The 72089-nt window shown below is 39.0% G+C and overlaps 1 protein-coding gene across 2 annotated transcripts; it reads right to left on the bottom strand.

Annotated features, from left to right (window-relative positions):
- Positions 1-21610: 21610 nt before the first annotated feature.
- Gmppb (GDP-mannose pyrophosphorylase B) lies at positions 21611-71630 on the bottom strand. 2 transcript variants are annotated; one of them, XM_067137896.2, is made up of 3 exons: positions 71344-71630; positions 70523-71257; positions 21611-29522 (listed from the first exon to the last, which is right to left on the bottom strand). In XM_067137896.2, exons 2-3 carry the CDS (start codon positions 71229-71231, stop codon positions 29122-29124), a joined length of 1110 nt encoding a protein of 369 aa, XP_066993997.2. In that variant the 5' UTR covers positions 71232-71257; positions 71344-71630; the 3' UTR covers positions 21611-29121. The 2 variants fall into 2 exon arrangements, with proteins under 2 accessions (XP_066993997.2, XP_066993996.2); XM_067137895.2 differs by having other exon boundaries at positions 71383-71630.
- Between the last annotated feature and the right edge of the window lie 459 nt (positions 71631-72089).

Here is a 72089-nt window from a genome sequence, read left to right as displayed (position 1 = left end):
AATACAAGAAATTGGGTCTTGGTGGGATTAACAGCAATATGCCAGGCGTCGAACCAGGATTCGAGAACGGAGAGGTAGGTCTGTAAATAACGGGTAAGAGTAACAGTAGTAGGTGTAAGTGCAAGGATAGCCAGATCATCGGCATATTGATAGAGTCTTTTTTTTTGCTAGGGGCTTTACGTCGCACCGACACAGATAGGTCTTATGGCGACGATGGGATGGGAAAGGCCTAGGATTTGGAAGGAAGCGGCCGTGGCCTTAATTAAGGTACAGCCCCAGCATTTGCCTGGTGTGAAAATGGGAAACCACGGAAAAACATTTTCAGGGCTGCCGATAGTGGGATTCGAACCTACTATCTCCCGGATGCAAGCTCACAGCCGCGCGCCTCTATGCGCACGGCCAACTCGCCCGGTGATAGAGTCTTAAAGGGGGGTCGGGATGTGGGATATCATAAGTATATACAATATATAAAAGTAGGGAAAGGGGGAAACCTTGGGCTACGCCCGCAGTCATACGAAAGGAATAGGAACGGGTACCAAGGATGAGGATCTGTGCTGATCGATGTTGAAGATAGTTGAAAATAAATCGAATGATAGTGATAGGAATGGGAAGATGGCGTAACTTAAAAAAGCAACCCAGCATGCCAGACTGAATCAAAAGCCTTACTCACATCGAGGCAAACTAAAGCGGCAGTTTTACGGGGGCGAAGATAGGCATTGAGAGAAGAGGATATATGAAAGAGGTGATCGTGAGTGGAATGATGGGATCAAAAACCGGCTTGAGAGGATGGAATAAGACCTAGAGAGTCGAGATAGGAGGAAAGTCTCCTACTCAGAATCCCTTCTAGGATCTTGCTGAGGACAGAGAGTAAGGAGATTGGGCGATAAGACGGAATGTCAAATGGGAGTTTATGGGGCTTTAGGAATAAGAGAAGATTGGCGTTACCCCAATGATCGGGGTACGCGCCTGTATAAAGAATGTAGGTGTAAATAATGCTAAGATCAAAAATAATAGGAGGGGCTTCTTCAATATGACGATATGAGATGGTATCGGAGCCAGGGGAGGTGTTTTTCCAATGTTTCAGGAAAAGCCGGATATCAGTGGGTGTAATGGGAGCATTTAATGGATAAGTATAATCAACATGAGAAAAATGGAGGAATGAAGGTTGAAGTTCAGGGAGGTTAGGATCAGAGTAAGCAATGATGGTGGGTTCGTGAGGACGATGGAAATTAGGGGCGTGGGAGGGGGAAAACACAGTTTGATAATAGTCAGCGAAAAGATTAGCCTTGTCTTGGTCAGTTTGTGGATGATTGGGGGGATGTGTAATAGGGTAGCGAGGAAGAGGGTTGGTAGTTTTGGTTAGTTTTCGAAAAGTCGTCCAAAAACGTCGAGGGTTGTGATAATCAGCTAGCTCAGTACACTTGTCCATCCACATTTTACGTTTAATAGCTTTAATATATGAGCGCGCGTGGCGTAAAGTTTGGCGGTGTTGTTGAAGCGTAGTAGGGTCCTTGGTTCGAGTATATGCAGTAAAGTAGTCATGAGCTAGCTGCAATAAGCGGAGATCTTTGGGGGGTATAGGAGGTTTGGAGGGGTGGTAGGAGTGACGAGGAATATGTAGAGAATCTGCGGTAAGGATAGCTCGCTCTATTTTAGAAATTAGGGCGAATAGAGTGGGAATATTAGTAGGCGGTACAGCATCACTGAGTAAGTTAGTGAGAGTAGTGCGATAAGTATTCCAATTAGTGTGATTGAAACGACGAGTAGGGGGAGGGCGAGGAGGGGGTAAGGTCTGACGGGGAAGAACACCAGGAAAGGTGAGAAGGGCTGGGGCGTGATCGCTACCTATAGAAACGAGCTGCTGGATGGTGATAGATGTGGCAAGGGAGGGAGAAAGAAGGAAGGCATCAGGGGTGGAATTATTGGCTGGGAGGGTGTGAAAAGGAAAATGGAAGCGCATGCCCCGGAGAGTCGTACATAAATTAGTGAACTCGGAGATTTGAGTAGGGGTATATGAAGTAACATTAAGGTCTGCAACTATAATATATTCAGAAAATGTAGCGTCTATGTATTTAATAAAATCAGAGGGAATGAAAGGTTTAGACGGTATGTAAATAGTAGCTACCGTAATGGTTTTCTGAGGAGTAATTACTTCTAGTATTAGATATTCAGAGAAATTAGTAGAGAAGTGAAAGTAGTGCTGAATAACAGTAAAATCCCGTCTGACGCCGATAGCCACGCCACCACGGCCTTGAGTCGGACGATCAGCGCGATAGAAAGTAAACCGGGGAAATTGAGGCATTTGGGCCGGCGTCAGAGATGTCTCATTCAGAACAAAAATATCCGGGGCATACAATGAAAGGGAGGTGTCCAGCAGCGGCCGATTGGACTTAAGAGATCTTATGTTGGCATAGTAGAGCTTCAATACGGTAACGCATAAAGTGAACAGTACTTAGGGGAAAAAATGCAAAATGCATTTTATTCCCCGAGTACGCCACGTCGACATGAGTGTTCAAAACCAATCGAGCCGCTAGCTGGATCTCATTTAGGATGTGTGGGCGATGGAAGGGGAGGACGTTCTGTAACACCATCGTAATAAAACGAATGATGTTCTCAGAACTCGGGGAGGGGAGGGAGGAGGAAGAGGCAGGGGTAGGTAGGTCTTGAGATTTAACAGGGACAACGGTTTCAGGATGATCAGGTTCAGGAGCAGGTTTGGAACGACATTTAAAACTGAAAGCAGGATGATTTTGATTACAATTAACACACTTCGGATTCGACTTATTGGGACAAGCATAAGTAAGATGCTCCTCACGTGAACAGATGGCACATACCTCCGCGTGAACACATGGTGTCCCTGGGGCGTGGTCGAAACTCTGACACGTCCCGCAGCGGATCTTCTGAGGTGGTGATGTTCTGGAGGGTTCCACCCGATGGCGCCGGGCATAGATCATGGCGCCGTCACGGAGCAGGGCGTCGAGCGTCGAGACGTCGCGTGATAGAATGCGAACCAATGAAGTGGGTCCTTGAGCGTTCCGAATACGGATGACTCGGTAGATGTGGTGACCCTCGAGTTGGAGTTGAGCAGCCACCTCATCGTCGGTGTAGTCTCGGTCGACTCCATAAGCAACCGCAGATATAATTGTTGCTGGTCGGGTGGGCGGTGCAGGACGTTGTGCTGGACGCTGTGTGGTGACATTAGTGGCCCATGCATGTGTCCCCAGTTGATGAGCTCCGATGTTATTCGTGAAGTGATGGTAAAATGGTTGGCAGGTTTTAAGATTATAACCATCTCTCGTCCGTTGGATTTCAAGTTTATAATCCTGATGATTGGGCGTGATTTTTGCAATTAGTTAATAGATGCACCTGACGTTGGACTTGGTGGTGTCCAGATTTGTAAGCTTTATCAGATAGAAAGGCGGTTGAACAGTTGGCTGGAGCGTTGGAGTAACAATACTGCGCTGGCGAATATTAGGTGGTATTGCTGGGTTTTGCGCCTCCTGAGCATAACTACGTACATGTGCAGGCATGTACGTTGCAGGTTGGTCCAACAGGTTGGGCAGTTGGTGGGCGGTCGATGGTCCAGGGCCCAGCAAATGAATTCCAAGGTCCGTTCCAGAAGATTCCAGACGACCATGAGATCCCGGTGAGGTTTCGACAGAGCCTGGAGAACGTTGTATCAGGGATTGTGTCGGACAAATTATTTTCCTTTCTCCATCAGGACTTCCCGAACCAGATTCCGATAAACGACGAGGTTGTTTTGTTTGAGTAGTTTCCATATCCTTTGGTGGCGACCTGGGTGAACGTGATCGCGTTGGTGATGGCGGCGGTGAAGGAGTCATCGCGTAACTTCCAGAAACTTCCTGATATGTAGACGTAAGACTGTCGACGGGTAGAGACTCCGGTCCGATCATATATTGTAGACTGAGTTCTGGTATTATGATGCATGTGTGAGAGATCTCTGGCAACATGTTACCACACTTTCATTCATTTCCACCGAGTACTTGATATGTTATGCTGTTTTACCTATCTTGTCCTAAAGTTTTGCACAGCAGTGTATAAAAGACATGTGTACAAGGTGAAATTTAAATACGAAATAAATAACAATGTTGAACAAAAATTGGGTGCCACCTACAAAATAAAAGATCTACAGGAACAAACAACTCTCTTGAGCATGAACAAACACCATTCGCAAGGTCAAGGTCATAAAGCTGACGAGGTCCCTAATTTAACTTTCAAATGACCATGCACTGCACATTTATCAAAGAAAACGTGCACATACTAAAAATTCACAATATGAAGCTTTTGTAAAACCATGTTCAAATTTCTCTCCGATGAAGAAAAAAGAAATTCAGAGGATTTCAATTATCTTGCTCAGCATATCCTATAGAAGCTCCAGAATGTCCAGAACTCAACATACGGAAACAAATTCTTTCAGTTCCACTGAAGATCTATCTCGTTAGTCCATCTTCATCTTCCCACCATTATACAAATGCGTCAGTAATGCCGAGTTTCTGAGATACTTGCATCTCGGTAAACTCGAAGGCTCCAGACTCCCTTATTGATTTCTTCTAGGTTTATCTCCTCAGCTTCACTACTTAATTCCTCTCTCGCACTACTAATTCCTCAATCGCCTCATTATGCTTTATATCCTTCTTGTTGAATTCTCTTAGATACTATCCAATTTTTTAATTCTATCACTCATCCATTCATCCATGATTCCCTTACAAACCTCAATGATCTCACCAATATTATACTTCAGTTAGTATTATCCTGTATATCCTATTAATATGTCTCTCTTTATACAATATACATCTCCAATCAATCAATCAATCAATCAATCAATCAATCAATCAATCAATCAATCAATCAATCAATCAATCAATCAATCAATCAATCAATCAATCAATCAATCAATCAATCAATCAATCAATCAATCAATCAATCAATCAATCAATCAATCAATCAATCAATCAATCAATCAATCAATCAATAAATAAATAAATAAATCAATCAATCAATCAATCAATCAACAATGATCTGCATTTAGGGCAGTCGCCCAGGTGGCAGATTCCCTATTTCTTGTTTTCATAGAATTTTCTTAAATGATTGCAAATAATTTGGAAATTTATTGAAGATCACCCATGGTAAATTATTTGAATTCCTAACTCCTCTTCCTATAAACGAATATTTGACCCAATTTGTTCTCTTGAATTCCAACTTTATCTTCATATTGTGATCTTTTCTACTTTTAAAAACACCACTTAAACTTATTCATCTACAAATGTCATTCCACGCCATCTCTTCACTGACAGCTCAAGACATACGACTTAGTCGAGCAGCTCGCCTCCTTTCTCCCAAGCTCTCCCAGTCCAAACTTTGTAACATTTTTAACATTTTCGTAACGCTACTCTTTTGTCGGAAATCACCCAGAATGAATCAAGCTGCTTTTCTTTAGATTGTTTCCAATTCTTGAATCAATAAACCTAGTGAGCGTCCCATACAATGGAACTATACTCTAGTTGTGGTCTTGTCCTCTCCTTTACATCCTTACTACAAAACCTAAATACCCTCATAATCACGTGCAGAGATCAGTATACTTTATTTACAAACCCATTCATGTAATTACCCCAATGAAGATCCTTCCTTATATTAACACCTACGTACTTACAATGATTCCCATAAGGAACTCTCACCCCATGTAGTAATTGAAACTGATAGGACTTTTCTTATTAATGTAACTCACAACCTGACTTTTAACCCTGTTTATCATCATACCATTGCCTGCGGTCCATCTCACAACATTGTTGAGGTCTTTTTGCAGTTGCTCACAATCTTGTAACTTAATTATTATTCTATACATAATAACATCACCCGCAAAAGACCTTATCTCTAATTCCAGTTCTTTACTAATATCATTTAGATATATAAGAAAACATAAAGGTCCAATGATACTGCCTTGAGGAATTCCCTCTTAATGTTTACAGGATCAGATAAAGCTTCACCTACTCTAATTCTCTCAGTTCTATTTTCTAGAACTATAGCCACCCATTCAGTCACTCTTTCTCTAGTACCATAGCCTTCATTTTTGCCAGTAGTCTCCCATGATCTACACTATCAAATGTTTTAGATAGGTCAATCTTGGCCGTGTGGTTAGGGGCGTGCAGCTGTGAGCTTTCATCCGGGAGATAGCAGGTTCAAACTGCACTGTCGGCAGCCCTGGAGATGGTTTCCCGTGGTTTCCCATTTTCTCAACAGGCAAATGTTGGGGCTGTACCTTAATTAAGGCCACGGTCGCTTCCTTTCCATTCCTGGGCCTTTCTATCCCATTGTCGCCATAAGAACTATCTGTGTCGCTGCGACGTAAAAGAAATAGAAACAAACATAGGTCAATCGCGATACGGACCACTTAACCTCCTGAATCCAGGAGATCTGCTATATCTTGCTGGAATGCTACAAGTTGAGTTTCAGTGGATTACCCTTTCCTAAATCCGAAATGCCTTCTATCGAACCAATTATTAATTTTGGAAACATGTCTAATATAATCAGAAAGAATGATTTTCCAAAGCTTACATGCAATGCATGTCAAACTCACTGGCCTGTAATTTTCATATTTATGTCTATCACCCTTTCCTTCATACATAGGAGCTACTACAGGAATTCTCCATTCATCTGGTATAGCTCCTTCAGGCAGACAATAACCAAATAAATACTTCATATATGGTACTATATTAAGCCTCCGTGTCTCAGGCGGCAGCGCACCGGCCTCTCACCGCTGGATACCGTGGTTCAAATCCCGGTCACTCCATATGAGGTTTGTGCTGGACAAAGCAGAGGCAGGACAGGTTTTCCTCCTGGTACTCCGGTTTTCCCTGTCATCTTTCATTCCAGCAACATTCTTCACTATAATTTCATTTCATCTGTCAGCCATTAATCATTGGTCAGAGGAGTGCGACAGGCCTCGACAGCCGGCACAATTCCTATCCTCGCTGCAAGTTCGGGGCTTCATTCATCGCATCCCTGACCTGGTCATTGACTGGAAAACAGTTTGTAGGTTTCCATGGTACTATATCCCAACACACTGTCTTCAATACATCCCCAGAAATCTTATCAATTCCAGCTGCTTTTCTGGTTTTCAAATCTTATACCTTATTGTAAATGTACTTGTTATCATAGGTAAATTTCAATACGTTGTTAGTATCAGTCACTTCCTCTAACTGGACATTATCCTTGTAACCAACAATCTTTACATACTGCTACTGAATACTTTTGGTTTTTGAAGATCTTTGCATACGCAGTCCCCCGCTTCATTCACGATTCCTGGAATGTCCTTCTTGGTACCGGTTTCTGTCATTAAGTACTGCACCGACCTGGTTATTGGGTGTCCTCTATATCTTTTCCAAACCCCACTGTTGGGTGACAATCTTTCTAGAACCGAGTTATGGCTACCAATCTTTCTTGCGCCGTTCGTTTCGAGTCCCGCGGCGTCTTTATTCTTTTCATGTCCCACGTATGGGAGTCATTCTTTCTTCCAATTAACTACACGCCGGCGTTCAAGAAAATCTCCAGCTAGCTATGTTAAACAACTCACGGATTATCCTATAGCAAACTAAAATATTTTTACGTGAGTCCGACTGAGAAACGCGCCTCTAATATTCAGCATATCTGCATGACTATCAGGTCATTAAATCAAAATAGACCGATCTTAAATTCAATTATTCCCATTATGAAATTACCTTAAATTAATCTTATAACCTATTAAATAATAGTAATAAGTTAAATTCTTAAATACTAATTTTATTCAAAATTATATTTGTACGTAGGATAAGTTGACAAATAACGGTTCACATGTACATGTAGGTATCTCATTAAAAATAAGAAAATTTGATTGCCTTGAAGTTATCACGCTACTCATTAGTTTCGATTTCACATTATCAATCTTTTTATCAACATCCACGGTCTCATCTTCTCCCATAAACAATTACTTTCCTCAATTTTTCTGCGGATTTATATTATTTCTGGAAGGTCTCCTGACCTGACGTGGATTACCTTCTACATCTCCTCAGTCTGATATAAAATAAAATTAAAATGTTTAATCCTCTAAACTAACATAAATAATTCCATGATTCCTCCTGGCTAACTCAAAATTAAAGAACTGTTACATTAAGAATAAACTAAAATGAAATTATCTGGGAATAATACCGAAGAACTGTCAAATTCTCATTAAATATCAAATAGTAACTTCTTGCTAAGTTCTAAGATATTAAATGATTACATAATATTATGTTTTATATGAATACACGTTAATAATGTGTAAACATTGATAATATGTTCAAATATTAAGAATATTTATGTCTATTACGAAACTGTACAATCATTAAAGGTTTGTTTAATCATGAAGTATTATACAGTATTTAAAGAATGCTTCTTTTTATTTAATGTCTAACGTTTCATGCTGCTGATGACCATATCATTTATAACGTAGACGGAGTAAGCAATGTTTCACAAGAGTAGCTTTCCATTGCTACCTAATCTAATATACCAATAAACATGAAATATATATATTAGATCATACTTGGACATATTCAAAATATTCCTTAAGGAATATGTAATAATTCTTCAATAACATCTCAACAAATCTGTGAATAGGTTATATTAAGGTCGTAAGGCTTTATAAATCCAATCATACTATTGCTAATAATCAAGGGATACCATAGATGAAACGTCCACACTCGCAAATAGCAATAACATAACAGTATGAAGACACTACCGTCAATGATTTGCTGTTCCAACTTAAATCAGTTTTAATATTGAATAACATGTACAATTCTCTTAGAAAATGCCGTTATTATTCTTTACTATAGGTTAGGCTATCTGGAGTTATTTTTGATGATCGTACTTTATTATTAACCTGCAAGTTCACTAACCAAATGTCAATAACTCATATAATAAGACAAGCCATATTACATGTCGCTATAAGCGTCAAATATATCCTGATCCATAACTGCTTAAAATAAACTGACATCAATTAGCCTTACGTTGAATTCCTTCCTTATTTTCGTCGTATATGTCATAATTCCACACCTAATATATCAATGCAGGTATACTATTTATAACATTCACCATTCTTACCTCAATTTTTTCGTCGTATATGACCTCACCGCAAATATAAACATCATTAACTCTGTTCAAAGTATCGCTCAATTCAATAGATTCTGTATCTTATCACAATTTATGTTATATGGATCAACAACTATCATTCATATCGATGCACATTTCTCTTATCAAAGTACGAACATATTAAGCCTGTATCTACTTACATTTGGCAATAAGTTAACGTCGTATCCGATCTCGATAACCTACAATTCAACATGCTACATATTCTCATTTCAAATATCTCAGATCACATTATTCACGGCACAATGCTTTGAAAGAAAGCTGAACATTGCTAGCAAAGCACTTCATTAGCGAGTATTATCTTTACTACGCATGGGAGTGTTTATTAATTTTGGAAGATTACCCAAATCCATCAATTAAACGTCACTATTAGTTCATTCGCGCTGAAACTAGATATTGAGATCACCTCTCGAAGACATATCGACTTAGCTCTTATACAAACACCATTAACAACTTGTTATGAAATAAAATACATATAGGCCTAACTAAATTTAAAAAGGAAAAACTTTGTGAAACTTAACAATCCGTCTGCGTTTCTGGACTGGGATGGCTGCTTCTTGGTTCTCCTAACGTTCGTCCTAACGTTCATCTCCGGGTTATCGCTGAATCATGACCGGGCTGCTGTCTTGATCCTCGGGTCCCTAGGATTGCTTGGTGGGTTCCCGCCAGACGCCAATCCCATCTTCGGTTTAGTTGGTCATCATGTAGCTCTCGAAAACATGCATAAAACACGTATTAGAAAACATCATTAGTTTGATAATCATGTTACTTATAGATATTACTTGAACTATGCTTATGTTGAGCAAAGTAGATTATGACGTGACAAATGTCAATATGATATATGATGAATGATATAAGAAGTCTCTTAAATGTTGCCTTGTTTTTGATTAGATACATTAATTTATCGATTTTCAACGTCACCACTAATAAATCTTTAATACTCTCTAGTTCACTCCCAAATTGCGCTCAGTTGCTTGCTCGCCGTAAGGCACGAAGGTCGTGTAGTAGTGATGTCGTGTGCGGCGTGTCAGTTGCTGGTGTGCAATAGTGTGTATAGTGAGTGCAAAGTGAGCGATGGCCGCCTCCAGTGGGGGCACCTGCCCCTCACAGGTGATCAGTTAATTGTCGATAAATAAATTGAAGTGCATATGGATGATGAATCTATAGATAGTTCTTCTTTAGAATCTCTTAATCAAACCCAAACCCAATTATCTACGAATACTCAACAAGGGCAAACTCCACCGAACAAGGAACTTTCATCCGATCAACAAAATACTCACGTCTGTGCTGTAGGCCAGTCTACAAAAAAATGTACCGGAGTACTATAATAAGTTCCATTACGGTCCCTATATAGTGTTTGTGGAATCATCCACTGATAAAAATACAGGCCAATTACACCCTATGGCTTTAGGACGACATTTCTATGAAAACGATTTAAATGTAAAATCCCTGCAACGCAAGGGACGAAACCGTATTCAAGTAACCTTTTACACGGCAGCACAGGCAAATGCCTTCTTACGAAACCCGATGCATGAGACTCTTAAAGTCAAAGCCTATATCCCCTCTTCGAATGTCCTACGTGTAGGACTATACGAGGTGTCGATAAAAACCTATCAGCTGACGAAATACTCCACCAACTTGAATCATCAGTGCCTATTAAAGCTATGCAACGACTCAATCGAAAAGTCGTTCAAAACGACACAACCGAGTACTTACCCACAGGATCCATTAAAGTTATTTTTCGCGCACAGACTTTACCTCAACAAGTATCATTATACAAAGTTTATTTAGATGTCGAGCCATTTATTTTTACGCCTATCAGATGCCAAAAATGTCAGAGGTATGGGCATACCGAAAAACACTGTAAAGCACAAGCTCATAGATGCGGCAAATGTTCCCATCAGTACGCCACCAATCAATGTACTGAACAGTTCACAAAATGTGTATATTGTAAACGGGAGCATTTGACAGGATCCCCCCATTGTCCGGAACACAAATACCAGGTAAATTTGAAAAAAATCATGTGCACAGAACATATTTAATTTGCAGAAGCGAAAGACAAAGTAGCACTCCCTATATATTATCCGGAACAAAACCCTAACCATTTTCCTCCATTATCTCGAGATCATACTCCTCCTCCTCCTCCTGGAAACCCCAGAAAAAGGAAATTCACGCAGGTTATTATGCATTCTCCTCCCCATCCTTCTCCTGCCCCAGGATATGATAAAATGGGTTATATGTCCATAATCCGCAATGAAAATATTCCGGTGGAACGGCTCGCTTCTCAACCAACTACAACACAAGCTAACTCAACAGTTCAGCCTTCCACATCAACCACGCAAAATATGTATAATAGAGATATGTCGGTCCCACAGGCTCAACTGCTCCACAGTACAAAGGACCATATTCAAAAAGAAATTCAACGAATATTAGTCTTATTAATACAAACTCTGGGCAATGAGCCCCAACTTACTCAAGTCGTTTATAAATTACGTGATCACATAGCAAAAATTCTAGACGTGTATGATCAACATCCTACAATGTTAGGAGTGTAATTCCAAAAAAGAAACATGAATTACAACTACTTATTCAGGAAACCCTGGCCCATATTATTATGCTTCAAGAAACTTGGTTCACATCACACTCCCATTTCACTCTCCCGGGATATAATATTGTAAGGCAAAATGGTCACGGATCTGCTGGCGTGGCAATATGTATACACAGTTCCTTTACCTGTATGCCTTTTCCAATCCATAATCAGATTCCCCAAACTTATGTTGTAGGCATCATCTATAGTAATATTCATTTAGTTAATATATACTGCCCCCCAGATATTTATATTTCGACACTGTAATGGTCCCATTTTTTGTCACAATTCGATTCCTTTTCAAATGTCATTGTGTTTGGTGACTTAAATTGCCACCATACAGAATGGGGAAGTATATCTGATACACCAAAGTGTTCACATCTTCTTTGTGCCTCTCACCATTATAATTTTACGATACCGTACTTAATGATGGTTCTCCTACGCGAATCTCCCCTCCCAGCTCTCCTCCTAGCGCCATAGACTAAACTTTATGTCGTACAGCTTTGGTCCCATATATTACTTGGCACACTTCATCAGTTACTCACACGAGCGACCATTTCCCAATTATCATTACGTATGGTATTAGTAAACCTCAAATCTCGATGCGATTAATTGAACAAGCCAGTAACGTACGCTCCTTTAGAAATTTTAATAATGATGCATACATTGAGTACCTCAGTCATTCATTTACACGTGTGCATGGTTGTAATCCTACATTTTCAATTCTTCTCACAATTCTGAATAATTATTTAAATACTTATCACCCGTTCAAACCAATAATTTTATCTTCTTCCCAGCCCTTTCAGAATATACATTGGCGGGATAAGAAATGTCAGGACCTCATTAAACACCGCAAGATTTTATTTAAAACCTATCGTCAATCAATGACGCAAGCAAATTATTTAAAACTAAAGCGACATATCGCTAAAACTAAACTTATTTAATACTAAAAAGAGAAATGCCTGGAAAATATTCATATCATCATTAACTTCTCACATCCCAGCAACCCATTTGTGGAAAGTTATACGAATGATTACAAGAGCCTTTCACCATCAATCACAACATCCCTTCCCGCGAACCGTCCTCTGTTCCTTTCTCAATTCCCTCACACCAGATTATACGGTACCTCAATTCATTTCGCCCTCCTATACAACACACCCATATTTTTCTACTTTAACACAACCAATGCAATTAAATGAACTACGCGGTGTTCTGTTAACTGCAAATAGTTCTTCCCCTGGCCCTGATTCCATAACTTACACAATGCTCTGACTACTCCCATCTCAGGCACAACTTTTACTCCTCAATTATTGTAATGATATCCTACACACAGTGCGCATCCCCACTCAATGGAATGATTTTCATTTAAAACCTATTTTAAAGCCAAATAAACTTCCCGATACCCCAGATCATTTCCGCGGAGTAGTATTGAGTTCTTGCATACGCAAAACCTTCTGTAAAATCATACTACGGCGACTAATTTGGTTACTAGATTACTATAACCTTTCTCCAAAATTCCAATATGCCTTCATAAAAGGACGTAATCCCCACGATCCAATTAATATACTAATTCTTGATATTCTGTTAGCCCGTTGGAGACAACAGAGTACTATTGCCATATTTCTCGATATAAAAGGTGCCTATGATTCGGTACCGTTATACCTACTATGGGAAAACTAGCCATGAAGGGATTCCCTTTCCAATTTCTATTTATCCTATATCAATTATTTTCGTATCGTACATTAACGATTAAATCAGCACACTACCAAATTCAGAGTCGACAGACATCTCATGGTTTGCCTCAAGGTGCAATATTAAATGAAATATTATTTGCCTTATACATGAGTGACTTAGAACAAATCATAACACCATTAGCTAGATTGTTAGCCTTTGCGGACGACTTTGTTATTTATGTTACACATACAAACATTGAAGAATGCCGACAAGCGATATCTACTGCTATGAGCAAAGTATTACTTTGGTTTAGCGCTCATGATCTACAACTTTCCATTTCAAAGTGTGCTGCAATGGTATTCACACACAAACACTCATTTGATAATAGTCCAATTTCCTTTGATGGTTTCGGTATTCCTTTCACCAACCATCATACATATTTAGGTATACTTCTTGATCGTAACCTCACTTGGAAACAACATATTCAGACCTTACGAAGAAAAGCAGATGATTACCTCAAAATTCTAAAAAACAGTTACTAGGCGTAAGTGGGGAGCAGAACCCTCAATCGCGTTAATGCTCTATCGGGCAACTATACGCTCATATATGGATTACAGTGCTCACATTATTGATACAGCGTCAGAAACCACCTTATCTCAACTCAGTGTAATCCAACACCAAGCATTAAGATTGAATCGGTGCTCTCAAAACTACCCCCACAAATGCACTTCTGGTTGAAACAAGTGAATGTCCCCTTGTCATTAGACGCTTAATGCTTGCAAAAAAATATCTTAAAACATCTTGCACTATCACGTTCCATCCTCATACCGAAGCTGCAACTTCTTTATGAATATTATCGCCAACGCCCTCCAAAAAACGGAAGAACTCCTGCGCTATATCAGGCTTATGTTGCAATTTATTCGCTCCTCGTTACTACGAGCTCCTCAGTTACCCATGGATTCTTTTTCATACGATACTCTAAACTTTACACTACATATTATTATTCAATCCTCTTTCATTACTCCTCATCCCCTACAAAGTACCCTATTATTTACTTCAGCGACTAAGAAACTTAAAATCTCGTCAATCGGATGTTGCGTAAATATATACACAGATGGATCGAAGTCTCAACACGGCGTAGGATGGGCCTTTTTGATTCCAATACACTTACAAGCTTTCAGTATCATTTACCGAATGATATTTCTATCTTTACAGCTGAACTCTTTACAATTAGACAGGCATTATTATATGTTCAACAACATTCCTTTCATAAAGTAAACATTTTTACTGATTCCCAAAGTGTGCTACAAACTCTAAGTATCACCTCACAGTCTTATACTGGATATTTATATGATGTTAAACACATGCTACCTGTATATCAACTCGAGAATTCAAGAGTTTATCTCAATTTAATATGGATAAAAGGACACTCAGCACACCCAGGTAATGACAAAGCTGATCTCGCCGCGAAAGCAGCTAGTAACTCCCCTTCTGATCCTCTTCAGATAAAGACTCCTCTAACAGATTATTTTCCAATTCCAAAACGTGATACTCGACAAACTTGGCAGAACATATGGCAACATACTTCCAGTACTAAAGGAAAATTCTATTATCAGTTACAACCATATACTGTATTCCACTGAAACCTTGGTATCTAAAAGGCTCATATACCCGACGACATGTTATTAACATTATAAGATTGCGTTTTAATCACGCATTAACCCCTTTATATAAATATCGCTTTAACATCTCTAACCTCCCATACTGTATAATGTGGAAATCCTGACGGCGATAGTAACCATCTACTTTTTCAATGCCCTCAATATTCATCCTCTCACCGTATTTTATTCAAGCAATTAATAAAATTACACATACCTTTGCCAACAAGCGTTCATTGTTTAATATTCGAACCTTCTCCCAAAATAATTACCCTTTTAAACCAGTTTCTTGATCATAAGAAATTAACTTTGTAAACAACTGATCTTCTTTTGTTAGTTTCATCACAGGTATTACACTCCTACATTCTTTTGTTATCAACATTGCAACAACCGTTCTTCGACTTCGTACATAGTTTATAGACACCGACATGTGTATACATGAGTGCTAAAAGTACACAAGTGCGACGGATAATATTAAGTGTGTTTTGTGTGGAAAGTTTTTTAAACAACAAACGAGCTGATAATCCCCATAATTCTGTGACTGGGTAACATTCAAACCAACCCCCAATCCCACCTCCATCAGCAAGAGGAGGAAGAAGTCAATCTGCGCTCAGTTATTCACTTCGTCTATTTTTGATACTCCGCTTGGGATTTCCATTACGTTTACGAGAAATGTATCGTTATAACTTTATAATATAATTTGTTTTCACAATAATTTAGGAAATATCCCTTTTAGATCTGCTGTTTTTCTTGCATATGAATCCACTCGTAAATCTTTTTCTGGTAACTTCATGCGATGTTCCCTGTTCCTATTGTTGGTTCTTCCAATTAGAAGTCACTGCATTAATCTAAATCACGGCCACTTGGATTCCATTGGTCTGTACTTTCTTACTTCAGATTTACGACCTGTTTGATTCCACATGTCTGTATGTTAGAATTCGTATTTTCTGCCGCATGCTTTATGATACTTTATCGCTATTCGCGACAAAATGACAATTTTAACACCTCGTTTCGACATAATCAGGGCAATGAAATGGTACAGTACCTATAGATACCCTTCCATTTTTCACTAAAATTAGAAGACAAAATACTGTGTAGTTGATATACTTTGTCCTTGCGCCAGCCTCCTCATGGGGGAAGTTGTATTATATACTAAAAATTCACCTGATTTTATCATTGTACATATCAGAGTTTGTAGATCACGCCATTGAATATATTATTCTTTGTACAGTTCCTCTGTATGATCCTTTGTCTCATTGGAATTAATTATTGCAATAAATATATATCTAGGCCTATATACGAAATAATCATTAAAGTCTAAAGCCGGCTTTACATTTACGAGTAACTCTTATACGAGTAGGCTACTCGGACTGACTCGGATAAGAAATCGTAAATGTAAACGATGACTCGTACGTACTCGTAGCTCGTATACGAATAGCAATTAAAGTAGAGAGGCTTCCGACTTGCATCCGAGTTAGACTGTTTTAAAAATGGCGGAGACTAAATACTGCAGGATGCCTCATGAAAATCTGGAGGAGTTCATTAATTTATACTACAGAGCGTAGTGCCTGTGGAATGTTAAGTGTTCTCAATATCGGGACATCAATGCGAGAAATAAGGCCTATGGAGTTAAACATAACTACGGATCTAGTTAAAAAGAAAATCAACAACTTTTGCAATGAACAAGGAAATAGTTGAGGCTGATATATGCGTCAAGAATTCTAATGATTTGAAGCTATCTCCAGTAGCTTAAAATCTGAGTCACTGCCAGTTGCAGCTGAGAATTGATACAACTTCTCATTTGAGTGTTTTCTTTGGGGATATGAGGGGCAACCTAGAAAAAATTAATTACTAATAATATGCCAGTATTTAGCATATCGGTACCGGTGTTATAAAAGTCATTTCGTCCACTTACCAAAAGGTACAACATTTCAAATGTACTAAAATCCATCCTTAAGAAGTCTCTATAACCATCTCCTCCCTCGTTTAATAAATCAACTAGTAAATGTTCCTGTATTCCAAAAGCGGGTCTTTTCTTCAAGGATTCTTTAACCCAAAAGCTCCTGACTTTTTTCGCTTCATTCTGTTGTCTTGTTTTAAAACACAACAGCAAGATACCAGCCATAGCAAGACGTTTTCGTCTGCTTGGAGCCATATTGGAAACTGTACTCTTATACGAGTAAGCACCATAAGTTAAATGTAAACGCGTTTCCTACTCGTATACGAGTTACTCGTAAATGTAAAGCCGGCTTAAGTACGGTATACCACGCCGGAACACTTTACTTGGAGAAAGAAATCTAAGTTGTCTAGGGCCACGGATATACAACATGTATTACCTGGGGACGTGATCAATGGAAACCAGAATACCCTGAAGAAAAGGCTATTTACATGGCTGACTAACAATTATTACAAAGTAAATCAACTTATAAATTTCCATTATAATATTTAAATCAACTCTCTATTAAGAAACCAACCTTCTCCTTAACCCATGTCTCTCATTTCCAGCCTCCAGTTTATTACACCAAATGCAGAAAAACAGTTCATAATATTACTGTAGTACAATATCACCAAAATGATAATGGAGTAAATGATATTCATTAGATGCCATGATGTACATAATCTACAGTTCTTGTATTTTTGAAGCCCACACACAAGTTTACCTTATGTGGGATTCACACTGTATCATTTTCTACCTCTGTATGTATACGTAAGGTACCGGTATTGATCATGAATAAAATTGTTAAAATATAACTTATTTAAAAATAACAACAATCGGCAATGACTCTTCAGACCATCATGTCAGTTGTATGTAAACAAGTTGGCTGTGTGGTTAGGGTTATGCAGCTGTGACTTGTATTCGGAAGATAGTGAGTTTGAACCCCTATGTCGGCAGCTCTGAAGATGGTTTTCCCTTGTTTCCCATTTTCACACCAGACAAATGCCAGTTCTGTACCTTATGTAAGGCCAGGGATGCTTCCTTCCACTCCTAGCCCTTTCCTATCCCATCGTCACCATACGACCTATCTGTGTTGGTGTGAAGTAAACATGTTTTTAAAAAATGCCAGTTGTATAGGATGTGTGCCTATCTAAAGTGGGACTGGGATTGTAGGGCTCAGCTGAAATCCTCCAAACCTCTCAAAGAAAAGTGTGATTTTTCATTGATGATAAATGTCTAGCCAGTTTGTATCATTTCATGCTCATCTTTCCTGACACCACTGTAAATGTTAAGGTATTCATGGCATAAAAATTAAAAGTTACTTGTGACACAGATTTGCCTGTGCTGGACATCTGGAAATGCTTCTACTAGAGATAATGTAAACTAGTGAAACCACTACATGTGTCTGAATGGTGGAAAAGGTCGACATTGGATCTGACTGTGCCTGTCTGCCAAATAGTCCTTCCACATGGTGGTCTGCAAGTCATCCAGAACCTCTGTCACACAGGGTGAACTGTCACGAAATTATGAACATACCGAATGACGAATAATGCAGAACACTGTCCACTCTGTCTTTTGAAGGCCGATTATATAGCTCATCTCAAGCTTTATTAATTGTTTGTCCTAATGTTTTATCCATCTTCTAGGCATAACTATGGTCATGAATTTCACTTGCCATCAATTGTATGTCACATCACAAACGCTTTTTTTTTTTTTACAATTTGTTTTAAGTCGCACCAATACAGATAGGTCTTATAGCGATGGTGGGATACGAAAAGCCTAGGAGTAGGAAGGAAGCAACCATGGCCTTAATTAAGGTACAGCCCCAGCATTTGCCTGATGTGAAAATAGGAAACCACGGAAAACTATCTTCAGGGCTGGCGACAGTGAGGCTCGAACCCACTATCTCCTGGATGCAAGTTCACAGCTGCGCGCCCCTAACCACATGGCTAACTCGCCTGGTTACAAACACTTTTCTTAAGACTGTAAATATGAGCTACACAGAGACTGGAGCATCTTTGGAAGACACACTTGCATGTGCCATGGCATAAAACTTTCAATCGAGCAAGTTGACCGTGCAGGTAGGGTCACGTAGCTGTGAGCTTGCATTCAGGAGATAGTGGGTTCAAACCCCACTGTCGGCAACTCTGAAGATGGTTTTCTGTGGTTTCCCATTTTCACACCAGGCAAATGCTGGTGCTGTACCTTAATTAAGGCCACGACCGCTTCCTTCCCACACCTAGCGCTTTCCTATCTCATCGTCGCCATAAGACCTATCTGTGTCAGTGGACGTAAAGCAAATTCTACAGTCAGTATAAATTTCTTTCATTTACCCTGAGAGTTCTAGTTGAATTACAACAATTTCCTCTGTTTACATACTCTTCATTCCTACAGTTCCTTTTAGGGGAGAGGAAAGACATGGTTATGCAAAATAAACGCAGTATTTAGGAGTTCATAGAAAAAAGTTTTAATGCTCGATTCCAGTGAAATCAAAAAAATCTTTCAATTTTATACAAGCACTTAGTACTCAAGTGATGTATTAGTCAGAGTTAAGTGACATTACTAGCTTGCTCTGTGGATCAGTGGTAGAATGTAGACCTCTGGATCTAAAGACTGCTGGTTCAAACTCAACAGAGGTGTTGGATTTCTGAAGTGGAGAAAAAAGTCCATTCGACATTCCATGTCATACGATGTTTGCATGTAAAAGATCTTTGGTATCATCTTGCAAGATTATAACACTTTAGGTGTTTTTCCAACAAAATCACATAAAAACTCAGCCACAGATTGCCCAAGAGAGATCCACTTTACTCTGCCTCCTAGCAGAGTAAAATGAAACCTCAAGATGGTTTGAGATTATTACATGCAAACCATGAACATGTTTTATGAAAGTGATTAATACCTAAATGACTCACAGAAAATTTAGTCTTGTTTCTTACCTATTAGATAAACAGAGGAACAGATTCACAGAATGTGTTTCATATTTAACACTTCACTCCTCAACTATAGTAATTGGAAGGTGCTTATATGGTTATATTCTTTAAATTAAATTCAAATACAGAGGTATTTTCTAGTAAGATTTTATTAACAATAATTAATGACATTAAATGCATAAAACAATTTAATTCAAATGTTTATCTTACAACTTAAAAATATTGTGTTCAGAAGTAACAAGCATCCTTTTTCACAGAAGTGTGACATAATTAGACCTGACTGAAGTTTTTGACCAGGAGTGCAGTGGTGAAAGGGGCTTGCCTCCTGAGCTAAAGGTTGCAGAACTAAATCTTGGCACAGTCAATCAGCATTAAAAAGTGTTTAAATGTGAACAAACCTCAATCAATCAATACATCTGCATTTAGGGCAGTTACCCAGGTGGCAGATTCCCTATCTGTTGTTTTCCTAGCCTTTTCTTAAATGATTTCAATGACATTGGAAATTTATTGAACATCTCCCTTGGTAAGTTATTCCAATCCTGGCACTCTGGTGTCTCAAAGGAGCACCGGCAGTTAAAGGGATGATATAGATGATGATTCCCGTAGGGAATCTGAAATATTTGTCCCTCGCTCGACCTTGGCCGCCTGTGACGGTTCAGTTGCTGGCTACTGCGCGTGCGTATGTACAGCAGAATACGGTGCTCAAAATCATTATCATGCATTTTACTCGCCACGTTTACAGTTTATGCTCAAAAATCATTATCATGCATTTATCATGCATTTTACTCACCATTTTTACAGTTTATGCTGAAAATGTTCCCCATGCGCTGCCAAAATAATCGGCATTTCCTAATGAAGTTTTCGGTTACTCTACCAAGTTCTTCAGCACTGATGGATGGAATTGCACTCTTATATGGTCTTTAAGTTCATCTAGTGTGTGAGGGTTGTTCCCATAAACTACATTTTTTACCACTCCCCACAAATAAAAATCCCATGCCGTTAAATCTGGGCTACGAGAGGGCCACAGGTTTTTACTTACGATTCTCATACCAAACACGCTTCAGTAAGGAGATAATGACCTTTACGTCTATTTTTATTGTTTACTGAACCTGTAGGTTTGAATCTCTTGGCCAGTTGTTTTATTGTCTGACTGATAGGAATGGGTCTCCCTGGAAATTTCGCTCAAAACTTTTGTCTTGTCCTAGCGCATGATTTTCTGCACTTAGTGTAAGTATTTTGCAGATATACACGTTCACGTAACGAATATTTCACATACATTACAGCACTATACACAATCACAATAAAACACTGTACGATACGACATACAGTATGCAGTAGCTTCATTGACCATCCTACTATTTCGGAGCTCAGCTCTCAGCAACTGCAGAAGTGCCAGAAACCGCGCGTGCCAGTGGCCAGTAGCACCCTGTCATCGGCAGCCAAGTTCAAGCGATTAAGTCCCTGCCAAGCATAAATAAAGACCCTGTATTTTTGTAATTTAGTGATGATTTTGAAATATTATTCCGAATTCTTTAAGTGACTGCTATTGGTGGTTGCCATTAAGAGGGTACACAAGTCAGGGCTTCTAGTCAGTGGTTTAAAAGTGCATAAATTCTTAGCATTTAAAGTGGAAATTGTTTTCTTTGGGTCATATCAATTCCAACAGGGACTTTTAATGTTCTTATGATTATTAAATTCTACTTATTTTTTATTTAGTATACAGCTTTTAATGCCGGAGTGTCCGAGGACATGTTTGGCTTGCCTGGTTAGGTCGTTCTATTTGTTGTCAATGGGCGACCTGCATAACTGGATGTGTGATGATGTAGGGAGAGGTAGGCCTACTAATAATAATTGCCTACGCATTCAGCTTTATTGGTAATCTTTCAGTAGTTCTTGCAAATTTCAAACTATAATTGTGATTTCCATTTATTTCTGTTTGTGCTTAGTAATAACCTGTTATAATTAGGATACGTCTGAACATAGTTTAAAATTATTGTAGTGTATTGTAGTATCTTATTAGAAATTAGTATGCTTATTCTATTACTGTGAAATATTTGTGTAGTATAGTAGAAGTATCTGTAGTAACTCTTTTACTAGAATTCTGTTGTAGTAATTAAGGTAGACTTAACTGCAGTTTTCAATCTGTTAGGGTATTGTAGGATAACAATTTAGTACAACTAAGTAGTATTGTAGTGTAGTAATAGCTAATATTAATTACCTTATTGTCATGTGATCTTTGTGTACTAACCTAAACATTATTTCTTTCCTTTCATTTTTATTTAGCACAGAATAAGTTATTTTATTTTTCCTTTTCTTTTTATTATTCTGTAAAGAATGGCTAAGGAGTGCAAGTGTAGGAACTGTGGGTGTGGCCAAGCATTAAGGAGTATGAGGGAAGAGTTGGGAGATAATTAGAAATCTCTCTGAGGACAGGAAGGAAAGTAGGCAGGCCTCCCTCAAACAATGTACAGGATACAGTAGGTGTAAAAGAGGGATGGGAAGGGAAGGAAGGAAAGGGGAGAAATTGTACAAGACAGGTGGTCTAATGTTTTAAGGGCAAGGAGAATGCAGGCTAAAGACTCTATTCAGGGTCAGAATTCAGGACAGGTGTCTGTGAGAAATCAGTATGAGTCACTGCAGATAGAACAACTGAGGGAAAATGAGGAACAGGGAACTGTTGCTGAGAAGTGTGAAAGTAAGAGGAAAGGGAAATGTAGATAGGAAAAGACAGGTGGAACAAGCTCATGGGAGGGAGAAAAGGAAGGAGGAAGTAGTTTCAGCAGCAGTGAGGAAAGATAGGGCTGACCAGGAGGAGAGGGGATCAAATGAGGTGGGTAGGGTTGAGGCTCTGGTCATTAGGGATTCCATTGTTAGACATGTGGGGAAAGTTTGTGGAGGAAAGGCAACCAGGGTAGAGTGTTATCCAGGAATTAGGTGAAGGCAGATGTTGTGGAAAGTAGAAGAGAAGGAGGAGGGAAAGGAGGTGGTAGTGTTTAACATTGGTACCAACAACGTAAGGCAAGCAGGTATAAGTACCAACATAGCTGGGGATGTGTGAGATCTAGTAAATGCAGCTCGGGTGGAGTTTAAAGAAGCGGACGTTATTATCAGTGGAATACTGTGTAGGAGGGATACTGACTGAAATGTGATTGGGAATTTAAATGAGGCTATGGAGTGGGTATGTGGGAAACTGGGAGTGAGATTTCTAGATCCTAATGGGTTGGTAGGAGATAGGGATCTGCCCTCAGATGGCCTTCACTTAAACCACAGTGGTACATATAAGTTACAACATTTTTTTAGAAGGGTTATAGGGAGGTACATTCAGGGAAACGGGGTGGTCAAGGGAGCAGTGATAAGGATACAGGGATCTGGAAGTCGAGTAGGGATGACATAAAAATGTTGGTGCTGAACTGTAGAAGTATTGTAAAGAAAGGAATAGAATTAAATAATTTAATGGACATATACTTACAGATATTGTAATAGGAGTTGAATCATGGCTGAGAAATGATATAATGGATGCAGAAATATTATCACAGAAATGGAATATATATCGTAGAAATAGGATAGTAATGGTAGGACGGGGGAGGGGAATTTATTCTGGTAAAAGAAGAATTTGTAAGCTACAAAAAAATTAAAGATGACAAACATGAAATACTCATCTCTAAAGATAATAGGCAACTTGATGTCTTTGGAGTGTATAGACCAGAAAAGGGTAGCACTGACGCAGATTCAGAATTATTTGATAAGATAATCAGCTATGTGGGAAACGATATGGAAAGGAATGTGATTGTAGCGGGTGATCTTAATTTACCAAATATCAATAGGGAAGGTAATGCGAATGACAGCAAGCACGACCAACAAATGGCAAATAAGTTAATATGGGAAGGGCAGGTGATTCAGAAAGTGATGCAACCAACTAGAGGAAAAAATATTCTAGATGTGGTGCAAGTAAAACCAGATAAGCTCTATAGAAAAACCTAATAGATGGTATTAGTGATCTCGAAACTGTTTTTGTCATAGTTAAAAATAAATGTGATACAAAGGTATTAAAATTAGATCTGAGTAGATTACAAGCGACACAGATGCGCTTTCTGCAAGGGATCTTGGGTAAAACAAGGAGGCACAGGATAAGAAATGAAACCATACAAAACACGCTACAGATCAACCCTCTAAAAGAAACAATGGAGAGAAATAGGCTGAAATGGTTTGGCCACGTCAAAGGAATGGGACAAGACAGATTACCAAGAAAAGCTCTGGAATGGACAGAATCTGTAAGAAGACCAACTGGAAGATTACGAACAAGATGGAGGGATCAGGTGGAGAATGACGTAAATCAGAGAGGACTACAGTGGCACACAGTGATGAACGATAGAATGTGGGAAAAAAGAGAAGATTGGAAAAGGCTCTGTGAATGACCTGCATAAGCAGAAATGTATCAGGAAGAAGGAGGAGGATAATAAGAATAAGTAGAAGAAGGCAGTACCATATGGTTGATAAAACAGCACGAGGGAGTTTTTAAAAAGTAACTGATCGGTGGAAAACCATAAAAATGTAAATAGACTCTGAGATGGGTTCAAAGCAATAATTGTTGAGAAATGTGAAACAGGTTTGTACCTTTAGAGGTGGTAAAGAATGGTAAAGATCCTATATATTATAACAGAGAAGTAAAGAGGCTAAGAAGGAGGTGCAGGTTGGAAAGAATAGATTTACAAATGGATGTGGAAGTAAGGAGAAATTGAAGGAATTTACTAGGAATTTGAATCTAGCAAAGAAGTCAGCTAAGGATAACACGAAGGCAAGCATAATTGGCTGTCATACAAATTTTAGTGAAAAATGGAGGTACTTTAAGGCAGAAACAGGTTCCAAGAAGGACATTCCAGCAATAATTAATGAACAAGGGGAGTGGGTATGTGAGGATCTACAAAAGGCAGAAGTATTGAGTCAGCAGTATGTAAATATTGTTGGTTACAAGGATACTGTCCAGATAGAGGAGGTGACTAATACTAAAGAAGTATTAAATTTACCTATGATAACCATGACATTTACAGTAAGATACATAAGTTGAAAACTAGAAAAGCAGCTGGAATTGATAAGGTTTCATGGGCTATACTAAAGACAATGAGGTGGGATATAGTACCATATCTGAAGTACTTATTTGATTATTGTTTGCATGAAGGAGCTATACCAAATGACTGGAGAATTGCTATAGTAGCCCCTGTGTATAAAGGAAAGGGTGTTAGACATAAAACTGAAAATTACAGGCCAGTCAGTTTGACATGCATTGCATGTAAGCTTCGGGAAAGCATTCTTTCTGATTAGACATGTTTGCAAAATTAATAACTGGTTTGACAGAAGGCAGTTCAGGTTTAGGGAAGGTTATTCAACTGAAGCTCAACATGTAGGATTCCAGCAAGATATAGCAGACATCCTGGATTCATGAGGTCAAATGGACTGTATCGCGATTGACCTATCTAAGGCATTTGATAAGGTAGATCATTGGAGACTACTGGCAAAAATGAGTGCAACTGGACTAGACAAAAGAGTAACTGAATGGGTGGGTATATTTCTAGAAAGAACTCAAGAGAATTAGAGTAGGCGAATCTTTATCTGACCCTGTAATAATTAAGAGGGGAATTCCTCATGGCATTATTATTGGACCTTTATGTTTTCTTATATATATCAATATTAATAAAGAAGTGGAATCAGAAATAAGGAATTTTGCAGATGATGTTATTCTGTACAGAGTAATAAATAAGTTACAAACGTGTGAGCAACTGCAAAATGACCTCGATAATGTTGTGAGATGGGCAGCAGGCAATGGTATGTTGATGAACGGGGTTAAAAGTCAGGTTGTGAGTTTCACAAATAGGAAAAGTCCTCTCAATTTTAATTACTTTATTGATGGCGTGAAGGTTCCTTTTTGGGGATCATTATAGGTACCTGGGTGTTTATACAGGGTATAAGGAAAGATCTTCATTGGGGTATTCACATAAATATGATTGTAAATAAAGGGTACAGATCTCTGAACATGGTTATGAACGTGTTTAGGGGTTGTAGTAAGAATGTAAAGGAGAGGGCATATAAGTCTCTGGTAAGACCCCAACTAGAGTACGGTTCCAGTGTATGGGACCCTCACCAGGATTAGTTGATTCAAGAACTGGAAAAAATCCAAAGGGAAGCAGCTCAATTTGTTCTGGATGATTTCCGACATAAGAGTAGGTTTACAAAAATGCTGCAAAGTGTGGACTGGGAAGACTTGGGAGAAAAGAGACGAGTTGATCGACTATCCGAGCTGTCAGTGGAGAGATGGCGTGGAATGACATCAGTAGATGAATAAGTTTGAGTGGCGTCTTTAAAAGTAGGAAAGATCATAATATGAAGATAAAGCTGGAATTCAAGAGGACAAATTGGGGCAAATATTTGTTTATAGGAAGGGGAGTTAGGAATTGGAATAACTTACCAAAGGAGATGTTTTCTTTGCATGGAATTTGGTGACTGCCATAGCCTACTCCTGTTGAATAACATCAAGGGGTTTCCTCAAGGTTTAACATAATCCAAAGGATGAATCACTATCAACAGCATCATATGCTTTCACTTATATGAACACTGTAGAGAGGTTTGGAATTGAGCCCCGGCTTTTGGCATGCAATCTAGTGATTAAAAATTGTATACCAGCATCTTTCCTACCCTGCCAACCAACATTCTGTTGACATAATATTTTTCCACCAATAGGACTCGAGCTGGCTAACCATGGTGTCAGATAATAGAGAATTGATCCCTTAACGATCGTGGCCACCAGGCAGGCTGTTCAATTCTACTAAAACAGCATGACAAAGGACTGTGGTGGCTAATAGATAGCTGTATGGCAGTGGCATGTCCAATTTCGATAATACCTTTCAGGATTTCATTACAGTAATACCTAAGAATGCATCTCTTATCACTGAAGTCCAGTTGATATGTATCCAAACTAACAGATTTTAAAAAACTTTTTAACCAACAATACTCTTTTACCAGGTAAACAAATCAGTTGTAATCCACCTTGTTTCCTTAACAACTGAGAAATTTCTAGGAGTAACTAATCCTATCCCAAACTGATATATCCATACATAAGAAATGGTACTGAGTTAACACTGACAACCTTTTGCCAGAAGTCTTGAACCACTACATGCTTGTGTCCTGTCTGTTTCACTCACTTCCTTGAGCAAATACAAAAAAAAAAAAAAAAAAAATTGGTAATTTTAAGTTAATGACTGAGTTAATTTTATTTAAACTTGACCTCGTTTGCCAATACTGACAAAGTGAAAACGGACTGACTGACTTTCTTTTCTCTTGTATATGGGTGCTAACACAGTGATACGTAGGAGAAATATTCAATCATTTCAATTATGTAAGGCATGTTAAAAGGTAGATATGGGGACAAGCTTCTCACCGAGGAGGCCACAGTTTGAATCTTAGTCAATACATGAGTGACTTTGAAATGAAAAGTCAGGGTTGAATTCCATGTAAAACTGTAGATCCCATTGCTAGTGCTCACAAGATTGGAAGTAGTGTAAAAATATAAATTTGCTTTTCCTTTCTCAATTTCTTGAGCAATTAAGAAGTAAAAGGCAGCAATATACAATCCTTCAGCAGAATCCTGCTACTGCTCACACATAATTTTTACAGAAATGTTACATACCATGTGTAAAAAGTAATGATTAAAAGCACCAGACCTAACATCCTACAAGTGTTATCTAAAGAGGAGAGTGCAGGATAAAATACAGAAGAATTACATGACAATATCCAATGTGAAATCACCTCTATAACCCAAATAAAGATTCAAATGTACAAAAACATTTTTGAAAAGATCTCTGTTATAAATGGCAAACAAAGGCTAATATTTTCAGCATCTCCTTTAAATTAGAGTAAATTTTAGAATAGGTATGTTTTAGTTGTTCTGAATATTTTGATTCCCTTATTACTGTGTAGAAATGTCTCCATGATAGCTTTAGGCTGTAAGGTCACTGATGGCCTAGTAATAGTTGCAACCACAAGCTCAAATTTTTTGCAGATTGAAGTTTACTGCAGAACAACAACTGAAATCTTTCAGTCCAAATCTTTAAAAGAGAGTATTTCCACATGTGATATGAAGGACTGGAAAGTTTAAACTGGTCCTGGGCTGGGAAACTTTCTGGACCTAAGGATGAAACCTAGCAAATTTTATTGTCTGTAAAAGACATGTTTGAATGTTCTGATCTAATCCTTATGTCAGGTATTAGATCGCCTGAATGTGTCCCATAGCAGTGAAATATTTACATGTGGATAAAACCGGCTTCGAGAAAGTCACTTCATTATCCATTCAATGGAGTAAAAATATTAAAATTATTAAGAGTGCTTTGTAAATCATATACTAAATAAATAATAAACAACTGCTATAGAAATTCATTATGTTTACAGAAATGAGGTAATTTCCATGTGGTTGTCCAACTATTTTTTCTCACTTTGTTCTGTTGAGCTCCTAACAGTAGGTTACATTCCCTGGCTTTTATAAAATACTGTAACGTAAGTAAATTAAAATGTACAGAGCCCAAAGTGAAGATAATGACAATATTTTACAATTGTTTTTAACTCTACCGAAAAGTAATATTTATGCATTACATTACATGCTAAAAATTCAGTTTTACTTTACTGACTCTCCAAGTACAGCATTGTTAATATATATATATTTCAAATTTTCCATATATATACATAATCTTTTCCACTCTTCTTATTTACAAAATGATACATAATTTAACTATGTACTTGAATATGTATTTCAATATTCAGCATTGGATATCAGTAAAATATGAAAAATAACATAAAATTAGCTTTAGATAATATTTATTATGCCTTTACTGGTGGCACTCATCAATATGTATACTAAAAATATTTATACATAAACTGCTGTGCAAGAAACAATGATATAAAAATGCAACTTAAAACTGTAAATATCAACAAAATATAAAATGGCCACTTCCCAAACAAAATCAATATCTTCCATATTTTCTTGACAAGAATAAGAAGTAAAATCTTGAAGCCAACAATGTCATAAATAGGCAGATATTGCAACATGTAAGACTGTCTAAAAAGACAGTATGCAACTGTGAAAGATTACCCTTTTACAGTATTGCATAACACAAATTACATTATAATCTGTGGTTCAGGCACAGATGTTGCTATCGATTTATGTGGAAGTACCTGGCCTCCATTCACATAAAGTTCATCCTTTACAATAACATCTTCTCCCAGAACAGTTGTGTTTTCCATGCGTACCCATTGTCCCACGACACTACGCCACCCAACAATGCAGCCATCCAGCCAAGAGTGAGATTTCACTGTTGCTCCCCTAAGCAAAGTACTGCGTTTCACACATACTCCATTCTCAATCACCACTCCAGGTCCAACTGTTACATTTGGTCCAATCCGACACCCCTGTCCTATACGAGCTGTTGGATCCACTAGTACATTTCCAACAACTCCTGGTCCGTTATATAGCACTGCAGCATTTTTCTGCCTCAATGATGCCAAATACATGCACATTCCTGCAAAAATAAACAAGCAAAAAACCAAAAAGATAAATATAAACTATTATCAGGAGCTATGAAATTCAATTTTTATTATATGACCCTCAACAATGCAATACATAAACATAATAAACTTTGTTAACATCTAAACACATCATTATGATTCAAAGGAGAAAAATTCCAACCAGCAGGGAGCAGAGCAAAATTTGACTAGGCATGTCTCGAACATCCAGTTAAAAACACACTGCTGACGAGCCTGCAAAAACTACTTTACCATCTTGTCAGGGAAATGACTTTCTACTTGTTCAGTATATCATTTAGGGCAAAAATCTTTGATGTATAGCTGATTCAGTTCTTCTGCAATCCTTTCTGGATAACTAATCCAACTGGTATCAACCAACATCTACCTACGAACTTGTAGCCACTTCATTATAACCTTTTAAATTTAAGAATTTCATTTTTAAATCCGTACTGAACCGAGAATAATAGATAAGTAAAATTAAAAATCAACGTTTTCAATACTAATATTAAACTAAACTTGGAACTAGTTTCGATGCTGGTGAGCATCATCTTCAGCCAAATATGAGAACAGGCAATCGTAAATAAACATATCATTATATCAATGCACATATAAACATTGTTAACATGGGACTTATGATGCCCCTAAAAGTATCTGGAGAAAACTTCAAATAATCACAATTTCAAAATCTTGAAGTCACGATTAGAATGACACTTAACACAACATAATTCTTTTCACTCAAGTTAGAACTTTGAAAGTATTGAGTTTGACTTAGAACCTTAAGATACTCAAATAAATAAGAAGTCTTGTGATAAATGAAATGTTATACAAAGGTCGAACCACATATAGAGTTTCTCTGTAAATATGACAGTCCCAATTAGAACGACACTTTAACATAACATAATTATTTAACTCAAGATGGAATCTTGAAAGTCCTGAGTTCTAATTATTCACAATTTAAATAAAAGGTCTTGTCACAATTGATCAGAAGTACAAAGGATGAAACATGTATAAAGTTCCTTTATAAACATTAAAATTATTTTTGAAAAACAAACTGTGAAGAGTCGCCTGTTTTAAATGTTGTAAATTGTTTCTATAGAAACTGTACTACAGCTGTGGATAGTTTCCTTTAATTTGAATATTGAAATCTAATTAAAAAGGTGGAAGTTGTAACATTAATAAGAACTTCAAGGGAATTTTTCTCAGTTCAATGCAGGAGAGAGAGAGAGAGAGAAGGGAACTAAGGAAGGTATAGCGAAGGAAATGCATAACGTAAGAAAGTGTTATGCATAATACGAAATATAGAGCTGCAGTTAGGAGTTTTGTTTTGAGGTCCTAAACAAAGGTCCCTTGCTTGATGCTACAGAAAGTTGTTACATTCACTTGGACCAATATTTTAATGCGGGCTTAAATTTAAATGGCACCTCCGAAAAAATAGCAAATCTGCATTTAAGGTCTAAATTTTACTATTGGACCCTCTGGCAGAGTATTGTATCTTATTCCACACGGCTACAATCAGCTGTGTTAAATTCACTAATCTGCGTTGTTAGTAATTTCCACTATGTAGAAGTAGCAAATTTGCATTGTTGTTAGTTTGCCATAGTCACCATAGTTGAGGTTTGGAGCATTCACTGCGGTAAACTAACGAAAGTGCCAGATGTGCTGTGGAACAATACACTGCTTCCCACGTTTTATTTCTGGATGCTTGAGGATTGCTACCAAGTTTAGGTTAAATACAGTTTATTTAGAATTAAAAGTGTTTGTGTTTTACATAGTAGAATATTTGATTACTAGTACCAGACTTAACTTTGCCACTTTGTTCATTTTAATTTAGCAAGCCCTCACCAGAGGAGAGATTAGGGCAGTGCTCCTTTGTAGTAACACTGTCCACTTGGTAGGAGAGGAAAACCACCTGCTACTTCCTGCTGCCACCCCCTCGATGAGACAGACAGTCTGTAACATGGAGCGGTGACAGACAGTCGCGTGACGAATGATAGACATTGCACAAATGAATAGGTTCCCAAACACAAGGGAACAAACACTTCTACAACTTGCTTTATGTGAAAATCCACCAAATATCTTCTGCAGTAGTAACGCATCAAATGATTACGTACAGCCACCAGGAAGTAGCCGATGTCCAAGTTCATCAAACTTAATTCTGGTAAGTTTCTATAATTATATTTATTTAATTTCTTAGTTCCGTTACAAAGATCCAACTTTCAAACATTGTATTTCTATCCTACATCAGAAGGTGTCAGAAGCTTTAAATTAAAAATACATGTATATAAATATCTCAGGAACATGGAAGTTACAATATCGAGGATCTAGTGACGGATATGCCTCGTAGACCAAATAATGAGAATTATGAAAGTGACAAACTTTTACCTGTATTCAGAGATAACTCAGATAAGGATCCCTATGCTGGCCATGTGTCAGACTTTCATGAAAATGAGTCTGCAACCGCAATGTCCTCACTAGTCAGTCCTATGCCGGGTTTTTTTGTAGGAAAGTAGACATATTGTTTCTCTTAATGAAATAAATGGGTAACCTTCCTGTTTTAAGAAATCATTTTATAAATTGTGTTTTTCCTCTTGTAAACCCCAAAATTCACAATCTTATTTATGCTTTATTAATATACAGTTTGTCCAACCCTTGTCCCGTTTCCCTACGGGGTCGGGCGGGTTTTTATGACTGGATGCCCTTCCTGACGTCAACCTCATCAGAGGAGTTAATGAGATGAAATGAATGACGTGATATGTGATAGTAGGGAGAGGGTGAAAACTGGAGCCGGCACATAGCCTAATCCTGTCTAATAGCACCAAGGGGTCTGCTCAAGGCTTAACGTCTCCATCCGACCGATGAATCACCATCAACAGCGTCAGCACTGCGGAGAGGTTTGGAACTTAATCCAGGCTTTTGGCACTCAATCTAGTGATTAGAAATTGCATACCATCACTTCCCCTACCCTGCCGGCCAACATTCTGATGGTGAACATTTTTTCGACCAACGGGAGTCGAATCGGCTAACCTCGGTGTCAGACCGTTTAGACTTCAGTGCCTTAATGATCACGGCCACCAGGCGGGCTTATTTTATTAATATACAGTACATGTAGATAAAATAGTAAAGCCAATTTCTATTCAAAGTATTTTTCCTTTAAAAGATGGAAAATTGCCAGTTCTTTCTGGCAACTTGAGCCACTCTAGTGAAAATTACTGTTACAGGCACAACCAAATTCAACTGATTTTTTGGTTTGGCTTTTGTGTTTCTTAATGTTATATTTTCTATTTTTAGGTGATGACAAAGAATCTGTCGGTACTGAAAATATTTTCATTGCTCAAAGTAATAGGATTTCACCTCATCCAGTACCCACCCAGAGAAACAATGAATGTGGAGAGGAGACAATCCTACCCCTGGCACAGCTCTATCCAGAGAAAGTTCTCAACTGTCACCACCCAAGAAACGTAAGACATCCGATCCAGCCAAGTGGAAGAGAAATATTCAAAAGAAGTCATCTCAAGGGAAAAAGTTATGAAATCCTGAAAGGAAAACAAGTAGCGCCAAGGCCAACCAAAATTCCAAGGTGTATACACAAAGACAATCATACCTGTTCGAGTAAATTTTCAGAAGAAGAAGAAGAAGAAAGAGAAAAAAATCTACAAATATTTCTGGAAACTGCCAACACTTTTTGAACAACGCTAATTTATCATTCGTCATGTCACTGAACAGTCCAAAAAAAAAGGGAAACAACTGATGGACCTTCAAGACATAATTTTTCCAAAACTTACACTCTCACCAAGGAAGGAGCGAAAGTTATTGTGTGTTGCGAGTTTTTCCTGGATATTTTAATCATCTCTGAAGGTTTAGTTAGGGGAGTACTACACAAAGCCAATGAACAACGAATTTTACTTCCTGAGATGCGAGGGAAACATGAACCCAAGAACAAACTTAAGATTGAAGATGAATCATTCATCAGGGAACACATACGTCTTTCCAGAGTGTAGAATCGCACTACTGTGGGTAGAAAAGTGAGTATAGATTTCTGTGACCTGTACAAAGAGAGATGCACTGAGTCAGAAAGAAGATGTGCGAAATTTGAAAAGTACAGAAGAATTTTCCATGAATACAAAATTGCCTTCCATGTTCTCAAGAAGGATCACGGTAAAACTTGTTCAAAATATGAAAAAAAAAAAAAAAAAAAAAAAAGAAAACAGCCGAATTATAGTTGGGGACAAATCATGACGACCTCGCCTCACACCACTACTTTCCAAGCGACTTATAGGATTTACTACCTCTACTGCAGCCAGAGTTGCCAAATCAGCTATTACCCTCTACACGAAGAAAGGGTAAATACTAAAGACAGTGAGGAAGAAAGTGGTTTGGCAGCCTCTCCAAAACAAACAAGGATCACTTAGAACTCGTTAACTCAGCAGGGTGCAGAGTGTGGTTGACTACTGGCTTCCAGCTCGCTTCTAGGAACTGAGGCCATCATGTTTTGTCCCCAACTATAACCGAAGATGAGAAAGAATCATACAAGGAACATGTGGAGAGGAAAGAAGCCGCCCGATATTTGAAATATATTAGTAAAGAGAAAGCAAAGAGTGACACGACAATGTTTGCATTTCAATTTGATTTGCAAGCTGTGTTGAGTACCTCCAAAGGAGCTCAAGGCCCTTTTTTTTATGCATGGAAGCTGGCTGTTTATAATTTAACAGTTTACAATTTAGGCGACACCACAGTGAAATGTTTTATTTGGGTTGAGACTGAGGGAAACAGAGGAAGCGTGGAAATTTCAAGTAGCATTTACTTTTACCTCATGAAATATCCTAATGCAGAGACAGTAATTATGATGTCAGACAGCTGTGGAGGACAGCAAAAGAACACTAATTTTGTGTGTATGTGTATAGAAGCAGTACAAAAACACCCAAAACTTCAGCAGATTGATCATATTTATTGAATCGGGGCATAATTTGATGGAATGTGACTCCATCCACCAAAAAATATTCATGTCTGCAAAAAACTCCCAGTATACACTCCAGAAGGGTGGGTTCAACACATAAGAAATGCATGCAAAAATCCAGCACCCTACAATGTTTCTGCATTTGTGCACAACGACTTCATTGATTTCAACCCAAAGAAGGATAATTTTACAGCTGAGCTAGATAATACTTCTTTGCCTTTCCGACAAATAGTGTGGTATAATACTTATTCAAAACAATTTTTGAAGGTGTCCTCCTTTTCAATACAATTTATTTTTCTTTTCAAGTAGAATTTTTACATTAATATCGATTCAGTTGTTGGAACATGTTGTGCCCTCATTCAGGGCATCATCAGTCAGTTTCTCGACTTAAAATCTTTCATTACAACCAGAATTCTGATTATAATATTTTTTTAAAACATCTTAAACTATTTAGTTCATGTTATTTAACAATAAGTACCCATTTGACTAGAATAACTACTTTGTGAAGAATAATGCATTGAGACAATGTTAATCCTTAAATAAAAGTTCTGGGATACACAAAATGACTATGAATTTAACACTGTTGAATCACTTTAGCTAGTTATTTAAAATCAGGCTCATTGCCTATTAATATGATCGTTCTTCCTTGGACACGTATTGTTGATGATACACTTTAATGTTTATGTTCGAAAATTCTTTTATTAAGGTGTTCTAACTGCTCCACTTCTGTTAATTCCTATTGAGAGAAAATACGTAAAATGGATATCCCTATATGGACTGTCAGTTTGAATTTGTAAATATTTGACTAAACTGACTTATTTGATACCGCATTCTCTGTTTGAAAGAGCAATTTCGCAACAGTTTTTTAAAAACTTAAAAACATTATTTGGTATTAACTCATATGTTGTCGATCTCATGTCATGTCTGTAAATTCAGATTTATGTGAGTAAAATGAGTACAAAATTTTTTTAAAAATCACGTTGCTTATAGATGTTTTGCTGTTAAAGAAGTGAGCCGCTTGTTGTTGGAGAGAGTCAAACAGGGGACTTCTCAATGTATTCATATAAAAGATGAACTCAGGAACTTCAATATGAAGAACGGAGTTGAACTGAGTGTCTGTAACAATAAGAAAATGTATGTTTTTCTATTGGGAATGAATGTTGTTAAATTAAAAATGAATGGCGTTAGTATCTATTACTCACCCCCTCGTCTCTCTCGTGGCTAGCTTGTCTCGGTGACACTACTAGACCGACTGGGTGTAACTGAGCCTGCATGCCTCGTGTTGTATCTGTGTACTGTCTGCGGAGGAGGGCAGGTAGGTGAAGGGGGGAGGGTAGGCAAACGGTGTATTAGTTGGTCTTGGAAGAGTATTCAATTGTGGGTGGGACTTTTGTTGTGGGAAGACTTATTAATGTTTATAAAAGTAATCTCCTTTATTTTCATTATTTTTAGTAATTGTGGAATTAAATCATATACTGTAGAGGGGTTTTCATATCTACTGTGTCATTCAAATTAAGGTTTTTACTGAAGTTTATTGAAGTCTTTTAGTATTGTTAAATCTTGTTCTATTGTTGTGTAAGTGTGTCCTGTTTCTTTCTTGTGTACACTCATACCTGAATATTTATTACGTTTATTAGCATTGAAATATAAATATCTTGTTGAAAACTATGTCCAGTCTGTCCAATATATGAGGTGAAACAGTTAGAGCATGTTAGCTTATAAATTCCTGAACCTGAAAGTTGATCTTGATTCAAATTAACACTGTTATGGTTTAAAAACCACCTTTCATTGGTGTTCTGTGTTTTAAATGAGATTTTTATATCTTGTTTATTAAATTGATTTGATATGTATATATAATTATTAGTTAAGCAAGAAATCTTAAAATAACATAAACTAAATAGTTTAAAATGTTTTTAAAAATATTATAATCAGAATTCTGGTTGTAATTAAAGATTCTGAGTCAAGAAACTGGCTGATGATGCCCCAACAACTGAATCAATGTTAATGTAAAGACTCTACTTGTAAAGAAAAATAAATTGTATTTAAAAGGTGGACATCTTCAAAAATTGTTTTGAATAAATGTTATATGATAGCTCAATACGGACCAAGAAAATGAGATTTATAACATGTAAATGGTGTGGTTTTGTTACATGAAGGATGAACCATGTACGGTTCTGATAAAGACTGGGTATGAAGAAAGCAATTTCAAAAAGTTCACTTTCAAGCGTCAAAAGGGCCGCCCATCAAAGTCTGACCCAGTGAAACCTTACTCTTCAAAATTCCCCAGTTCTGATGCCAAATGGAAGGATCTTCTAAAACTTTGCTATGACCTGAAAATCCCAAAGGCATACCATGGGTTTAATGAAAACCTTCCCTCATCAGCAACAGCGAGAGATGCTCTACCTGAGCCAAACATTTCAGAGGAGTCCAACTTTGAATAGATTGGAAAATTGTGTTTTTAGTAGAACAGTAATTATCAGATACTTTAATTATCTTGTTATTACTTGAAAGTGCCTTCAATTCCTAATGTAAAAATGTTCTAATAAAAATATTAGTCACACAACATCTTGAGTAAAACAAAAAAAATGCAGTGCAGAATCACCGCCTTACTACACTGATCATCAGCGGGAGGTTTAATAAACTCACTCAGGCAAAGTAACGAAACTGCTTTATCTGCCCTAAAAATTAAGAAAAAACACAAAATGCAAAACTATCTTTAAGCATGATGGAAAATAAGTTTCTTTACACAAATAAAACAAAATTGTAAATACAAAAATGGATTTTACATGAGCAGGAGTTTCTTTTAGCTCTCTTGACAAATGAACAGTTGGCACATTCGATAGTCTGCCATAGTGAGGATATGTGAACACTGCTGTAGCTTACAAAGAAATGTAAGTTCATCAGAGTTATGCTATACGAAGTATCTTTAACACTACATCCTACAGTATTTCTAATAACACTGGCACTTTCAGCTGAGTGTCCAAATGAAATAAAGGGTAAATTCTGTCGATTCTACCCGCGGTTAGTTATTGAATGTTCACTTGTGTTGATGGGAAAGCTGTTAAAGTTTGTTTCCCTAACAATCACTGTATGACACGAAGTCAATATCTTAAATGTTCCCTTGTACTGTGAAAGATGAGTTTACCTTTGCCAAAGAAAATGTAAAAGTTTGTTGCGCTGTAGCGTAGATGAAGTCGAAGTCTGTTCCTTACGAAGAAATTTTCTAAGTTCATCACATGATTAAGTAGAAATACAAGTCTTATTTCAACAAGAAATATAAGTTCGTAATACTGTATCGCACAAAAAAGTTGAAGTATCACTTTAGCTGCTATAGTTTCTATGCCTGTAGCACTTTGCAAACTTTGTCCTAAGACATAACGTTGAACAGGTATAACATCCACCAGCTAACCAACTAGGTACTGCTCTGGATCATGACTGGATAATTTGAGCAAATTCTGGCCTCCTTATATACTGAAAAGTTGTAGCTAGCAAAATACAACACATCTGTTACATCAGTTTCTAGTCCCTTGAATAACTTTTATAGTAATGGTCGGATATAGACAAAATTTGGAGGTTTTGTATATTTAGTAGTGTTATACACAATACTTTTATTCAATTTATTGTAACTCAATTGTTTTAGGAGTTATAAAATACGGCAAAATATCAGGTGGTATGGATGACGTGCCTCAGCACTGGCCGGCAATGGCAAGGCCTACGTCATCAGCTCCACATCAGCCTGGGCAGAGCTGACGCATATCCACGCGCTGAAATACTTTGCAATTTCTATTACAATTTCTGTACCGGTGTTTCAGGTACAATATCTACTTGTTATTGCATTTACAGTAGGGAACATTATACTGAAGATGGATTATTTTTTACATAAAATTCCCCATTTCGTATTCAAGAAGTTTTAAATAGAAAAGAGCATGTTATCAGCGTTCATATACATGGAGTGGACTTTTTAACATACAAGAAAATGGGACAGTTCAGTGTTGGACTCAGCCAGATAGTGATATTAAGTGAAGAGTGCAGTCAGCGGGACAGTGCTGTGAGATGTGTACCACTGAATAGTGGATCAGCATGCTACACTGTCAATAGAGTGCCGTGTGTGGACAATGAGCGATACAGTGCGGAAGAGCGACAAGGGATAACAGAAGAAGACTGCTCTGTGTGTGTGTGTGCGTGCGCGCGCGCGCGCGCGCGTGTGTGTGTGTGTGTAGGATCTCTGTACGACTTACAGACTTGTGTGACCGTGTTGCGGGCACACTTAAAATTGTGAATAGTGCAGCCACTTAAAATTATTCTGTGAGCTGCATCGTGAACTGCCCTAGAGCTCAAGTTACAGTTTTAGGGGTGTGCGCAGTATAGTTGTTTAGGCTGTAAGTGTCTGTGTTGATTATCGCAACCCGAATGACATTACAAAGAAGGACTGTTTTTTAGTGATTTTGAAGGAAAGAAATTTGCCGCTTTCGTGTTCCTTCAATACTTTATTGAATATGACATGTATGTGTCTTGCTTATACAATAAATCACATTAACTTGACAAAGAACTTGACCGTTAAACGCGTAACAATTATCAACAATAAATAATCATTCGACCAATCAGGAATTGGCTTGGAAATAGCCTCAAAGTAATGAAATAGATTTACAAAAAAATTAAAGTCTCTTCATAATATTTTGCCTCCCTCAAAAGGAGTTCTTTTAACTATTATAATCTTATACCTAATGTAAAAATACTTAAATACCGGGCGAGTTAGCCATGCCGTTAGGGGCGTGCAGCTGTGAGCTTGCATCCGGGAGATAGTGGGTTCGAGCCCCACTGTCGGCAGCCCTGAAGATGGTTTTCCGTGGTTTCCCATTTTCATACCAGGCTGTAGCTTAATTAAGGCCATGATCGCTTCCTTCCCATTCCTGGCCCTTTCCTATCCCATCATCGCCGTAAGACTTATCTGTGTCAGTGCAACGTAAAAAGAAAGAAAAAAAGCTCTCATCATGTGTACTAATACAAAGCTCTACATACTGTTCACAGATTGTTTAACGACTGAAAGAAAGAAATCGTGAAATTATATCTTCGATGACAAATATCACAAAATTAAATAAATCACAGGAAATATTTAGTTCGATTCACCTCTTCTTGATGCTTCAGATGCAAGTTCCACTAGCCGTCCGAACGATGACAACCCTCACCTCACCATCTCGTCCAGGGTGAACTTGAACTATCCCACCCCTAGGCCACTCTAGAGATGGGATGTTATCCTCAATTCACAGCACCAAAGAATCAACATCAATATGTCGATTGGTATTGTGCCACTTGCCACGTTTTTGCAATTCCTGCAAGTATTCTCGCTCCCATCTCTGCCACACCCGCTGCCAAATTTTCTGCAAATGCTGTCAACGTGACAAGTGGTTATCGGGTTTTCTCGACACTTCCCTTTGCACAAGTTGCAGGATTGAGTCATTAGAAGAAACGGTCTAGGTGTTAGGACTTCTAAATCATTTGGGTAATTTGGCACGGGAGTAAGGGGCCATGAATTTAGTACCGCCGCAATATCACACAGAATAGTGTAGGTTTCCTCGAAGGGTTAGTATGAGTCCTTGTGTTTCAGTTAGCAAATGTCTTTTCATCATCTTTACAGCTGCTTTCCACAATCCCCCAAAGTGGGGTGACTGGGGAGGAATGAAACTCCACTCTATCTGCTCTGAGCAAGTGAGGAGGTAATGCTTGTTGACCCCTTTTCCAAAAAGGACTGGATATCTTGTAGTGCACTGGTTGCTCCAATGAAATTCTTCCCAATATCAAAGAAACTCTGCTTGTACAAACCTCTTCTTGCCATAAAGCATTGCAGTCCAGCTAAAAAGCTTTGGTCGTTAGCTCCGATACTAATTTTAAATGCTCTGCCTTGGTACTGAAACATATAAATATAGCTATGTAACTCTTGTAAGTATGAATGTGGCCTCTTCTGTGGCTTTCTCTTACAGATATTGGAGCTGCATAGTGCACTCCTGTAGTAACAAAGGGCCGAACAATTAACTTGACCCTTTCTTTCGATAAATTTGCCAAGCGTACCTTTGGAACTGTAGGATGGTAATAAAGCACTTCAGACACCTCTTGACAATCATTTTTGTTTCTCTTCTGCCGCTGATAGGCCAATATCGTTGTTGAATTGCATGTAGCAGTTACCCTGAGGAACAATGCTTCAGACAACGAAGTTCACTTTCCATGATAATTCTGGTGATATGATGATTTGCTAGTAGAAGTGTAGGATTTCTCTGTTCTGATGTTAGCTCTGAAAAACTAAGCCTTCCTCCACCCTTAATCAGTAAGCCACTATCCAGAAATGGATTGAGTGACTCTAACTCTTCTTTGGGAGATCTTGATTATTAATTAATTAATGTAGTACTTAAGGGAATGCTTCTAATTGTGTCCATCTGACTACCTGTTTCCCAGCTTTACACGTTTCTTATATTTCTAGTGAACTTTATTTTTTTTCCTTTCCGGTGGTTTGAGTTTACAATTATAAATGAACCTTTGACAAAATGCTACTATACAGCATAACTTCAGGAATGATGAAAATTTATTGAGTAGAATGCTAGTTTATGTTGCCGTCAATGTAAATGGTGTGACCTTCAGCTCTGAGAGTTCTGTTTCAAATTCTTCTGAATGCTCTAATTGTTGATGTCGTGTGCAGAACTAAGAAGGCCCACTCCACAAAAAGGTTTCGTCTTTGAGTTCTGCTTAAGTGATTCCCATTGAGAGATGATCAGCTGGATTTTCAGTCAAAGACACATGATTCTGAGTGGTTGCACCAGTGACTTCTTGAATCTTTGCCACAAATGTCTAGAGCAACCGCGGCTCAGTGTTGATCCATCCCAACACAATTGTACTGTCACTCTGCAGTCTGATTTGACCAATTTTTCCTTTTGAAGCGCTCACTTTTGTTTTTGTTTGCCACTAATGATCTTTTAAACAGATAGAAACAGATGGAGCGCTTGAATAACCTAGATTTCGTTTCAGGACTGCGTGGAGCTATCCCAGATTCTAAGAAAGGATTAGTGCTATTTTTGTAGTTGAGGTACTAGGACCTACCGCATTTCACACACAAAGGGTTAGAAAGGTCAATTTTAAAGGAATTTTAAAGCCAACTTTAGTAATTGAAATACATTCTATGTTTTTGCCAATTATTTTACTAGTCAGAAAATGAAACAAGCTGACACAATTTTTTTTTTTTTTTGCTAGGGGCTTTACGTCGCACCGACACAAATAGGTCTTATGGCGACGATGGGATAGGAAAGGCCTAGGAATTGGAAGGAAGCGGCCGTGGCCTTAATTAAGGTACAGCCCCAGCACTTGCCTGGTGTGAAAATGGGAAACCACGGAAAACCATCTTCAGGGCTGCCGATAGTGGGATTCGAACCTACTATCTCCCGGATGCAAGCTCACAGCCGTGCGCCTCTACGCGCACGGCCAACTCGCCCGGTGACACAATTTTTAATTTTTTGAATAATTACCTTATCTACAAAAATGTTAGTATTCATATTATATGTAAAAATATGTAGTATTACTAAGAATATGTAAAATGCAATACAGGTATAATCATATCAGAACCACAATTTGCTGACATTTTCAGTTTTCTACAAGTAAAGGAATGGAATATATAATTACCTAAGAATCTGGGACCTACTTATCACTCTCTTAATTTTGTTTTCCAGGGCCTCAGCTGTATATACATTTTTCTGATAGACTTTCTGTTTCAGATTTCTGTACCAGATCAGCACCAAAAGCATCACAATGGAAAAACCTGGAGAAGTACTTGGTGACACACTGTGCATCACAATAATAATAATAATAATAATAATAATAATAATAATAATAATAATAATAATAATAATAATAATAATAATAATAATGTTATTTGCTTTAGTTCCACTAACCACTTTTATGGTTTTCAGAGATGCTGAGGTGCTAGAATTTAGTCCCGCAGGAGTTCTTTTACATGTTAGTAAAACTGCTGACATGAGACTGACATATTTGAGCACCTTCAAATACCACCGGACTAAGCCAGGATCAAACCTGCCAAGTGGGGGTCAGAAGGCCAGTGCCTCAACCGTCCGAGTCACTCAGCCCGGCGATAAAAAAATTACTGTACATACTATTTGGGTTACTTAATAAGGGTTTAAAGACAGATTCTATATTACTTTATTCAGTAACATTTATATGTTTCATTTTCAGGAAATGAGGGCAACAGCAAGTTAGCTACAATCATGCATTGTGCATATCCTCTGTGATTTACAGTGCACAACGTTATTTTTAAATATATGAAGTATTTTGATTACACCTTTAATCTTATTATTTAATACTGTCAAAATTAGAAAGCAGTAGACTATATAAATTATCTAAAGCAACAACAAACACTTTGTCATAAAATATGCAGGTATTCAAAAGAATCTTACTGTCTCATTATAACCACAAGTCATAATACAGGCTCTTTTTTTCAGCTCGTTCCGCAGCACCAATCAGAGCATGGCACGGCTGGCACAATTTCACTCCGTCGCTCGCCGGTATAATGCGCACTTTTCCTCCCCACTAAATCGCAGCAATTCACACTTATAGAAAGACATTTCTAGAGAAACTATTAGTCTAAAACCTACCTGGCATTACATTTGATGTTCAAAATGTTATCCTTCAGCTGTCAAACATGCCTGACACCCCGTAAACAGGTTTGCAGACACTCGGCGGATCTCAGACCGTGTGATGTTCGAAATAACTTGTGCAATGTTCTCTTGTAGTTCTTCTCTTGTGTAAGGGTTGTTCACATACCCATTTCCCTTCAGCATCCCTCACAGGTAATAATCACAGGGATTTAAATCAGGAGATCTAGGGAATAATTAACCAAACGATCTTCGAGAACTTCCCGTATTACCTCCATAGACCAATTAGATGTGTGTGCTGTCGCATTATGTTGCATGAAGTAACCATTGCTCCTTTCTTCTTCCATCAGCTCTTGAAAGAATGGTCTGGGAATGAGGTCTATATATCGATCAGCATTTCTTGTTTCACGGAAAAATATAGGCCCTATAATTCTGCGAGTACTTATTGCACACAAAACTCCTATTTTTATATCATGAAGTGGACGGACATGAAGCTGGTAGGGATTTTCTGCACACCAGTAGCGACTGTTTTGACTATTTAAATAGTCACTTAAGTGTAGCCATGCCTCATCACTATAAAATAAAAGTTCTGGGTCAACATACCCATCGTGAACTGACCGAAGCAACCAGTTACAATACCGAACCCTACCGAAACTGTCAGGTCCTCTTAAATACTGGGCACGGGTGGGTTTGTAAGGTTTGGCTTTTAACAGTTTTGCTGCTTTGTGGGCAGAAGATAATGACACATCAGCTTGTACGGTGAGACGCGACAGGGATTTTGTTGGAGTTCTTTCCAAGAGAGCTCCTATTTCATCAAGTTTTTCCTCTGTTAAAACGGTTTTTCTCCTGCATTATTTCTTGTTGAGAGTTGATTTGGTTGTGCAGAACTTCTTTACTAATTTACGTACCATACTCCTATGAGGAGGGAGAGTCCACCTGGTGGCCATGATCGTTAAGGCACTGAAGTCTAAACAGTCTGACACCGAGGTTAGCTGGTTCGAGTCCCAATGGTCGAAAAAATTTTCACCATCAGAATGTTGGCCGGCAGGGTAGGGGAGGTGGTGGTATACAATTTATAATCACTAAATTGCGTGCCAAAAGCCTAGATTAAATTCCAAACCTCTCCGCAGTGCTCATATGGAGTGAGGCCACATGAAGCTGTTGATGGTGATTCGTCTGTCGGATGGGGACGTTACGCCTTGAGCAGACCCCTTGGTGTTATTTGACAGGAGTAGGCTATGTGCCGGCATCAGGTTTCACTCTCTCCCTACTATCATATATCACGTCATTAATTTCATCTCATTAACTTCCTCTGATGAGGTTGATGTCAGAAAGGGCATCCGGTCATAAAAACCTGCCACGACAAATTTATCTCTCCTCATACCCGACCCCGTAGGGAAACGGGAAAAGGGTTGGACAAACAAACACTCCTATGGGGAGGGAGGATGCCAAGAAATTTGCGAATGAATCAAAAGCAGCACTCTGTATAAGAATGCTTTGCATAGCACAACACAATGAATACATGCTGTTCTTCTATAAACATCACTTGTTAAACATATGATAACTTTTGTACTACTACAGATACTGCGCTATTTTAAAGCTAACACATTGGACACACTACCAATACTACAGATGCTGAACTAAACTATTGCTGTGAAGCAATGGTTATCGCTACCATATTGCATTAAATCATCTTAGCCGGTCATGAAGCAATATATCTCTTGACAAATGAGTCACCCGGCCGTGCTATCGCTTTCCGTGCATGTTCCCCTGACACTTGGAACGAGCCAAAAAAAAAAAATAAAAGACCCTGTAGAAGGAATATACAAACATTTTTAAAATTTAGTGCAATAATACTTTTACATATTTTATCAACATTACATACATACATACATTATCATTATAGACTGTTATGCCTTTCAGCGTCCAGTCTGCAAGCCTCTGTGAATTTACTAAACGTCGCCACAATCCTCGATTTGCAACTAGTGTTGTGGCCTCATTTAATTCTATTCCTCTTATCTTCAAATCGTTAGAAACCGAGTCTAACCATCGTCGTCTCGGTCTACCTCTACTTCTCTTACCCTCCATAGCAGAGTCCATTATTCTCCTAGGTAACCTACTCTCCTCCATTCGCCTCACATGACCCCACCACCAAAGCCAGTATATGCGTACAGCTTCATCCATCGAGTTCATTCCTAAATTAGCCTTTATCTCCTCATTCCGAGTTCCCTCCTGCCTTGTTCCCACCTGTCTGTACCAGCAATCATTCTTGCTACTTCCATGTCTGCTACTTCTAACTTATGAATAAGATATCCTGAGTCCACCCAGCTTTCGCTCCCGTAAAGCAAAGTTGGTCTGAAAACAGACCGATGTAAAGATAGTTTCATCTGGGAGCTCACTTCCTTCTTACAGAATACTGCTGATCGCAACAGCGAGCTCACTGCATTAGCTTTACGACACCTTGATTCAATCTCACTTACTATATTACCATCCTGGGAGAATACACAACCAAAATACTTGAAATTATTAACCTGTTCTAGTTTTGTATCACCAATCTGACATTCAATTCTGTTGAATTTCTTACCTACTGACATCAATTTAGTTTTCGAGAGGCTAATTTTCATACCATACTCATTGCACCTATTTTCAAGTTCCAAGATATTAGACTGCAGGCTTTGGGCACAATCTGCCATTAAGACCAAGTCGTCAGCATAGGCCGGACTGCTTACTACATTTCCATCTAACTTAATCCCTTCTGCCATTTTATACCTTTCAGCAGGTGATCCATGTAAACTACGAACAGCAAAGGTGAAAGATTAAAGCCTTGTCTAACCTCTGTAAGTACCCTGAACCAAGAAATTCTACCATCAATTCTCACTGAAGCCCAATTGTCAATATAAATGCCTTTGATTGCTTTTAATAATCTACCTTTAATTCCATAGTCCCCCAGTATGGTGAACATCTTTTCCCTCAGTACCCTGTCATATGCTTTCTCTAGATCTACGAAACATAAACACAACTGCCTATTCCTCTCGTAGCATTTTTCAATTACCTGGCGCATACTGAAAAATCTGATCCTGACAGCCTCTCTGTGGTCTGAAACCACACTGGTTTTCATCCAACTTCCTCTCAACGACTGATCGCACCCTCCCTTCCAAGATGCCAGTGAATACTTTGCCTGGTATACTAATCAATGAGATACCTCGATAGTTGTTGCAATCCTTCCTGTTCCCTTGCTTATAGACAGGTGCAATTACTGCTTTTGTCCAATCTGAAGGTACCTTACCAATACTCCACGCTAATTTTACTACTCTATGAAGCCATTTCATCCCTGCCTTCCCACTATACTTCACCATTTCAGGTCTAGTTTCATCTATTCCTGCTGCCTTATGACAATGGAGTTTATTTACCATCCTTTCCACTTCCTCAAGCATAATTTCACCAACATCATTTTCCTCCTCCCCATGAGCTTGGCTGTTTGCAACACCACCATGATGATTTCCTTTTACATTGAGAAGATGTTCAAAATATTCCCTCCACCTCTCCAGTGATTCCCTGGGATCTATTATGAGTTCACCTGAATTACTCAAAACACTGTTCATTTCCGTTTTCCCTCCCTTCTTAAGATTCTTTATTACTGTCCAGAAAGGTTTCCCTGCTGCTTGACCTAGCCTTTCCAGGTTATTACCAAAATCTTCCCATGACTTCTTTTTGGATTCAACAACTATTTGTTTCGCTGTGTTTCTTTCATCTACGTACCAATCCCTGTCTGCCTCGGCCCTTGTTTGGAGCCATTTCTGATAAGCCTTCTTTTTACGTTTACAAGCCGCTCTCACTTCATCATTCCACCAAGATGTTTGCCTTTTCCCATCTTTACACACAGTTGTTCCTAGGCATTCCCTTGCTGTTTCCACTACAGCATCCCTGTATGCCACACATTCACTTTCAATATCCTAAACCTGCTTACTGTCTACTGTTCAAAACTTCTCACTAATCATATCAATGTACTTCTGTCTAATTTCCTCGTCCTGGAGATTTCTACCCTTATTCGTTTGCAGACAGATTTCACTTTCTCTACCCTAGGCCTAGAGATACTTAGTTCACTACAGATCAGATAGTGGTCTATATCATCGAAAAATCCACGGAAAACTCGTATATTCCTAACAGATTTTCTGAATTTGAAGTCTGTTAAGATATAGTCTATTATGAATCTGGTACCCCTAGCCTCCCATGTGTAGCGGTGAATAGCCTTATGCTTGAAGAATGTATTCGTAACAGTTAAACCCATACTAGCACAGAAGTCCAGCAAACGCTTCCCATTCCCATTAGCTTCCATATCTACCCCACATTTACCAATCACCCTTTTGTATCCTTCAGTTCTATTCCCAACTCTCGCATTGAAATCGCCCATTAGCACTATTCTATCCTTGCTGTTGACCCTGACCACGATGTCACTCAATGCTTCATAAAATTGTCAACTTCATCCTCATCTGCACCCTCACATGGTGAATACACGGACACAATTCTTGTCCTAATTCCTTCCACTGGCAAATCTACCCACCTCATTCGCTCATTTACGTCCCTAACAGAAACTATGTTCCGGCAATGGTATTCCTGATAAAGAGCCCTACCCCAGACTTTGTCCTTCCCTTTCTAACACCCGTCAAGTACACTTTATAATCTCCTATCTCTTCCTCGTTATCTCCCCTTACCCGAATATCACTTACTCCTAGCACATCCAGATGCATCCTCTTTGCTGACTCAGCCAGTTCTACTTTCTTTCTTCCATAAGCCCCATTGATATTGATAGCTCCCCATCGAATTCCATTTCGTTCGCCAAGTTGTTTCCAAGGAGTCCCTCACCTGTCAAATGGGAGTGGGACTCCGTTACTCCCATAGGTCTGAGGCTTGCTTAAAATGTTCTGAGCTTGGTAAATTCATGAAGCCGGATGCTACCCTACTTGCACATAGTCCAAGTGAGGATCTCTCCTCTAACGGGTTACGGACCACCGGTGAATTGTATAGTCCTAGCCACCTGAGCACAAGGAGGGCCACGACTCAGAATATGTCCGAGATGCCCACTCCCATTCCATAGCAACTGGTATATCCCGACTCTCAGGACCACTTACTAGGCCACTCAGCCTTTGCCCATGGTTCACGAACTAGGACGTGACTACAGTAACCCACGAACATGAACCATATTTAATTAAATATTTCACATATTTATTACATAATATGGAACAAGAATATACCAACAAAATGCAAGAGAGTCATATATGAAATCTATATCATACCAATCCTGACCTATGGTTGCGAAACATGGACCATGAGAAATAAAGATATTAGTAGAATCCAGGCAGCAGAAATGAAATATGTCCGTAGCATGATTGGTAAAACGCGGAGGGACAAAGTCCGTAATGAGGAAATCCGCAAGCAGGCTCAAGTTGTAAGACTGCAGGACAGAATAACAGTGCAATGACTGAGATGGTATGGACATATGCGACGCATGGGAGATTACCAAAAAAAAAGAAAAATGTATGATCTAAAACTTCAGGACAAAAGACCAAGAGGGCGACCAAGGCTCAGGTACGTTATAAGAACTCTTGTCATTAAAATTTGAAAATTGAGTACTGTGCAATTCAACTGTTGATGTAGTCAGGTAAGATTTATATATACAGCAAGATATGGTTTAATTTTAGAGCAGTTGGTGGTGACACCTCTCTTGTCTATGCACGTTATATGGTTGTTATTGTTGTTGCTGTGGAGGTTGTGTATCGATATGTTTGGAGATTTGTTGTGTCACACAACATACCAATACAAAGTATATCAGCCATAGAACATTCTCGATATTCACCTAATACAACTTAATCAACACAAGAACTACAAGAGGATTGAAGAATGAATGCAACGCAACATGAACTCAAATTTTAATAGACGTTTTTAAAATATACCATGTTTTAATGTGTTTAACGTGCTATATTTTTTAGTGTCTTATGATGTGGCATATATATTTTAATGTGTTTATGCACTCATGTCCATGCTCAATCAATAGGTTTTAGTTTATTATAACCAACATCACTTTTAATCAGTGATATTTTAACGCAACATACTGCAATATATTTTACTTCCATTTTTCATTAGACATCCGGATGCTCTAACGTAACATCTTTGTAATTTTGTCTAATGACTGTAAATTTGTGTGCTAGATGATGATGGCCAAGATAGGCCGAAACCGGTACTAGTGCAATAATTCATTCACAATAAATGTATTGATCGGTGGAACATTTTTCATGTCTATTACATTACCCTCTTCAAAGCAATGTTAAACAGATGGGTGGAGAGTACATCACCCTGTCGTAATCTTTGGTTAACTTCAAAAGCTTCAGATAAAGTACCCTCAACCTTTACTTTACATACTGTTGTCGCTATAGTCATTTGAACCAATCTTATAAGTTTGTTAGGTATTCCTGCCTCTTTCATTGCCTTCCATAACTGATCCCTTCTGATACTATCATATGCCTGTTTAAAATCTATAAACAGCTGATGAACATCAATGTTATACTCATAACATTTTTCAAGTATCTGTCTGATAGTAAAAATCTGGTCCATAGTAGATCTGTTAATTCTGAAGCCGCACTGGTAATCTCCTAGATATTCTTCAACGTGTGGTCTCAGCCTTCCAGCTATGATTTTTGCTAAGATTTTATAAGCAATACAGAGCAATGCTATTCCTCTATAATTCCCAGTCTGCTTTATCATGTTTCTTATGTATAGGGCAGAGTATTGCTATATTCCATTGTTCTGGCATTTTCTCCTTTTGCCATAGCTCTACCATAATTTCATGCAACCACCTTGTTAGATTCTCTCCTCCATATTTTATCATTTCTGCAGTAATGTTGTCTTCTCCTGGCGCCTTATTGCTTTTAAGAGCATTGATTCCATCTTTAACTTCTTGCAATGTAGGTTCCTTGATTGATTTCAGGTCAACCTCTTCTCTACTTTGTTCCTGCCCGCTCTCTTCTGTCTGCACCTCTTCGTCCTCACCTTCAAATCCTGACTCCTTATTCAGCAGTTCACTAAAATATTCCACCCATCTGTCTAATATCTGATCTTTACCTCCAATCAGATTTCCTTCCTTATCTTTACAGAAAACTGTTCTGGGTTGAAATCCTTTCTTTATATCTTTTACCCTTATATAAAACTGTCTAGTTTCCTGAGTAGTCTTTGTCTCTTCTAATTCTTCAATCCACTGTTTCTCAAATTCTCTCCTTTTCTTCCTACATTCCTTATCTGCTTCCTTTCTCTTCTCTCTGTATTCTTCTACAGTAGTTTGTGTTCTTCTCTGTAACATTCTCCTTCTTGCCTCATTCCTTTCTTCAATCTTCTTCCTACAATCTTCATCAAACCAGTGTGGAATCCTTGATTGTTTCTTTCTGCCCAAAACAGTTTCGGCCGTTTACACGTGATAAAAATCATTCTTGGATTTGTATTGAAAGTACTTGTATTAAATAAAACTAGTATGTTTTTATTGTTTACCCACCAATTCAATACATAAAGTCTTAAAAATTAGGACTTTGTCCTTATCAAATTGTCAACATAACAAGTTATTAAATTAGATGGTACATGTTTTGCCTCTCATTGTAACCATCATCAGCCATTGTCTCATCTTAAGAATAAATCAGGTACCTGATTGGAATTGACTTATGAAATACTGTTGATTTATAAATATGTTTTGTGAAATGGTTGAGAGGTCATTATACAATGATTAAAATATAAGATGTAGTATATTATTAGATTAACAATAATTGTAGCAATAGCTGAGTCAAAAAACATAACAATAACAAGATGGCCCAATGACGTCTACAACAAACTTTAATAATGGCTAACGACATCCAGTATTCAAACTAGTACTATCTCAAAAAGAACCACGCCATATGTGAATTCTTCAATTTTATACGTACAAAACGCAAAATCATTACATATTAATTCCTTGAACCAAGGACTATTACCAAATGAAATTTTAATGTTCAACATTGTTCAAGTGTTTAACAACATGCTATTTGATAATTGGAATGTGCTTTCCGATTTTTTAACCATAGTGTAACAACTTTTAATATTAAGAATCAACCAACTTACGCCATAATTTCTCAAATAATTGTTATGCTTTTCGTATCAGCTATTGCTACAATTATTGTTAATCTAATAATATACTAGGCCTACATCTTATATTTTAATTGTTGTATAATGACCTCTCATCCATTACACAAAACATAGTTATAAATCAACAGTATTTCATAAGTCAATTCCAATCAGGTACCTGATTTATTCTTAAGGTGAAACTATGGCTCATGATGCCTACAATGAGAGGCGAAACATGTACTATCTAATTTAATAACTTGTTATGTTGACAATTTGGTAAGGACAAAGTCCTAATTTTTAAGATGTATTGAATAGGTGGGTAAACAATAAAAACGTACTAGTTTTATTTAATCACTTGAGTTTGCCGTAAACTCTTGTTTGGTGCTCACTATATATAGTTCCATTTTCTTTTGGTCATTACTATTTTTGAAATATCTTATGACTTCACAACTATGGAAACTATCCCATTTTCATCTATACTAATATATAAAGAGGTAAAGCTTGTTTGTATGTAATAGCTAACCTCAGGAGCTATTTGACCGATTCTAATTTTCTTTTTCACTAATAGAAAGATACATTATACCTGAGTGCTATAGGCTATATTTTATTTTCAAAACAATTTGAGGGGGAGCGGGGGGTGGGGGGGGGGTGACGTGGGGAGATAAAAAAATACTAGGCTAATATAGGCGAAATACCGAATTTGTCGTACAAGGACGAGACAAAGCTCATTTTAAGCCCCTTGACGCAAAGAACAAAACTTGGTTAGCCCTATAAGCCCAAAAACCATGTTTTAAGGCCCTAAAACCAACCATTATTGTGATATTGGCAGTGCACTACCCCTGCTCTAGGAATCGGATAAAGAAATGAACAGCAGTAACCATGGCAACATCAGCTCCAGTATGCTTACAGCAGCAAGATTATCTACAATAATTCACAAAAACCTAACATGTTGCAAAGCCATTAAAATTGGCATTTGTAATCTCCTTTAAAATTAAAAAAAATAATTTTTTTTCAGAAAATCCAATTAAGGGGCGAGGGCGGGAGGGTGAAAATATGTAAGGAAGGAGTTGAATTCTTTATATGAGGATACATATATCTCAGAAACTTAAGATGTTACAGACGTTAAAACTGGTACATGGAAACTCTTTTAAAAACAAACTAACACAGTTCTTTTGAAAAATCTACTTAAGAGGGTGAAATAATAAAAAAAGCGGATGATTTTATAAAATGAGTAGGTATCTTCTTCTACCGCCATTCCCACCCCTGTGAGGTCGTGGGTGCGAACTGTGTCACACATGTGGTTTTGACCCTGTTTTACGGCTGGATGCCCTTTCTGACGCCAACCCCGTGTGTAGGGATGTAATTATACGTGTTCCTGTTGTGGCTGGTTATGTGGTGTGTTGAGTGAATATGAAGAGGAGAGTGTTGGGACAAACACAAACAACCTGTCCCTGAGCCAGATGAATTAATCACACGTGATTAAAATCCCCGACCCAGCCTGGAACCATGTGAACAGAAGGCCTCAACGCTGACCACTCAGCCAAGGAGTGGGGCAGGTTTTAAAATGAGTATATCTACAGTATATCTCATAAACTTAACATGTTACAGATGTGAAAATTGGTATTTGTAATCCCCTTTAAAAAAGAAACACGTACTTTTTGTTTTCGGTAAATCAAGCTAACCTGGAGATCGAAGATAGTGAAGAAGTAGTTGAATTCTCTTTATGAGGATACTTAGATCTCAAAAACTAAGATGTTACAGACGTGAAAATTGGTACTTGGAATCTCCTTTAGAAATGAAGAAACCTTTTCTTTTCAACTTAAAAGAGGACACATGTAGAGTTTCATGTCGCATGTTCCAGATTTAGCTCTGCCAGTAGCCTGGTCATCTTAGCCCCAAAAGATGAAGATGATGATGATGCTTGTTGTTTTAAGGGGCCTAACATCGAAGGTCATCAGCCCCTAATGGAACGAGATGGATGACATGATATATGAAGTTAAAATTTTAAAACGTATCCACTGACTAGAGTTAACAAAATGATGAAAAATGAGTATGAGATTAAAACAATCAGTGGATCTAATTCACAATGCCTTATTTTCTAATAAAATCAGAGAAAATACAGGAGACAAAGGCATAAGATATTGCCTGATAGTACAGATATATATACATAATTTACGATAGACGTTAAAATAACACATTAAAATACGCAACACAAACTAAAATGAAGTCCATAGGATAAAAGTGCAATTGACACAAATACACTAGCACAAAGGAAATCATTACACACGATAAAACAGACCACTATCCCTCATAAAGCGGATGACGAGGTCTGATGACTGCTCGTCATCTCGCAAGATAAAGGAGATGGTATATGGGAGTTTTAGACTACGGCGCAGATCGACCAGGTCCACGCACTCCGTAAGGATGTGTACCGCGGTAAAATGATCGCTGCAAGTACACACAGGATGGGGTTCTCCTTTCAATAAATGGGAGTGCGTCAGGATACCGTGGCTGATCCGAAGACAACATAATACCACTGCTTCCCTCGAAGAAGCCCGAAGGGAAGTCCTCCGTACCTTCGTTGTACCTTTTATCGCTCTCAGCTTATTTCAAAGAGGAGTGGCCTGCCACTCCATCTCCCAATGGGACATAACCAGATGTCTCAGCTGAGAGCGAATATCACTTGCTGGAACCTTCAAAGGCAACGGGGGCAGTGTAACTGCCTCCTTGGCAGCCTTATCTGCTAACTCGTTTCCCTCTATACCCATGAAGCTTGGGAGACACAGAAACGTGATTCTGGCGCCGACATCCAAACACTCGGCCAGCAGGTCCTGGATCCGCTGCACCAGGGGGTGCCGAGGGAAACAGGTATCAATAGACTGTAGCAAACTCAAGGAGTCAGTACATACAAGAAAGTGTCGGCACTCATTGGACAAGGCGTACCGCAGAGCTTCACAGATAGCATACAGCTTTGCTGTGTACACACTACAGGTTCCCGGAAGAGCAACTAGAAACCTATCAGTGTCGACAACGAACGCACAGCCCACTTTAGTGTCTGTTCTCGAGCCATGCGTGTAAACGACGACTAAGCCTGGATACTGGCCAACAACGGACAAAAAGAGCCTGCAATATATCGAAGGGTCCGTGTTTTCCTTCGGGCCAGTGTGCAGATCTAGGATTATTTCAGGCCGTTGAACTACCCACAGAGGTACCCTACTTGGTTGTCTGACAAGGCAAGGAACCGAAGGTACGTGAAAAAGTCTGTGACTGCTATCCAAGCGTATTCCAACCGGCAGTGTTGCTCGAGGACAAGCAGCGTACAGCAAACGGTTGCCATTGTTGAATATGCAAGGGTAGCTTGGATGAAGTGGCATCTGTCGAAAATTTGCAGCATACAAAAAAAAGCACTTGCTGGCGCCTCAGGTGTAAAGGTGGCACACCAGACTCAGCGAGCAGGCTAGCTATGGAGCTTGTACGAAAAGCTCCCATCGCCAACCTAACCCCACTGTGGTGGATGCTGTTCAGCTTCGCAAGCACGCTTGGTCTTGCTGAGCCATATACTGCACTGCCGTAGTCTAGCCATAATAAAATATGTGCCCTATAGAATCGTGGGAGACCGTGCATACAGCACCCCAATTAGTGCTGCTAAGAAACTTCATGATATTCAGCTTCTCAGTGCATTGCACTTTTAACTGCCACACGTGTGGCTTCCACGACAATTTGCTATCAAAAAGGAGTCCAAGAAGTCGGTAAGTGTCAACAGCGGCAAGAACGACATTTCCTAAGTATAGCTCAGGTTGTGGGTGAAGAGTATGGAGCCGACAAAAGTGGACAACAGAGGACCTTGCGGTGCAAAAGGCCCACTGTTCCACTCTCCTAATAGCTTGCTGTAATTGTCGCTCTGAGACTGCCATATTACGCGAGCTATAGTGCAGAGCAAAATCGTCCAAATATAGCAACGGTATTACTGCTGAACCAGCAGCAGCAACAATACCGTTTATGGCAATCGCAAACAGAGTGACACTAAGGACCGAATCCCTGTGGAACCCCGTTTTCCTGAACGTGATATTGCGAATATGTCCAATAAATCAATCAATCAATACTGATCTGCATTTAGGGCAGTCGCCCAGGTGGCAGATTCCCTATTTGTTGCTTTCCTAACTTTTTCCTAAATGATTTCAAAGAAATTGGAAATTTATTGAACATCTCCCTTGGTAAGTTATTCCAATCCCTAACTCCCCTTCCAATAAATGAATATTTGCCCCAGTTTGTCCTCTTGAATTCCAACTTTATCTTCATATTGTGATCTTTCCTACTACAAAGGCCATTCAAACTTATTCGTCTACTAATGTCATTCCACGCCATTTCTCCGCTGACAGCTCGGAACATACCACTTAATGGAAATTCTAAGTTCCCATGGAGGGAATTAGATATTTTTCCACCAATAGAGCATATAAAAAATTAGATGTTGGCTTTTCCGGCGTTTGCTCTATTAACCAGCGTTTCGTCTTAGGTCTGACACTAGACTTGTCAGAGTGGGATGTGTCTGGGATGGGTCTTTAGTATATCCCCAGAAATCTGATCAATTCCAGCCGCTTTTCTAGTTTTCAACTTTTGTATCTTATTGAAAATGTCATTGTTATCATATGTAAATTTTATTACTTCTTTGGCCTTAGTCTCCTCCTCCATCTCGACATTATCCTTGTAACCAACAATCTTTACATACTGCTGACTGAATACTTCTGCCTTTTGAAGATCCTCACATACACACTCCCCTTGTTCATTAATTATTCCTGGAATGTCCTTCTTGGAACCTGTTGCTGCCTTAAAATACCTATACATACCCTTCCATTTTTCACTAAAATTCATATGACTGCCAATTATGCTTGCCATCATGTTATCCTTAGATGCCTTCTTTGCTAGATTCAATTTTCTAGTAAGTTCCTTCAATTTCTCCTTACTTCCACAGCCATTTCTAACTCTATTTCTTTCCAGTCTGCACCTCCTTCTTAGTCTCTTTATTTCTCTATTATAATAAGGTGGGTCTTTACCATTCCTTACCACCCTTAATGGTACAAACCTGTTTTCGCATTCCTCAACAATTTCTTTAAGCCCATCCCAGAGTCTGTTTACATTTTTATTTACCGTTTTCCACCGATCATAGTTACTTTTTAGAAACTGCCTCATGCCTGCTTTATCAGCCATATGGTACTGCCTAACAGCCCTACTTTTAAGACCTTCCTTTCTATCACATTTATTTTTAACTACCACAAAAACAGCTTCACTAATACCATCTATTACTTCAGTTTCCCTATAGAGCTCATCTGGTTTTATTAGCACGACATCCAGGATATTTTTCCTCTGGTTGGTTCCATCACTTTCTGAATCAGCTGTCCTTCCCATATTAACTTATTTGCCATTTGTTGGTCATGCTTCCTGTCGTTCGCATTTCCTTCCCAATTGACATCTGGCAAATCCAGATCTCCCGCTACAATCACATTTCTTTCCATGTCGTTTCCCACATAGCTGACTATCCTATCAAATAATTCCGAATCCGCGTCAGTGCTACCCTTTCCTGATCTGTAGACTCCAAATATATCAAGTTGCCTATTATCTTTAGAAATGAGCCTTACACCTAGAATTTCATGTGTCTCATCTTTAACTTTTTCGTAGCTTACAAATTCTTCTTTCACCAGAATGAACACTCCCTCTCCCACCCTCCCTACTCAGACACGGAATAGACGGAGGGACAAAAAATTTGCAATAAATACTGGCATGTGACCTCAGAATCTCCAATGATGCAGGACTGAAAGGATACCATATCGCCAAGTGGTGTCATAGGCCTTTTCTAAGTCAAAGAAAACAGCTACCAAATGCTGTTTGCGGAGAAATACAATCTGGATAGAGCTCTCCAGGCGTACCGAGTGGTCAGTGGTCGAGCAAGCGGCTCGAAAACCACATTGGTACTCTGACAAGATTCCTTGTTTCTCCATACACTACACAAGTTGGCAATTTACCATCCTCTCAAATAGCTTACACAGGCAGTTTGCAAGACAAATCGGTCTGTAACATCCTGCATACTTACGATCTTTGTCAGGCTTGAGGACAGGAATGATGATGCCCTCTCACCACTGAGACGGAAACTTACCCTCTATCCAGATTCGGTTGAACACATGAAGAATATAGTAGACTATCTTTTTTTTTTTGCTAGTTGCTTTACGTCGCACCAACACAGATAGGTCTTATGGCGACGATGGGACAGGGAAGGGCTAGGAGTTGGAAGGAAGCGGCCGTGGCCTTACTTAAGGTACAGCCCCAGCATTTGCCTGGTGTGAAAATGGGAAACCACGGAAAACCATTTTCAGGGCTGCTGACAGTGGGGTTCGAACCTACCATCTCCTGAATACTGGATACTGGCCGCACTTAAGCGACTGCAGCTATCGAGCTCGGTAGTAGTAGACTATCCTCACTAAGGTGTTTCAACATGTGGTTATGGATATTGTCTGGTCCAGGAGATGTGTCCCTACAAAGCGCTAAGGAACTACGGAGTTCCCACTCCGTAAAGGGCACGTTATAGTCCTCTGAAGCTTGAGTGGCAAAACTAAGTTGATGACGTTCTACCTCCCGCTTCAGAGCAAGGAAATCACGATGGTAATTCCCGGAGCCAGATACATCCGCGAAAAGACTAGCTAGATGGTTAGCAATCGAGAGTGGTTCGGTGATGACACTGCCTGCAATGGAAATTCCCGGTACAGAAGATGATTCTTGGATACCCGAAATACGTCGAAAGTTTAGTCCACACTTGAGATGACGGAGTATGTGATGTCATAGACGACACATATCTCTCCCACGAAGCTTTCTTATTTTGTCGAATAAGAACTCGTGCCTTGGCCAATAGTTTCTTAAATGTTACCAAGTTGGCCACAGTAGGCTGTCTATGGTAACATTTATGAGCGCAATGGCGTTCTTTGATAGCTGCTGCTATTTCTTCGCTCCACCAAGGAACAAGTTTTCGGCAAGGAGGCCCCTAGGAGGACGGAATGGACTCCTCAGCAACAGCAGCAAGAATAACTTGGGTGATGTAAGTTATTTCCTCGCCGATGATCTGCCTGATATCGTCTTTAAAGACAGCTAGTGATGTGTACTTTGACCAATCACCATGTTTAAGAATCCATCGAGGAGGAGCCTCGATGGACTTTTGTTTCAACAAAGTAAGGATGATGGGAAAATGGTCACTGTCACAGAGATCATCGTGTGTATTCCGCCGAAACAGTGGAACCAACGTTCGGCTGCACAGACTAACGTTTATGCAAGAATATGTGCCGTAACGTACACTGAAGTGAGTTGGTTCCCCTGTGTTCAAAATACATAAATCTAGCTCTGCTACTAGTCTTTCCAATTCTCGTCCCCGGGGGCAAGGCGTCTGAGAGCCCCAGATGGGGTGGTGGGCGTTTAAATCACCTAATAAGAGGAAGGGAGGTGGAAGCTGATCTATAAGATCAGTGACATCATTTATGTTAAGAGCCTGGCCTGGTGGAAAATAAACGTTACACACTGTTGCTATGACAGGCAGCAGTACCTGCACCACAATTGCTTCCAGTGGGGTCCTGAGAGGAACCTCTTCGCTATGAGTATCAGAACGGACAAAAATACCCATGCCATCAGACGCCCGGTGGGCATAATATCGTTCTGTCGAGTATAGTCTGAAATTTCTCAAGACCATATGATGACCAGGTCTGAAGTTTGTCTCCTGAATACAGACTATACTCGCTGCGTACTCACTAATGAGCTGACGTAGCTCAGCAAGATGCCTGTCATAACCGTTACAATTCCGCTGTAACAGTCCCATAGTGTGGACTATAAAAGGACTGTCAGGTTATGAGCGACAAGATGCTCGTAAGCCTAAACACTATCAACATCTACATCCGTAGATGTAGATGACAGCGCGACCTCCATCCCGTCATCAACCGACGGTGGTGATGACACCCAGAACTTCGACACTTTTCGGGGGCGGGAAGTTCCCCTACAAGGAGAGCGCGCACGTTTTGGAGCAGGAGTACCTGCTGGCGCAGACGCATACCCTCCAGATGGAGGACATGATTTCTCTTTTGCAGGGGAAGTGCGAGAGCTCTTCTTCGCCGCCTTCTTTTCTCGTTTAGACGGGCTGGGAGTTGGTTTCCCAGCGCTGGTCGGCGATGCCGCCTCCGTCAGCTGGGGCATGGCTTTCACCGACCTCTTAGGGGGCAGGGAGAGACTTAGCCTTCCCCACTTGCTGTGTTGGCTTTGAACTGCCAGGGAGCAAAGACTTCTGGTTGGTCGAAGGTGGGGTGGTCCCCCCCTTCGAGCTTTTACTCTTTGCGACGTTGCTCTGAGGAGCAACAGTCGCTTTGGGCTCAGCGATCGTTACGGGTAACGATGTCGTGAAGGACGAACCTGGGAGACTCTGAGCTATCATGCTATAGTCAAGCGTACAGGCAGGTGTGTTCGTGGAATTAAAGTTACGGTGCGCTTCCTGGTAGGAAAGACCATCCAGGGTCTTGATCTCCTGGATGTTCTTCTCACTCAGGTACGTCGGACAGTTCCAATCCCGAAGAGAATGAAAACCAGAGCAGTTAGTGCACTTGTACGGAGTTATACACTCCTCCGTGCCGTGAGCTACTCGTCCACATGTACCACATACAGACAGATTCGAACGACGAGATACTATATGTCCGAATCGCTGGCATTGATAGCATCGCATAGGAGGCGGGATGTACGGCCTCACATCGCAACGGTAAGTTGTTACCTTGACTTTCTCTGGTAACACTGACAACTTGAAAGAGACAATGAAGGCACCAGTGGCAACATCTTCACCGTTGACCTTGCACGTAATGCGCCGGACGTGTGTCATGACACGGTTCTTCATGTCATCCATCAACTCGTCGTCAATGTTCAAAATAAGGTTGCGGTGAAAGATGACTCCGCGAACCAGATTCAAGGATTTGTGCTCCTCACTTTGACGGGGATTTCACCAAAGTGGTTGTACTTAAGCAACTGATCGGCTTGCAGTACAGTGTGAGTCTTCAAAAGTAAACTACTGTTGCACATTTTCTTAAGATCCTCAAGTTTGGCGTAGACGCCTTCAATGTGCCTACTAAAAAGGATCGATTTCACCAGCTTAAAATCATGCCCATCGGTTCTGGTAGCAACCAGAAACCTAGGGAAACTGGATCCCATCCCTTCACGCTGCGCATGTTCCCAGGGAGCTGAACCTCTCACGGAAGCAAAAGTTAAAGACTTCAATGGGGGACCATCTTGGGATGGGCGACTTTGTTTCGAAGCCATGCCCGAAACCATCCTCCCTGAATGCCACCCACTACGATCAGGAGTCTCTGTAGCCGAACCAAGCTGCCAAGGCAATACCCACCTGGTCACAGCAGGTAATGCCCGGGGTCCGATGTTGGATGATGCCTAATACGGGATGACTTAGGCAATGAGCACTAGGACTCCCTTCCTCCAGTCACCCGCAATAGCATGTACCCCATAGCGTATAGAGAGCACTCAATATACAGAAAAAAAATTAAAAAATATTTAATAATACTATGTCCTTCTGGCATTCGGCTGTGCGGGGACTTGTGTTGCCAGGCGGATACTACTGCCCGGGTACATGGCGCTCCCAACCGCAAGATTCCTGGGTGGTCAATTGCGGGCTTTTGGGCGCAACCGCACATGTAAGAGGCCCATCTCCAAGCAGCACGCACATCAAAACTTTGGAATGGTCTACAATTATCCCTCAAAAACACAATAAAAAAAATAAAGAAGGGACCATGGCCACATGACCCTTTTAGTCGCCTTCTACGACAGGCAGGGATTACCTGTGAATATATTCAACCCCTCGCATCCACAGGAGGTCCAACACATTGTACCAAACCGCAATCCATGTCCGCACGTAGGTCACCCCTTTCAGTCGCCTCTTACGACAGGCAGGGGATACCGCGGGTGTATTCTACATGTGTTGCAAGTGACTAATCTCATGTTTTAATCCGTATTGAAATCTGTTGATATACAATAATAAAGTTTTATTATGAATCCACCTGTTCAATACATTATAATGTTGTCACATTTAAAATAACTTCATTAGTTAAAAAGTTATATATGGGACATGTTTCGCTCCCTTATAGAGCATCATCAGCCAAATCTGAATCTCGAATAATTGTTATTTACGTAAATAATGACTTAAGAACTATTAGAACATTTTTGACAAACTTAAAACTTACTCTATTGGAATATCATAAAATATAAAATCTTGTATACATGGCTTAATTACATGTGCTTAATAGGAAGATACATTAAAATTATGGAAGAGAGAGTACTAAAATATTAAATAAAATAAAAATATATATATCATGTCCAAAATCTTAGGAAGACGTGAAAATCAATCTTAGGAGCTAAATTTGAGGATTTTGTTGGCAATGAGATCTGGTAAAAAAGTTATTTATCCCTTGTGGATAAGAGTCTATGAAGATTCAAATTTATCGTCAATTTGATGATTGAACTTGTAACAGGATAAATGTTGGTCTTCAAGAAATTTAAATGCTTGTTGTCCTACGACCTCGGCGAATGCTGTTGAAAAAATATGTTCTTATAGATGTCAATGACCGTCCGTTGAACTAATGGATTTGATAAGGTTGATTGAAAGGGACGTAAATCAACGTTCGTATTTAAAAGCTGCTGCTTGGTTTATCTTGTTGAATGTCCCTCCAATTGCTGTTTGACAGCATTCGGCGAGGTCATATGACAACAAGCATTTACATTTTTTGAAGACCAACATTTATCCTGTTACAAGTTCAATCATCAAATTGACGATAAATTTGAATCTTCATAGACTCTTATCCACAAGGGATAAATAACTTTTTTACCAGATCTCATTGCCAAGAATATCCTCAAATTTAGCTCCTAAGATTGATTTTCACGTCTTTCTAAGATTATGGACATGATATATATATTTTTATTTTATTTAATATTTTAGTACTCTCTCTTCCATAATTTTAATGTATCTTCCTATTAAGCACATGTAATTAAGCCATGTATACAAGATTTTATATTTTATGATATTCCAATAGAGTAAGTTTTAAGTTTGTCAAAAATGTTCTAATAGTTCTTAAATCATTATTTACGTACATAACAATTATTCGAGATTCAGATTTGGCTGATGATGCTCTATAAGGGAGCGAAACATGTCCCATATATAACTTTTTAACTAATGAAGTTATTTTAAATGTGACAACATTATAATGTATTGAACAGGTGGATTCATAATAAAACTTTATTATTGTATATTCTACATGTGTGTTGCCCACCCGCAGGGGGTTAGCCCCAAAAGGTAATGCCACAAAAATGGTTTCTGGGGTAAATGAAATGCAATTTTTCGGTGAGTTTTTATACTTTAGGGATTTTCAGATAATATCTTAGTGCAGTACCGAGGAACAATTATTTTTTACCAACTTACCAAATTCTTGTGAGTGAAGCCGTATGTAACAGCTAGTACTAAATACTTTGATTACTTGCTTGCATGATTGATTCACTTAACAGTGAGAGGAATAATAAGCCATACATAAATATATATAGGGAGAAACAAGAATAGGACAAACACAATGACAGGTCAGAGTGGGAAGAAGGAGCACAGAAAGAGCAGACAAGGACAAACATGAAAACACAAAAGAACAATGACAATCTCCACATCTTCACAAATTTCCATTTTCAAAGAGATAGGCTCTCTCTTCACCAATCCCAGTTCTCCTACATTCATCTCTTCTCAGCCCCCAATAAGCTCCTTTCTGTTTCCCAGCATCATCAGCGGGATGGGCATCAACACTCACCAAGAGCCCATCTTGTCAGATCTTCAGTCTTGACGCAAGAAATGTATAATATGGAGAAAGATGCATAAGTACAGGAAAAGGGAAGAAATATGTCAAAGGTAACACAAGTAGTAAAAGATTAGGAACATGGGACAAACACAAATGGAGAAATGAATCCCAAGAGGATAGTGTCAGTATTGAAATGGAACAAACAAACAAGTGTCAAATAAAGTTAGATCGGGAAGGAAAGAGAGAGATAAAGAATACAATTATAGGACAAACACAATGACAGATCAGTAGTCGAAAAGAGAGCAGAGAAAGAGGAGACAAGGACAAACAAAAACACAAAAGGACACGGAAAATCTCCACATCTTCACAAACTGCCAATCTAGTTGTTCTTCCAGGTTGAAACATGTTATTTTTGGTTCCTTCTGTACAGTGTGCCGATATTTCAATATATTGCAGTATTCTTTTTCAAGGTAAAAAAAAAAAAAAAAAAAACAAAACAATGAAATGGCGTATGACTTCTAGTGTCGGAAGCGTCTAAGGACAAGTTTGGCTCGCCAGATGCAGGTCTTTTGATTTGATGCCTGTAGGCGACCCACGCATCGTGATGAGGATGAAATGATGATGAAGACAACACATACACCCAGCCCCAGCGCCAGCGGAATTAACCAATTATGGTTAAAATTCCCTACCCTGCTGGGAATCAAACCTGGGACCCCTGTGGCCAAAGGCCAACACGCTAACCATTTAGCCATGGAGCCGGACTTTGTCAAGGTGACTGAAATAAACTACTAGTTGATTTAGCTGCCTGGAGGGACAGATTACCTCAGATCGAGTAGGGGTATTTCAGTCGCCTTGACAAAGGGTATTGCAATGTATTTGGAACGTCTGAAAACTGTACCATGGTACAGAAAACAACATGGGTCAACCTGGAAGAAGAACTAAATAACTCCAGACTGTGGAAGCTTCACATCTAAGAAACTGTCTATTTATTTGAAGATGGCAGTAATGATATTATCACGTTGGGATCCATTTCTCCTTTTGTGGTTGTCCTGTGTTCCTAATCTTATACCACTTGTATTATGTTTATCTCATGTTTATTCCTTTTTCCTGTATTTATGTGGCTTTCTACTTACCCTACAATTCCTGTGTCAAGACTGAAGACTGCAGTTTTGAAGATCCACATCTGTCCTTGTCCTTGCCTACTCTTTATGTGCTCCCTCTTCAAACACTGACCTGTCATTGTGTTCGTCCTATTATGTTCCTTTTCTTGTTCTTTCTTTTTTGGCAATTGGCTTTATGTCACACCAACACAGATAGGTCTTATGGCGACAATGGGATAGGGAAGGCCTAGGAGTGGGAAGGAAGCAACCGTGGCCTTAATTAAGGTACAGCCCCAGCATTTGCCTGGTGTAAAAATGGGAAACCACGGAAAACCATCGAACCCACTTTCTCCTGGATGCACACTCACAGCTGCGCGCCCCTAACCGCACGGCCAATTCGCCCGGTCTTTTCTTGTTTCTCTCTCTCTGTCTCTAATATGTGTGTGTACACATATTTTATGCAACCTGCTGCTTTTACTACAATTCTAAAATACATTGGTCCCTTTCCCTAAACCGGGGTAATAAAACAAGAGTTGTGGTTATGGTTTAGAAAACAGCAGGAATCGTGAGCACCACTATTAATTCATTACGAGTACTCCAAATGAATCAGATACGAAGAACATGTACCTTAGAACAGGAGGTGCACACACAGACCAGGAACACACATTGTACAGCCTTAGAACTACCCGCTGCCTTTCTAGCCTCATAATAGCTCACTTGACAGGGATGCGGTCGGAGATCTGTAAGTGAACAGCAGCCAGTTGCCTGGGATGTGACACGGTTGTATACTTAACAGTTTCCACAGTCTGATGTTTTTATTTGGCCATGAAAAGGGCCGTCGGTATGGTGGCATCTGGTATGAAACTGGTTTGGAAAAAACGCATATAGCATTCTCCTGTCAGAGGTCCCTCAAAAAGTGGGGACCAATAAGGTGATTACCCACGATGCCACACCATTATGTTCAAGCCCACTGTACCTAAAAAGCTGCCTGTCATACCAAATAGGGATTATCAACACTCCAGTAATGCATATTAGGGTGTAGAGCTACGCTTCGTCCGTAAATAAAGATAACCGCTTAAAAGGTAGAATCAGAGTCCATTGACAGAACGCCACCCACACTTCGAAATCATGACCATGGAGCTCTTGGTCTAAGTGCAGATGGTACGGATGAAATCCACATAACAGATGCCCAGCTGATGTTAGTTTCCTGTGCAAAGGCCCATGTGCTAGTATGAGGGTTATGCCAGATATCACCTAATATTACCTTTTCACTGTAATCAGATGTCATGGGATAATCTCAAACAGGCCATGTCCTTCCCAGGGACGCAGTAACTGCAGACATCTTTCCACACTCCAAAATGTCATGCCTGTCTGTTGTCATCTATCTAGTGTTCTTGATACAGGCATGGTGCCTGGTATGCATTCGCTCAAACTTCTCCATAGATGAGTAACATATCCACATACTCATCGCTGGAAAACATCACGAGGCAGTGTTGTGTCTTGCCTCGAAGGAGAGGAGTTCGCACAGCCACATACACACCTGTCATCGTATGTTGTTATCATTCCAATGGGGCACACTTTGTCCTAACTGTGGTCTATGAAACTTGGAATATGTACGACGTGGCCAACCAGTAACATTTGAAGGAACTGTTAACAGTTAGTGTTATTATGAATGTTGTTGTTTGAGTCATCAGGCCATAGACTGGTTTGATGCAGCTCTCCATGCCACCCTATCCTGTGCTAACCTTTTCATTTCTACGTAACTATTGCATCCTACATCTGCTCTAATCTGCTTGTCATATTCATATCTTGGTCCACCCCTACCATTCTTACCACCTACACTTCCTTTAAAAACCAACTGAACAAGTCCTCGGTGTCTTAAAATGTGTCCTATCATTCTATCTCCTCCTCTCGTCAAATTTAGCCAAATCGATCTCCTCTCACCAATTCAATTCAGTATCTCTTCATTTGTGATTCGATCTATCCATCTCACCTTCAGCATTCTTCTGTAACACCACATTTCAAAAGCTTCTATTCTCTTTCTTTCTGAGCTAGTTATCGTCCATGTTTCACATCCATACAATGCCACGCTCCACACGAAAGTCTTCAAAAACATCTTTCTAATTCCTATATCAATGTCTGAAGTGAGCAAATTTCTTTTCTTAAGAAAGCTCTTCCTTGCTTGTGCTAGTCTGCATCTTATGTCCTCCTTACTTCTGCCATCGTTAGTTATTTTACTACCCAAGTAACAATATTCATCCACTTCCTTTAAGACTTCATTTCCTAATCTAATATTTCCTGCATCCCCTGCCTTCGTTCGACTGCACTCCATTACTTTTGTTTTCGACTTATTTATTTTCATCTTGTACTCCTTACCCAAGACCGTCATATCATCATAATTCATGTGGAAGTTGTCGTCGTCACCATCATCATCATCATCATCATCATTTATTTTTATTATGACTAAATGAGCTTTAAAAAGTCCCTAACATCTATGCGCAGACCAAGATTCCATTGTGTTTACTGAGTTCTATGTTGTATGTTAAATCTTTTCTTTACCTCCTCATAAATACATAAACAGGAAAAGGGAAGAAACATAAGGCAAAGATAATACAGATGGTAAAAGATTAGGAACACAGAACAAACACAAAAGGAGATGTTGATCTGTCACCTGAAAAACTATGCATCAACATATTCACTGGTTTATAGGGACTGGTTGGGTAGCAGTGGTCTTGGCAGGTCAAGGTCTTAATGGGCTATTGCAGTTCTTCAGCAACTCATAAAAGAAAAACCTTCTAATTAATGACCTTTTAACAATGATCTTTGCTAGACTTTAATCACAATGGTGACTTGCTTTCTGAGGGACAAAATAACAAGACTAATAACCCCTTACAACATTTACAGAAGGAGAAAGTGCTCCACCCTCTTGAAGAATAAAACTATGTTGCCAGCAAAAGAAAGAGATGGGCCACAATAGGCAAGAAAATGGAAAGACTCCCTAGACACTGTATTTGGAAGAAAACAAGAGTTGAGATAACAAAGGGGAGCCTGGCACAAGTTGAAGCAATAGCAGAGTCTGATATGGCATGATTGCTGTATGTCTCAAAAGCTGTGGGTGCCTGTGAGGTTACCCCACAACTTTAATAAGAACATTCGTTTAAATTCCATGTAAATTATTTCAGTCATCAACCTTCAAGCATTAATTCCTGTTTTTTCTTAAAACATTTACATTCCAGAGTATGTACTGATAGAACATCTAAATCTTACAGACAACAACAGACAAGAATAGAGGTACAACGCTTTCCTACACTGTTCCTAACCAATTATAAATGCAAGCTGTTATACAGTTTCCTTGTCTATGCAGTATGTTCTCATCCCACCATTTCTTACAGTCTGATCGGCAGTCACTCTAACTGGCAGTATATATACTACAGTGAAACTCGGTTAAGAAGTTCCCGCATAAGAAATTTTCCCGCCTAAGAAGTGTGATATTCTTGGTCCCTTGATTGGCTGCATTAAGATATATGTATATTTATCCCGCTTAAAGTGTTCTGTTGTAAATATATTTCCCAGTTAAACAGTTCAAATTTTAGAGCTCCTTGAGATAGAAAACGTCAGCTCAAAGCTGCTCATGGTTAGAACCCTCCAGTCCCCGTGCAAGTTGAACCCTGTGTTAGACCATTTGCGCCTGTCATGGAGCCTCTCCGGGCTTGCCAAGGCCATATGACGTCACGCTATGACAACACCAACATCAGATGCTCACTTTCACTTGTGGAATCGAATCGAACCCATCAGTCGTAATTTTCGTCATTTCCGCTCCACCATTTACATCAAGCGGAATCGAATCGAATGGAATTCTACGCGGGAAACACAAAGCACACAATGGATGGTTTGATAAAACATTAATGCAGTAAGTTGCGTACCGCGACAGGGTGAAGTCATTAATCGAGGTGGCATCAACATTAATTAAAAACCGAAAAATGTATTTGTCCACAACAAAGCAGCTTCTTATGCATTACCGTACTGTTTGTTAGGAATACATGAACGACAATCGTACGGAATGCCACTGACAGAATTGTTCACGGTAAATACTGTACATTCCAAGCCATGTCAATTATTGTACTGACATACCGTACTGTATATGGACTCCAACATGATAATATGATTCTGAAATAAGGTCAACCATAATTGCGAAATAAAGTACCGTATAGGCCTAATCTACCACAAAATTGAATATTCTAACCTGTTTGATTTTTCATTCCCTTGCTTATTTCCTTCCAGACATTCTCTCTTACGTTGTTGTTGCAATAATGCTTACGGGTCTTGTCGTAGAGAAAATGACGTTTTGGAACTAAACTGATAAGATTTTCCGTGTCCATTATTAGTCAGGGGAATAAACTATTACGAAACAAAGAAACATCCTGACTCCATGCAGGAAACAGCCGACTTGCCAGCTGATACATATGCTGCCAAACAGCTGGCCACCGAGCTCGATAGCTGCAGTCGCTTAAGTGCGGCCAGTATCCAGTATTCGGGAGAGAGTAGGTTCGAACCCCACTGTCGGCAGCCCTGAAAATGGTTTTCCGTGGTTTCCCATTTTCACACCAGGCAAATGCTGGGGCTGTACCTTGATTAAGGCCACGGCCGCTTCCATCCCACTTCTAGCCCTTTCCTCTCCCATCATCGCCGTAAGACCTATCAGTGTCGATGTGACGTAAAACAACTAGCAAAAAACAGCTGGCCAAAAGATCCCAATTGTCTACGAAGTGGAACAAATGTTGATAACCAGCTGGGTGTTGGTGAGAGGGGGTCTGCACCTGATACACGCACTCAGAGGCATTGCGATACCACGTGTTGGCATAAAATTGAAAGTTATTTTTATTTTTACCTTTATACGAGCTAAACATTGTATTATCGTGTCACTCGTAATTATTACATCACATTATTAAAACGTAACACAAGGATGAGGAGACATGAAAGAAAATTCTCGCGGGGAAAGAAACTATTTACGTTTAGATGTGCTAATGTTGCTACTGCGCCTTTATCACTCGCACGTAATACCCCAAAACTTTCCCATGCACTCATTTCTGCAACTTCGAACCTGCTTTTCTTTTCTTCATTACCTTTAGCATGAAGAGGATTAAAGCAGGAAAATAAACACAATATCGGCTTGTCCATGCGGTACTTCCGAAACAGCCAGAAACTACGTCCGTGGCCGTGACAAAGAGTAGGAATGCAGGGGCGATATAGGCCTATGCATAAGTTCTAAGAATCTCTAAGAATAAGTTGCCGATGTCCCGTCTGCTGTCATTAACTTGAAGCAGATGTCGGGGGGTGTGAAAAACTGAGGCGGTTTATGGAAGGTTCAGTCAGTGTGCCTCAGAACGCATGGAAGGCAATGTGGGAAATGGAGAGGTTTATAGTTCTCTCTCTCTCTCTCTCTTTTTTTTGTTGTTTTTTTTGCAAGTTGCTTTATGTTGCACCGACACAGATAGGTCTTACGGCAATGATGGGACAGGAAAGGGCTAGGAATGGGAAGGAAGCGGCCATGGCCTTATTTAAGGTACAGCCCCAACATTTGCCTTGTGTAAAAATGGGAAACCATGGAAAACCATCTTCAGGGCTGCCGACAGTGGGGTTCGAACCCACTATCTCCCGAATACTGAATACTGGCTCCACTTAAGCGACTGCAGCTAACCAGCTCGGTGGTTTATAGTTCAAGAAAGCAGTAAAAACCTAAAAACAGTCAACCCTGGACAATTTCTTTTCCAAGTAGGAGCCTAGACTTTTGTGTTCGGAAATGTATTTAATGTCTAATGCAGTATGTAATTTACATAATCTACGGTCACCATCTACCGTTTTAATGTTCTTAGTATTTCTTTTATCTCTTGTGCAAGGTTTTATATAATATGTTCCCTTCTCTTATCAAGAATTTTTATGATACAATATGTTCAATCAGAGTATTTTACTTTATCTCTAAAAATACATGTCATGATAATCTAATACTGTATTTATATTGTGGCTTTCTTTTAGCAGCTCTTATATATCAGCCTATTTCGGTATTGTTCACAAACAAGGAAATCTGTTGGCTGTGTGTTTCACATGTATGTCAAAGTACAGAATAAGTTTTTGGGCATTACCCCTTTTAAGAAGTTTCCTGCTTAAGAAGCTTTTTTTTTTTTTTTTTTTGTGGTCCCTTGAAAAACTTCTTAACAGAGTTTCACTGTATTAATTTTACAAATCATAGATAGAATGCAAATGAGAGATTATTTTAAAAATAATTAATTTCAACAGTTTAAATGGAAATACCTGTTAAAAAATCACGAGGCTGCCCAACATCCATCCAAAATCCTTGAAGTTCCATCGCATACAGCTGTCCTTCATGAGCCATGAAGGGAAAAACTTCCTTCTCAATACTAGTAGGACGTAACTGAATTCTTTTTAGTACAGATGGATTCAAGATGTACATCCCTGCATTAATCTTATTAGAGACAAATTCTTGTGGTTTTTCTATAAAACTATCAATACGTCCCTGTTCTCCATAAACCACAACTCCATACTTCGATGGTTCTTCAACTTTTGTTACAACTATAGTACCCTCTTTTCCATGATTACGATGAAATGCTGCCAAATCTTTAAATGGAAAGTCACAAATTATATCAGAGTTCAAAACAAAGAATGGTTCATTACTTGCACCAAGAATATCCTTAGCAAGAGCAAGTGGGCCTGCTGTTCCTAAGGGTTCTGTTTCGTGAGAAAATACCAAACTCACACCTAATTTTTTAGCTTCTTCACTTAGTTCTTGTTCCATTTGTTCAGCACGATATGAAACAGCTAGTACTACCTGCGTCACCCCAGCCTCGACCAGAGCTTCCATTTGATGAAGAAGCATTGGCTTATTGGCAAACTCAACAAGTGGTTTTGGACGACTGAGAGTGAGGGGCCGCAAACGAGTGCCATAACCACCCACCAGTATAAGAGCCCTCATTTCACCAATTTTCGAGTCTTTGCCACACATTATTGCGATGAGTTAATGTAGGTAATCTGGAAGAAAAGAAGAAAAAAGTAGATTAATAACCTAAAAGATCGTTTGATAGTTACACGTATTCCATTAGCCGTTACACTTTTACATTATCTGCAGTCATTAGAACTTCCCTTTTCATACTCACTGAGGAGAACACACGTCAAAACAAGCGGAAGAACTTATCTTACGAATGACACGCCACGTATTCATTGGAAGAACGTCTCTGACGTTGGTAATTTTTATTAAAATGCCATGTGTCTTATGTAAATATTGATATCATTTTAAGCAACTTATGGGATTCTTATTTACCACCACTCGGCTAACAAACATGGTTAGTGATACCAAACAAGTAAACATAATGCATATATACAATACAACGCCCCCTTCGCGCCAAGGAATATAACATACAACGAAATTGAATTAACATAAGGTTATAATTCGTAAAGCTCCGCTCCATACAACTCATACAGACATGGTTCGATAAGTTTATTCAGAGGTCAACATTATAATAAATAAATTCCACAAAGTACGAAAAGTACTTTCACACCCACTGATTAAAATTGTTACTTTCACATGATTGACGATTAAGTCAAAATATAATCCTTACAAATTCAATGACATAATGGATCTTAAGACAGCAGGAAAGAAATACGGTATTTAATATAATATGGAACACAAATCAAATCAAAAATCAAAATCTCTTTATTTACAAATGAGGTGTCTACCTCGGTGGCACATGGTACACTAAAATACATTATTGTCAAGCACTAAATTTTAAATTAACAAGAGAAGAATTTTTTTTCTAGAATACAATAATACCGGTATACAATTTAATGCTAACGATTTTTTTCT

The sequence above is a fragment of the Anabrus simplex genome, chromosome 1, assembly GCF_040414725.1.
Source record: "Anabrus simplex isolate iqAnaSimp1 chromosome 1, ASM4041472v1, whole genome shotgun sequence".
NCBI classification, from domain to species: domain Eukaryota; kingdom Metazoa; phylum Arthropoda; class Insecta; order Orthoptera; family Tettigoniidae; genus Anabrus; species Anabrus simplex.
Note: the sequence above shows the minus strand (reverse complement) of the source record. Positions and strands in the feature narration are given on the sequence as shown.

What these genes read in the sequence shown, in the direction of transcription:
- Gmppb (XM_067137896.2), bottom strand. Translation starts at nt 71,231, where the DNA reads ATGTGTGGCAAAGACTCGAAAATTGGTGAAATGAGGGCTCTTATACTG. An exon ending in GCCTCGTGATTTTTTAACAG is followed by an intron (nt 29,523 to 70,522) that starts GTATTTCCATTT and finishes TTATTTTTGCAG; the next exon opens with GAATGTGCATGTATTTGGCA.